This window comes from Vanessa tameamea, chromosome 16 (assembly GCF_037043105.1).
Source record: "Vanessa tameamea isolate UH-Manoa-2023 chromosome 16, ilVanTame1 primary haplotype, whole genome shotgun sequence".
NCBI classification, from domain to species: Eukaryota; Metazoa; Arthropoda; class Insecta; order Lepidoptera; family Nymphalidae; genus Vanessa; species Vanessa tameamea.
Window position 1 is genome coordinate 9,682,915 of NC_087324.1, and position 72,089 is coordinate 9,755,003.

Here is a 72,089-nt window from a genome sequence, read left to right on the forward strand (position 1 = left end):
AAATATGGAATGAGTTTTTAAATGACAATACAGATATAAAATTATTCAATTCGATTTTTAAATAAAATAAAATTTCTTATTTATTTCATAGATTACCACAATCGTAAAAGCGATAATAAATGGGAAACTCGAATGTTGAGAATAATAATACGCAATGATTCGAGCAAGTCCGTAACTTTAGCATAGCCATAAACGATACCTGCTAATTGTACTACGAAATATATTGGTATTTATAATGAAATAACACTATTATTCTATAATAAAAAAATTTGAACATAGGAATATTTTTATATTTCGAATTAAATTTGAAGTATTATTATTTAAGTTTTTTTTTTTTTAAATTAGGAACACATATTCTCGCTAGTAAATTTAATTATAGAATAAGCATTCAAATGAGTCAGAAAGGTACCAACTGACGTATCCGCACCCCGAGTATAATTACTTTAACAACGGGTGGATCTTTAATTATAATAATCTTCGTAAAAAAATATATCAAACATAAAAATTGTGTTATGTGACAGAGATGTTATCATTATTTATTTATTACTGGTGAAATGTTATTTTTATTTTGTAGTGTAATAATTTTGAAATTTAATATTATTATTGTATGAATTTAACTGATACATTTTATAATGAGGTTTTATACTTCTAGAAGATAAATTTTATGGGTCGAGATAGCTCAGTAGTTGCGAAACGTAAATCTTAACCAATGATTAAATTTTCATGTGCTCAATTTTTCTTTACAATTAATTTCGTGGTAAAGGAAAATATCGTGACTCGTGAGGTAACCTCCATGCGTCGGATGTAATTCAGCAAAATGCTACTAGTTTTTTGTTTTTTTTTGTTGTTGTAGTAGTCGTTATGTAATATGAAATGACCACGTGATATTCTTTTCAAGGCAATGTTAAGTTGTTGTATCAGAGATAAACGATTGTTACAAAATCAGTGAGCTATGTACTTTTCACTGATAACGTTATCTGATTATTTGCTTCATTCTAAGATCACTGCAAATAATATCGTAAAAATACGGCACGTGTATTTTTATTTAACAATATCTACGTATATAACGTGTCATGATTTCGTAATAAATTTACTTTTATTGTTTATTTATCTTCGCAATACATAAACCCTTACCAAAATACTATTAATATTATTATTCAAACAATTTATATTAAACTTATTATATTTTAAACTAGATGGCATTGAAGTCGCGTTTAATATATCAAAGTCAGATAGACAAATATCAAATTAGGAATACCGTTATGACATTATCATATCACATCATGCAGATATGTCTTGTCAGCAATGTTTAAGATGTTGAAGATATTATAAATATATATCTATACATAAAAATGGCCATAAAGGTGTGTACAGGCGAACGACCCGTCGTCGTGCCAAATCCCGCTCATTTTAGGGATTTGCAGTTGAAATTAGTTCGCAAATCTCGGGCTTACCCGCCCCAGTTACAGATGTAGATACGAATGTATAAATAACCCGAGGCGCTATGGTTTTACGTTGTTTATTGTTTTTGTGGGATATTTTTTTTCGTGTTCTATTCGAAATTCAAAATTCGAAAGCAAGTCAGAAATAATATAGAAAACATTGTTTTGTTTTTTCTTTTCTATTTAGGCTGTTCGGTAATGTTTGACATTTGATTATTTTAAAATTGGAATTATAATCATTTTTGAAATAAGAAGTTTTTTGAGCGGAACTTTAAAGTCGCATATTAAGAACTTCGGCTACAGCACCGACGCGTTACTTAGATTTTATTAGCTCACGGCTCTTTAGAAAATAAGCCGCCTAGCAGTCATAATAATATTTCATCATATTAATTACTTAATTAAAATAGTACTATTTAAATTCAGTTTCTTAACTAGCACATAATAAGCGAGGCGAATGTTAAACAGTCATTTGGTGTGAACATAAAAAAAAATAAACATTTCATATTTACGTTTAGTTAAGAAAGGAATGTTTGTGTGAAAGTTACGAAGCGATAAATCCAATTTCCCGAGCCTAATGCGAGCTAAATATGTATGTATGGCTCAATTGAATAGCCACGCGATGTTCAATAAGTGCGGGTACGCACGGCATTAACGCAATAATTCACGGAACAGAAAAATTTGTATGCTAGATGTGCTTTGATGGAAACGGGGCTAACGTAAGCACTAGAAAATGCATCGCAAGTTTCTTCGTTTGACTTTCCTTATCGGAGTCTAAACGCTCTATTCAAATAACCAATTGAATCATCAATTTAAATCAAGTACACTGAAGACGGTCTTCATTAAATTAATACTCGTGCAAGATTATTTAAAACTATCTCACTCGTCCAAAAAATTAAGGTGATAACAATTCTTGAAAAACGTTAATTACTCGCTATCTCGTTATGACGGCAGATCGGAATCCACGATAATGTGGACGGGCCCAACCGATCGCGTGCACGTCGGCAGTTTGGTTCGTATCTACGTCTGACGCAGCGCTGCGAATGTCCAATAAATACGCGTTTGACGCCTGCTGCGTACATCACCACTGAACTTGGAACTTTGATAGTACGCACCCATCACGCGAACCGGGCCCTGCACGGGAGGAGTGGCGGCTCACCTGTGATTAGCCGAGCATACAATGTTGGCAACTTAGACGTGCGAAATGAAACACGAACTCGTTGTCACAACTGAATTAATCGAACGTAACGTAATGGCTGTGTACAGACGGCAGAAAAAGTTAAATATGTAAACGCTATACAGTCTTTAACTAAAAACGTACGGCTCATAAATCATATATCATTTTCTTGCGGCACGGACCATTTGCTCGCTAAAACTTGTCTCGCCAAAAGGCGATGCATGCGTGCGTGCGTTTATGGCGGCGACATTTCCCGTTCGTTCCATATTCAAATTTTATGGGGACAATTAAAAAGGATAGGAGTGAACGATATACGGGCCGATGAGGGTTCCGTTCTAGCGATACTAGTTTTTATTAGCACTTAATCGCTCGAAACATAAATATTAGCTTACAGAAGACTCGAAGAGATAATAATTTGTTTTGTAACGTAAAACAGAAAGGAAATTTCATTTCACATTTGTGTTTAATAAGCATTCGAGTTTATCTGTATATAAATCATGATAGCGCTAATACGGCTCTAATTCAGATCGGCCTCTTCCTGTGTTGATTGTTGGTTGCCACAAGGTAGCCTAATATATCATAAAGGTACTAAATGCCTGTGTAATTATGTGTGAACTTGCCGTTCTCGAGTTGTTTCACTCCGCCATTTTATTTTGAATTACGACCGTTTGGCGAAATGCATTCGCTGCTTGTCAGGACGCGTAAATGCAAACACTCGTTTAGCTTATTTCAGGGAGGTGTTTAATAGGTGTGTGTTAATGACCGTTTTGTATGCTATATGTTATTTTTATAGCCAATAAAATCATAAAAGTACTCAGTCCGCATTTTGTTATGCAGCCGCTGTGATTCATACGTCATTTCTGAATGCTTGCTTTTACAGTTATTAAATTTTGCGCTGTGTTTTGTGAGTTTAACGCTTCGAAATGAGGTTTCATGTGTTATGTTTAAAAATCGAATGTGGTTAAAAATTATCGGATTTGAAAATCGAATACAGAATTCGAATTGAGCTTTAGTTTGAGGTTATTCATTACCAACGAATTTCTCGTTTCGAGTGCTACCAATGGGTACGTACGGAGGGATTCGCTCACATCGGAAATACACTATAATCATACCCTCCTACATACATAAACACATCGCTCGCGAGTTCCTCTCGAAACGTACAAGCGATAACGGTCTTAATAACAATAACATAAAAACTAGCATCGCTCGCATGTCCCGTGTAGGCCACATGAGCTCACATAGGGTAGCACCCCACGCATTACCCCCGGGGGTAATTTTTACCCCATCAGAACGCGTCGCCACCCACTCTACTCATCATTGGATATTTGAATTACTTATAAGCAATTTCGTTATACGAATTTCGTGGATTTCGGTTTTGAAGAAACGTTATTCGATAAATTTTGATACAGAGTGTTATAAAATAATGAACACTTGTTATTACTTTTTTTTTGTACTAAATTATACTAATTTGATAAATAATTATAATAATTGTATGTAGAATATTTAAAAATATCAATTATAGTGAATACTTGTCTATAACGAAATGTGAATCGAACAGTAACACAAAACAAACGCATTATTCAGTATCAAAAGAGCATACGATCAACGATTTGTGTTTAACTATTGTACAACTTAACTATGTCAGTTAAGCTATTTCATTGTTGCGACATATGGCTAACAAATCTTTCGAATGTTATAATCGCCATTTGAATATAGAACTCTGAAAATATAAGTATAGATATTACAAATGTACAGTACGCATAGACAACGTGTTCGGTTCGAGGGTGTGTATCGCTTGGGTCGAATAACACATCAAAATTAAAGGCAATTTATTTAAGTAATCTACAGGGAAATATTATGCGGTTGGTAAATCTTAACACGAATAAATTTTATATTTTACAAAAATAAAACTCAAAGTTGTTTTATTCGATAAAATATTATTGTGTACTGTGTTGTATATGAAGCATATTTTATTCTATTTTTAAAATCTTGTTCTGTTCTTTTTTTAAATTATAATAAAATTGCAAAACGAGGTTCCAAATTAATACAATTTGTATTTTAATTGTAGGTTTAAATATTATTTTTAAAATAAACCTCATTGTTAATTTTTATTTTTTATACTTACATCCACATACTTGTCTATAAATACGATTGAAATATATTTTCACTAAGTACCTATATTATAATTTTACACAAATATTGTATTATTAAAAAAATCAAGTAATTTAAGAAATAAAATAAATATAAAATCCAAGCCCCGGCACGTCGCCAGAAAATACTTGGCACACCATATGTTTCGATCAAGCAAATTGGATTATTCTTGAAATTATTACGTGAAAAATATAAAATATAATACTTCGAATAATTTTTTATCACTCCATTATAATATTATTAAAATATATATCTATCTTGTATTTTTAATTATATTTTACTAATACGAATGACAATGATTTGTTTCATTATTCCAAAGTCATTGTTAAGAATTAATTATATTCTTTCAGCTGTCTTGTAAGGAAAAGATACTTAGTATTTGTCACGTGGGTTTCCCTCGCTTGGAAATACCTCCGAGTTACTAATGACAGTATTACAATGAAATGTGTTAAATTCAAAAAAACATCCTATTTGCTTATGTAATTTGCGACCTTCTAATGACATAAAATCGTATCGTGATATTTATTTTAAATCTTTTATAACTTTTTAGAATTGAGAATCAAATGAATTCTTTAAAGTTATTTACCGATAAACGTATTATATAATAAGTAGTATTGAATGAGGACATACAGACAGGTGGGTTACAGTATAGGTTACAATTTTGAAACTAGTAATTGCCTGAAGATATGAATCTATATGTAAACAAGATTCTTATAATAATGAAATAAAAGTGCTATTTATGTTATCTTTAAAGTAATCCGTCACACAAATATCAAATGTCAACGTGTTAATGTTATTCTATAGTTAATAAATTTAAAAATATATAATGATGAGGATAAAAATACGTATATAAAATTTTAATTTTAACAATGTAATTATGAATTTATTCAAAAATAGCAAGCCGAAAATATTGCTATAAATAAACCTAACAATATAAAAAATATAGTAATTTTAAAGAACGTTTTACAATATAAAATAATTATTTAATTGACGTAAAATATTGTAAGGATATTTATTTTTATATTAATTGGTGTAAATTTAGTAAAAAAAAATATATTGCAAAAAATATTTAAAATGTGAACGTTAATAAAATCTGTATACCGCTAATTTGTTTTGACATTACAAAATGAACGACCACTTTTCCCGCCTACAAGTTTGCGCGATCGAAATTCGGAGGGTCTTCCGAATTCGAAAAGCGTACCACAGATAAAATATAATTCGTACCATGTACATACGGGCTAAATTACGTTGACCGAATAAGGGGTAGGACTCAATGGATTTTATAGTTAGGAGAGCAATTGAGTTTCGCATATCTATTATAATCGGGACCCTTTCTGTTCCTACTTTTTGCCATTTGTAGAGTAAAACGTAGCTAGTGTTGAGGGTGATCCCCTTTGAACACGTGCCATACGATATTGCGTTTCGTTTAACAAAAACTTACGGTCGATCAATAGTTGGTACAAAAAAGTTTATAGTTTTATGTGATACGAAAATAGACAAGTCACTTATCGTACTTTGACTTCTTTATTATGATACGTTTACACAAAAATATATAACGTCACTTAAAACTTTTTGAATGAAGGATATTTGTCATTTTATGTTTTCATGTTCATTACGTAACCACGAACGTAATGATGTTAATGAACAGAAATGATTAATTTGATCAACGGTATTTATTACGTGGAATTGGTTCGTCATTTTTCTCATCATTGTAATAGTTGCAGTTTATAAAAATCCCGGACAACGAGGAAAATTTAATAAAAAAATTATGACAAATAGCAACCACATACGTGGTTTTATGAGCGCATAAATTCTTGCTAATTAATACAATACATGAATCACATTTCTATCTATGTCTCTAACAAAGAAAACGCGGGTCTATTTTTCAAATTCACACTACTGGGCTAGTCATCGCGTATATTAAACAAATTAAACCACAGTGGCAATTCACCGCCGAGCATAACCTTAAAAAAATTGCGCTTGCCTGAAATTGAACCGGAAATCTATTAATGCACGTTCGAACCACTGGGCCATTCTATTTCAGATTTATTATAGCAAAGATAATTGTCTAGATCGAGACTAGACGGCGAACAGTACGATAGGAGTCATGTCATTCTACATGTAGACTAATTATCTATTTTCTAATACGTAACACCAGATCTGCACAATGCACAAAGGGCATTGTGTGTGGCTATACAATAGCGTGAGTCATTGTGACGTGCAAAGACAATGCAACGGGAACTACACTGGCTGTAAAGTTGACCACCTACTGGATATGTAGAGCGATGTTATTACGATATATTTTTTTTTTAAATAAAAGCAAAATATATTTGTTTGATTTTTATTTGATTCCAATTAAATAACAATTGAACTTATATATATGCTACCATAAGCTTCTAGAAGACATATTAGAGACTATAATACTATTAATAACAAGTAGGTTAATATGTCTTGTAGATTTTTTCTCAATGGTTTTTGTGATCTGATCTACATAAGTCGTCGAACATGTTTGTAGTACGATTATTCTATGTATTTAATTAAATATCGGCTAGTATCTTATAGTATACAATTTATTCGTGGTTTGTAATTTTTTCAATACCATAGCGTTGCTGTGTTGAAAGTATAGCATTATATGTAATACATGCTTTATGTTAAGCTGTCACTAGCAGCCGGACCGGTCACCGGACCTGATCAACTGCAGTTCAATTGTATCTTATCTATATTTAATTCCGATACCAATACCGGTTCTGTGGATTATGAATTTACAGTTGTCATATTTGATTACGATTTAATTGAACTTATTTTTGTTATAATTAATATTTCACTTTAGTATACACTTGGTAACGCAAACAGGGTAAGTGACATAATATCTTCGTTCCTAAGGTTGATGGTGCATTTGGTTGTCAATGTATGGGTGCCATGGTGACCATGTGCTATCAGGTAGTCCTTTTGCACGTCGCTCCACTTATGGATAACTACGAATTTGCTTTAAACGGTTATTTTTACTTGATATTTAGTTTTGTTTGTTTACGTCAACTAGTCTGAAAAACGTGATGCGAGAACAATGACATTATTGGATGGTATGAAGTCAACTAAATTTTCTTAATAACGTATTAATCACGTATTTACATTAAATTTAAAATAGTTATTGCTGTGAAAGTCACACTGATGGTCTAAGGCTTCCTCCTCTCTTGAAGGTTAAGCTCATTGTGATGAATAAACATGTGAGAAATTTCATGCGACCAAGTAGGGTTCCTCAAGACCTTTCACCGCTGAACACGAGGTGCAATATGAACACGAAAATACTAGCCCATGTTTGAATCGGTAATCTTACTCTAAAACTCACGTGTTCTAACTACTGGGCTGTCTCAGTTCAATTTATATTCACTAAAGTATGTTAATTAATTTACCGAATGATTTATAATAAACATACCTCACCGACATCTCGTGTCAACGACCGTTCCGCATTTATCCTGAAACAAAAGAATATGCAATTAGTTTTAACTCATATAACCTTCAAAAAGTATAAGATATTTCATTTTCGTGAAATTCATTAACCTACGAACGTTAAAGATTGAGTTCAGTGCGTTATTATTTGTTTTTTTTTTTTAATTTTAGCAAGAAGGTTCACCTCTAAATAGGCTCTATACAATAAATACCTGTATTTAATGATTATATTATTATCAGCAACCTTAAAATTAGAAACGCGATTGACATAAATAGATATAAATTGTTCATAATAAATATATACCCTAACAATTAATTACACGATAAAAAAAAAATATACATTCTAGCTGAAATCGTGTAAAAACCATTACTAACACAACTAAGCTATACTAGGATATTGATTGAAATTCCCTAATGTGCACTCTGCATTAAAAATATAAAAAAAAAAAAAACGATCGATAAGAATGAACGTAAAAAACGAACAAAAGATTCAAAACATAAGTATAAAAAGTATCTATACGTTTTTGTCGGTCCGTGTACCCGCGACCTTGCCTCGGTCAACATTGATCTTGTGGACTAGTCCGAAAGACTGACGCATTGTTTTCTTATAATTATAATATATCTATATGGCCCAGTGGTTAGAACGCGTGCATCTTAACCGATGATTTCGGGTTCAAACCCAGGCAGGCACCACTGAATTTTCATGTGCTTAATTTGTGTTTATAATTCATCTCGTGCTCGGCGGTGAAGGAAAACATCGTGAGGAAACCTACATGTGTCTAATTTCAACGAAATTCTGCCACATGTGTATTCCACCAACCCGCATTGGAGCAGCGTGGTGGAATACGCTCCATACCTTCTCCTCAACGGGAGAGGAGGCCTTAGCCCAGCAGTGGGAAATTTACAGGCTGATTATGTTTATTATGATTATATATGTTAATCATACATATAGTTGTACTATATTTCTTCGCATTTTTCACTAATTGTCATATGATTAACGCGTAACATTTAACCGTCATCATCAACAACATCGTGCATTTCATTTTGTACTATAATTATATCATTCATACATTTTTTTTAAGTTATTAATAATTAATATATTTAGTTAAGAATGCGAAAATATTATTTGTAATAAAAAGATTTGATACAATTTTTTTCATCAAATCTGACTGTGTATTAATTCTCAACATTCAAATTTCTACTGAGAATTTCTGGGCAGGAAAATGCATTTTTTTGTATTGACTTGTGCTATATGAACTCAGAACTCTAAATCAAAGCTATAGAGACAAAATACCGATATTTTGTTCATTTAACGTTATAATTCAATACCATTAGTTATGTATTATATATAACATTAATGAAACAAAAACATCATATAATTACCTTTATAATATAATGAGATTAATATTTGATCAGATCATTAAAAAACCATAAACGACAAATACAAAATTATAATAATTTATATATAGATACTTACAAATTTAAAAAAAAATCCAATCAGTGATGCGTTATTGAATAAAAAGCACTCACTCGTTTCAAGGTCTCGATATCGAACGTGTATCGATTCTAATTGAGCTTTTTGTAAAGCTAATTACGACGATGTCGTACGAGTCATTACAAATAGAGTCTGTCAATCACTGTGCTCGAATGAACGCTACCAGAGACTGTCGGCGATCGTCCACTGTTTATTTCCTTTATAAAATATTCGCATAAAGGAATACGTGAGTCAGTCTACTGTTTTTGTGTATTTAATGATTTAAATTTTTTACCGCACGTGCAACGCCCGCTGCGACCTACGCGACCTAACTCTTTGTTAGCCCTGCCCTCCAAGTTTATTATGAGCCGTGTTAATACGATATATATATTTTTTTAATTCATCTCGTGATCAGCGGTGAAGGAAAAGATCTTGATGTGTCTGATGATTTTTTTTGACAGATATGTATCACGACCATGCATTGGAACAGCGTGGTGTAACAAGCTCCAAGCTTCAATTAACAGGCATATGCTTTAACTAAATACATGTTCTAGTTAGAAAAACAACACTTACAGACACTGGATATATGGTGGATGGATATCATATCAGAGTAGGAAGTTGACTTATGCGACATAAAATATTTTATCAAGATGTAGTCGATTTAGGACAATACAAAACAGTGTCTAATAACGAGACTATCAAACAAGATAGACTTCACCTACCAGCTCCTAGATAGGCTATTACAAGAATCTCAGCTAAATAATCTCCGATTGCAAATAGTCTTAAAACCCGTTTCTAAATTAATAATAACATCAACATTAATATATTAACAAATATAGTTTGGTTCGTCTTTATATAGCTTCGAATCGATTAAAATACGCGACGAGGATATTAAAACGCAAAAGGCACCATAAAACAGGCTCCGTTTATATCAAATGTGAATATTAAAAGCTCGTATTTGAATAAATAGAAACGACACAACCGACCAATCAAACGCTTTTCCATGGAATGGAACGCAATTATTTTAATTATATAAAATTAACAATTTAATTAAAATAACTAAAAGGGCAAACGACGTTCGCATCAGGTATTTTCCTAATAGTTTTCTTATCGAAAATATGCGGTTAATAGCGTGGAATGGGGAATAGATAAACTAATAGGGGAGACAGTTTTTAAATAATTAGAACTATAATTACTGGCCTTTGTCAAAATACCGTGGCTATCTACGTGTTATCGTAGTCCGTTTGTTGGGAATGTTCTAGAAAACGGATAGCTTTTTCAAATTACTTATTATGTTCTTCGAAAGTAATTACGATGATTGAAATCTTAGTTGGATGGAATTTTTATACTTGCGATAACACTGTTAAGTAACTTATATTATATGTATATTAACTAAAGGATATATTTTATTTATACCTACATACATAAGCCGATAGGATATATGTAGCTTATATGTTGAAGAACTTTTTTTTATTTAATTGATACTATATGTAGACATGAGTTTTGTATGAACTATTAACCATTCTTATTACAATTCATTGCCAACCATGAGAACTAAGATTGCATATCCGTTGTAATTGCTGGCTCAGTACCTTGAAACCGGAACACAGCAATAAATATAGTATTAATATGTTGGTAGAACAAATGAGACGAGATTTCTGAGTGAAAACAAGATAATATTAATTATGTAAATGTAAAAAATGTATACTGTCACACAAAGTATTAGAAGATTCATTTAATAAGTTCATTTTTTTAAATAATTACAGATTAAAAATGTAATAAATGACAGTGACATTATTTATTCGTGAACGTGACAGATCTCTTAGCATGTGATTGCTCTTGCAAGTTTTTAAAAATACAGAGATATTAATAAAATAAACCTAGAAGCTTAGATTATTCATTTGTATTGTGTATAGTTACATGAGAACGCGTCTAAAAATGTAGTAGCCAACTCTTGGCCACTAAGTTTTCGCACATTGGTATAATAGATAAAGTTACGCGAGTGTAAAGCGAAGCTGTCACGCACACTTAAATAATAAAGTTAGCCAGTTTGTTTCAGTTCTTTTTTAAACCAAACACTCTATCTGGACATATAATTCTGCCTAAAAATAATATTCATTTGAAGTATTGAAATTTATATTTCGAATTATTTTGTTAACAAAAACGTCAAAATTGTCATTTAATGATTATATAATCCTGTTACGCTTGAATATAAAAAACAATCCGAAGGATTCTTTTTTTAGATTGTTGTTTTTTTAACTAAACAACGTTATGTTTTTTTCCTAGACCGGTCCTACGAGAGCAGGTGCTATTGGATGATACTATTCAAAACTAACCAAAACTTAAAATTAACATTTTGTATAATAAAATAAATTAAATTACATGTATGATATAAATTATAAAGTAATATAAACTACATTATAGCGTATTATTTCTACATTTATTTATTTAACAAATTCCAAAAAATATAATATGTGTGCGTGAAAATTTACATGACATAATATATATTAAAAACTTACACATAAATATTTAAATTAATACAATGAAACAAACTGCACAGTGCTCACGGCGTGTCACGCATGAGACTATCCACATATGAATTCAAAGCAGGTAGAGCCATTCACATGAGTTTCTTTGAAACATCGTTCAATCGCTCACTTCCAATGAAAAACGACCTCAAATAATTACGACGCAAGAAGGAATATTCTATGAAATGAAACATCAAGATATGGCAAATAGATGTAGTGTATAATTTAAAAAGATATCAGCGCAGTACATTCACAGGCTTGTGACAAAAACTAATGAAATTAACCATCGTTCTCGTGAATTGGAACGTAATGCTGTTTTTATTATCGCAATAAATCACGAATATTGTTGTGAGTCGAAATTAATTTAAAATATTTTCGTTACGGAAAATGTTTTTGTTTTAATTATCATTGAAATTGTGGAAAGTTGAGCTTGTTGCTAGTTTTTTTTTTCGATTGAATCTACATTCAGAAGCGGTGGTAGCTTTAAAATTACGATTCAAAAGTACTTGAAAAAAGTAAAGTTGATTTCGCTTTTAATAACAAGAAAAGCAATTCGTATTGCTCTCGGTAAATATATCGTATAAAAAGTAATGTTATTAATTTTAATAACAAATATATTATTATATCAGGATAAAGTTGGAAACATAATAAGGGTCTCTAATTATAAGAATGTGTAACCCGTAATCGCCATATGTCTCTTTAATTCACTTTTTTATTTTACTCCAAATTAATATCAAATAACACGTTCTTGGGTATAGCATGGTCTTTCTTAACCCTTCTGAACCGCATGCGATCAAATTATATTAAAATTCAACCTCTCCCCAATTTAAAAAATAAAATAAATAGGTTATAACCTATTTTTGAGAGCGGCAAAAAATGAAGATACCTGCACTTAACCTCAAGCGGAGTGGTCCCGTCAGACGAGATACACGGTAAGGGCCGGTGTACACCGAGCACTTCTTTATAACTAGGATTTATATCTATTTTCAGTATAATTTAGATTGTAGGTTTAAGTGATTTTATTTATTTGATCTTAATGATATAAAGTAAAAGTGCTTTAATCTTTAATTAAATTCTTTATACTAATGATTTTTATAAGAGTAACCATGAAAGAAGTTCTTGTCATTTTTATTACATAAGCTTTTATTAGATACAGAATGACATTTTTAATTAAATAAATTGAACGGAAATTATTTGAATAAAAATCGTGAGGAAACCTGCATGTGTCTAAATTCAACGAAATTCTGTCACATGTGAATCCGCCGCATTGGAGCAGCGTTGTTGAAAATGCTCCTACCGTTCTCATCAAAGGGAGAGGAGGCCTTAGGAGCAGTGGGAAATTTACAGGACGTACATGTTGAACGGAAATATTTTAAGGAGTACTGAAAGTATTCGTTTATTTGTACTCTCGAAAAGAAATAATTTATTTATTTATATTTTTAACGGTCAGATAAGAATTCAACGAGGGTAAATAAACAAAGGCCCTTTGGTTCAAGTGTACCTCAAACTTTACCCCACTCGTATCTTCCCCGATTTCAAAGGATCGTATTATTTACATTTTTTTACCTCAAAATGTGGAACAAAAAAGGGTAAAGAATAAATTTGAACGCTAACCAAATGTCCCCGCGGTTGCGACAGGTTGGGCCGTTTTCGAATTTATAACCACACTTTTGTTTCCGACAAACCGAGATACGATATGAAAACGATTTTAATCGATTTTTTTTTAATCGATGAATCCGTAAACAATTATTACTCACAGACGATGATCGCAGTTTTGACTTTGTAACGACCGACGTTTCCTGTTTACGTTTTTGTTCTGGAGAACATCGAGATCTCTATTAATAAATGCAATTGAAAATCTTATTTTACAAAGTACCTATAATTGCATCCAATTACTGTAGCAACGACCTCTAATGTGCATCCAAAAAACATATTTTGTCGTTTATTACCACAGACGATAAATAAATATACCTACTGTATCTGTTGTGTTGTTTTCACAAGTTGTGAAGCCATCGGTTTTTCCTTATAGCTCGAGTTTTATCGAAGTAAGTCATTAATGCTAGAGCATTGCGTTGAGTCTGTATTAATTTCCTATCCGCAGACACGTATTGATGACAGACACAAATAATGCCTTCCGTTGACGGTTTTAGAAGGCACTTGGAATCTTAATGAGATAATGTTACTTGCCTTCGTAAATAAATCCTAGCTTGAGATATTTATTTAATATGTAAAGGTGAATTCAGTTTATTAAATGCTCCTGTGATATATACCTTCTTATAACAAAAATATTAATTGGACAAAATTATATGAATCATGAAAAAAATTAGGTCGATCGTACATTGACAAACACAATAGAAACCGGGGGCAGACAACTGTATCCTACATCTTCTAGTATAAGCTTTATGTATATTGGTTTAGTAGTTATTTCATATGGAAACAAAAAACTTCTCATTTATTAACTGTATGTTAAAATGAATTAAACTTAAAAACTTAAAGAATTTTAATCAACAGCCTCGTATGGTTGCTATCGTTTGAAATGATACAGATTATTTAGATTAAGATCTTTCAAAGCGAATGGAATTCGACGTATTCATATTTCCTAGACGAAATTTTTAAACGACGCTATTAATGGGTAATTAGGTCGAGTTTAAAAATTATAAGGTATGCAACAACACGTTACAAAGTGATGCCGAAACTTGATACCCCAGCGAACTTGCACGCGTCCGATTTGTATACTGGTTTTATCGTGTATCGTGAAAAATAACTCTCTTTCGAAAAGCCGACAGACCACTTGCTTAATAATTTGATACCGAGATCGGGAACTTGACGGAATTTAAGGAACTCGTAGTAATAAATACTAGTCCTGATCGCTATTGGAAAAAAAATACCTAGAAAAATATATCGATGAAATTACGTAGTTTACACGTGTTCAGATTCAAGTGCGGCGATGAGAATTATAACGATATAAAATATTAATCAGCACGATCGATATAGATATATACAATTAAATAAACGAGCTACGCATTTAAAATGGGAATAACTCAGCTCTAAATAATATCTGCATGCAATCATTCAAACCAAACAAGGCAACTTAATTAGCGCAGGCAGCGGTTGCGTTTGCGCACGGATGGGAAAAAAAATAAAAGAGGAAATTCAAAATGGCGACGCATTTATCAGCGAGGGAGCGATTAGCGTGACGTCACTCTACCGACACGCCCGCGTCGTGATGGATCGGACGGGGTTGGTGGCGTGACTACTGCGCGTATTTATTTATTTCCACACAATTGCGAATAGAATTTACTACTTCATTCACATGAGCATTGCTATTGGACTATATCCGTATAATATAAAAAAAAAACAACTGGTTGCATGTCGGAAATCATTGAAAGTGGGCAGTCTTTGCAATAAATGAACTGATTATTGCCAATTTTCATTTCTCCCCTGTTAAAATTCTATAATTTAAATATGTATATATATGTATGTAGAAAATCAAAACGGTTTTCATTTTGTTTTTAAAAAGTTATATGTACCTACTAACATTAAATGAAACGCAAACTTGTCACGTGCATACATAGTCTATATTTGAAGCGATAAAAGCGTTGAACGGAACCTTATATAATAAATAATATTATATACTGAAACCTTCTCCGAAACGCGATGCATCTTCTGGTATAAGTTTTTCGTAAATAGGTTTAATAGTTTTATCAGTTTGTCATTACAAAAACCGTCTCATTTACTAAACAATGTATATTCATTATATAAATGTTTAAATATCGAATTCAATGAAACGACAATCTTTAAAATATAACTATATATATTATATAATAACGCCCACTGATGACAACCGGAGTTACGTGCCAATAATATTATGTTAATAATAAAATTCCTTTTAAACAACCTGTCGTATATGGACCGTGAGTCTATTAAATAAATACTTGAGTTACAATTATTTAATAATTACTCCAATTGGACACAGAACTCTGTTAATTATTACTAGTTACTTTAAAACTTTTTATAGATAAATAATAATTACATGTAATTTGTCTGACAACGACATTAGTATATTTTAGATTAATGAATAAATTATAATAATTATTAAATCATAAATGTATACATTACATAATTATTATTTTTTATATTCGTTTATTTTTCAATGTCGTTAAAATTTTAAAGGATAAAAGTATATACGATACTGAAATAATGATTGTTAATTACGTTATTAAACAAAAACATTATTCTTCTAATGCGATATTAATTGGAAGGTCTTGAGCATGGACGCGGATTGATATAGAGGAAGAAGACCAAAGAAACGATGGATGGATTGGGTGAAAGACGATATGGCTGGAAAGAATGTTACTTGTCCGATGACGTCAGACAGAGAAGTATGGAAGAAGACATGCTGCGTCGACCCCAAGTAAAATTGGGATAAGGGCTAATGTTGCCTTTAAGATTGCCGCTAATAAATGTTATTAAAGTTATTTTCTATCAAGGAATTCACAGTTTGGAGTTTGGAGATTGGCAGGTGACATATCTAAGCCTCGGAGAGCACGCAATCGCGGTTGGTCCTGGCATATTACAAACTACTCAATTATTCTTGCTCAATTGGTTAATATTTGAATTTGGAACATGATTAGCTTTGAGTTAATTTATAACAATTTACTTTAAAATAACATTAAAATCTTTCAAATCCAACTAGGTGTTACTTGATTCCATGGGTACACGGGGTTTATTGTCTTAGTTTATATTTTGTGGCTATTTCTATTCATTTAAAATATTATATATTTAATTAGTTGAAACAAAAAAAAAATAGACCCGCTGAGTTTCTTTCGCCGGTTCTTCTCAAGTCAGGGTGTTTCCTTTTCCGAACCGGTGGTAGTGTTTAATTTGATATTGAATAAAGGAATTTGAGTTTGATTGGAGTTTGTCTATGGTATTTCAAAAGAGCGTTAATACATAAATAATTGGTTATGAACATTGTATTTTTTTCCCACATGTAAATGTTCCTTGCCGCCTGTGGCCCGCACATTGACTTTAATTGTCACCTATAAAATTTTATTGAGGAAGTCCACAAATTAAGCGACATGAGAACAGTTTGTGACAAAACACATGTATGACCGGCTAATGCTTATCTTGTATTAAAACAGCGTTATGTGCGGAAACTCGTTTGTGTAAAAAAACAACACAAATGACATATTACTGGTTTGATATTGTCAGATTAAAGGAAGGCAATTTTGTTTTTATCGTTTTTAACGTTCTAATAAACGAATATAAAAATATTTTAGTTTTTAGTTAAGCCATAATCGATTTTTAATTGTTTGCTATTGAAAATTATATAAAAAAACATTTTGTTTTGAAGTAAAACCTTTTTGGATGATGATTCGATAATCGATTAGTAAACAAGAATTGAAAGTAAAATTTTAATGATGCATTACGTTAAAACTTATTCCGTTACACGAGAGAGAAGAAAATTATAAAATTGAAAGATAAAGATTTTCACTTCTAAGTGCAATTATTATTAATTTTTGATTAAAATAATTGAATTAAAAGTCTTCAATTTACAATTTAATATAAGAAAAAGGTATTTCAAATCGCAGCTACAAATGGCTAACTCGTAAATATTTTATGGGGGTATAAAACTGGCATTTTCATCCGAGTGGTGTCGAAGTAAACGGCTCAAGTCGAACGACGTAAGGTCATTCACGTAATTAAAAACTTGAGAAATCGCTATTTAATATTTGTTGTTAATTAACACCTTGTTTAAGTTACTTCAACAGTGGTGAAGGCGGTTAGTTATATGATTATTAGAAATACGCTATAAGTAATATCATATTTATTAATTTATTAAGGGCTTATATCACACTGTTCCTATGCGGTATGGTGGGTAGACATATTTTATTTGACATATATACGTTTCCTCACCACAATTTTAATAATAGGAAATTAAAAAAATGTATATACGATGCCTTTGCTTTACTTACTCATCTACCAGCAATCCTCGACTATGGCAACATTATGGTTAGTGGTAATAGTAGCATTGGTCAATGCACCGCTAACCACAGGATCTAAGTCTCGATTCTCCTGTAATACCACCAGCTAACCTCCTAAAGGGTAATACTGGTTTTGACCAAATAGTCGAAGCCATACAAAGCCCAACATTAGTTATTAAGAAAGCTTTAAATTTACTCGAATATCGAATGTAAACAAAAAATAATAAAATAAAAAAAATCATTTAATACTCGTTTAACACATCGTTATAGATGTACAAATAAATACAAACACGCAGGCATAAATAATTGACTGTTTGCTATAAGTTTGTAAAAAAAAAACAACACTGACACATAATTTAAAAATCGAACAACCCTATCGCTTCGATGTACTAATAGGTACGGTTATTACAACTACACGTACATAGCAACAATACAATGAAAGTCTGCTTTGCATAAGAATAGTCAAGAACAGCTGTGGTCGCCGGCCATCTGTGTGCGTCTTGTTATTACAAACGTGAAAGTGTACTAAAATTTAAATTATAGGCCTCTAATTGCTTCAGACGTTTCCAATTCAAACGGCATTAATTTAAAAATAGAAATCTTTAATTTGCCCAACGTTTTCTACATGTACAGGGAATTATTGTCGAATTTTATAGGGAATTATTGTTTAAGTAAATGATAGATTTGTTTTCGTGTAAAATTAAATATTTTTATGTTTATATGTGATAAATAATATAAATGTATCATAACATATATGTACGTACGATCGGGTCATGTTGTCAATGAATAGTCGCGTCTTATGCGCCGACATTCGTGTCCGTGTCATTGAATAGAAAACGGTATTTAATTATAGAACGACAATGGAATTAAGATTATAGAACGGAATTCAAATAATAATACAAAACTTAACTTCAATAATACGATTTTAAACTATTATAATAATTATTTTATCATAGAATATGTAATACGTAAATTTTTACGTAAAATGAAACATCATATTTCTACTACACAATTTATTAAAAGTAGTTTAAAATAATTCCAACGTGAACTACAAATATGCATGATTTGAAACGCGTGTGGTAACTATTATTTTTTGTATATTTTCATATTGTACGTCAAGTTTAAAAGTATGTTATAAACAAACATACGTAGTGACTTGTAAGCGACCACACGCCGCTGGCTTGGGAAATAAAAATACTTGTATTGAATGCATTTACTTCTCGTGTAAGAAATATTATTATGATCTGGAAAACAACTATAATTGATTTTACAATTTACATAGAAATTATATTATTGAATTGAATATTGCATTGAATATGACCTTGTTCCAGTAAATCTACTTCAAATTCCATGTCACGGAACTTGAATTAACTACTATTAATATATTTTTTTTATTTATTTTTGCACCTTTAACTTTCGAACAACTTAGTATTGGCTGACGACAATTTTTTTTTTTTTTGCATTAGTTACGTATATGATGAATTGCAATTTAAATTGAAATAGAACTATTTGCTAAATCTATAACTAGGCAAAAATGTAAAAAAATAGACAATAATATAATTTCTATATATTAGCAAAATATATTTAAATATTTGTATTGATAAAACAAAGTTTATTTTAAACCATCGAACTGTTAAAAATGAAAAATTACTGTTACCGCTGTAGCGAGTTTATTTTTTTATTTCTTCAACAATAATTACATAATTAGGCACAGGCAATTCGATGTAAAGAAAATAACACCAATTACCAAATCAAAAGCCTGAACGTTTCTGTTAGTGGTCTGTTGTTTAAAAAAAAAATAATGACAGATGTGCGTAATTAGCCTTTTTTTACTTTTTAAGTAACTTTATTATTAGGAAATAAATGACGAGTACTTTAATTATGAAATTATCGAATTGACAGCGCTTCAAGTGATATAAAAATTAAACAAATTTAATGTAATACATATTTATAATACATTTTAATTAAAAAAAAAAAATACGCGTAATAAGGCTTCATTAATATGTATGGTTCTTAAGTTTTTTTTTTAATTTTACGTTGACCAAAGGTCGTCTTTGCATAACTCTAAAACAACTCTTTATGGATAGTCGAAATCAATTGTCTCCGAGTTGACGTTTACAGTTTAAAAAATTAAGATATAAAACCAATTTTTGAGTTTCGAATTTAATCTTATTTTTAAAGCCGGTATTTTAAAATTTAAAGAATTAAGTTAGTAGTATTAAGCAAGATTATGTTTCCTAATCAATTTAAATAATAATATCATTCACACACGGGTGTTATTTAGGATAACTTACGACCTTTGAACAAAATGTTATTGTAATCCCTAGAACCGTGAACACAGCAAAGAAATAAGTATGTATATCACTAACATTGTTCTCACATAAATTATTAACCGTGCGTGCACATCTATGGGAATAAGAAATTAAACAATAGACCGAATCTTAATAAATGATCACATTCAAATAGGGGCGAAAGACATTTGAATCTCTAACCCTTTCACGGCGACACCTGGTCGTTTAGATCCGGAGTCAAAATTTTTCTTTTATCGCATTAGCATAATATTTATAATATTGACAATGGAATGCTTTATTCAAAGTATCTTTGATTCACCTCGTATGATGCACACGGTAGCTTTATTGTGTTCGGAGATAAGGGACTGCGTAACAATGGTGCACTTTGTGACAGTGGTTTGTAAGTTTCTTTGAAAGTGAATGTGGCTTGTATTAAGCAATCTCGCGGTTCCGTACTTATTCAAAATCCTCTTATCTATAACTTATGTTATGGATAACGTGTCTTCGGAGACGTTTCGTCATTGAATAACGCCATGCGCGTTTTTGTAATACTAACAACTCGTAAATGTATATATAACATGGCAATTAACTCTTCTGTCGAGTATTTGATTTGCTTAATTCACCTAGTTGCTCCAGAATTGGTTGGTGATATTTCATCTAAAACAAGGTTCCCCACGAAAGTAAAACTACTTTAAAACCGAACTCGAGATAAATGAATTATAAACAGACGTTAAACAGGTGAAAACTCTGCGATACTCTTTCGGATTTTTACAAGTGATTTTTATTTAAAATCAACGCGTATTATTCGCTTCACCATCTCGGCATAATTTCTTTATTTAATTTTTTTAAATATAAGTTATAAATACACTAAGGTATCTCGTTCGAATAAACGAATGAAAGTTTTGGACAGAAAGCTAAGCAACGTATCGGTTGCATCTTTTGATCCAATTTCGGTTAAAAAAAAATCCTTTTAACCCTACAATAGATACCGGCCTTTTGTCTAAAAACCGTCAAATGATACGCATTAGTTTTTTGTCGCGTTATGAATACATTTAATACAGGAAGGATGTGAAAGTCGGTATAGAAGACACCGTATGTTGAAGGGTTGGGTTAGACCGGCTGTGTTGGACAAAGAAATGACTATAATGGATAAAACATTACATTAAATTGAGATTGTCCTATAATCTTGTAGATGTTATAATATAGAGTATAGAAATATGAATTCAATATATTAATTTTATTGTTAGTTCTGTCTATAAGTTCTGAGTACTTCGATTGATTCTGTATAGTTAATATGGAAATATTATATAAAAATCTAATAAAATATACATCTTAAACTAGATAACGAGCGGCAAAAAGAAAAAACCGAATTATTTTAATTATATTTTTTTCAACAATTTTAATTTGCAAGGTGTATCATTAACGACGTATTGGCTAGTTTTACAACCTTTGCCAGACACACGTTCCTTTTTTAAATGTTTTTTAAACTGGAATCTTAATCTAAGCATGTACTATATTATAAGTAAATAAATTAAATAATTACTGAGCCAATTCAATCAGATAACAGATATTAGTAGTTGATGATTATTTCGAGCATTGATAGCATATGAGGTACCAAACCCGTTTTATTTAGAAAATCTGTAACGTTTTTACGAAAACACAACACTATTTAGTTTATATTGAAAGGCGACTTTGTTTTATTACTAAAACGTTTGGTTAGATAAATATGAAAGATTTTCAATTGATAGCAGGTCATTTGGGAGTTCTTGGAGACGTCAGTGTATAAAACATTATCATATCGACTTTCACTTCAAACTTTATCCCGATCATCAATCAATTTTTTATCATGACTTTCTCCTTGAAATTTTTTAGATTATACACGTCGGTGTATTGTACAATGGAATTATATGATTATGCAATAATTCGTATGTCGCGTGTATAACTATGAACTTATATTACTATATTTATATACTTGAAAATACCTATTATTGTATTGACTATTCACGAATCTATTTATTTTATATTATTAAATACACTTGCTGCATCAACGAATTTTACTTTTTTTTGGCATAATATATACTGTAGGTATATAAAATATGTAACTACTGTTTAAGATTGTCAGTTGATGTACAAAAATTATTATAAGTAAATTACAGAAACATTACTATTTATTATTTATAATATATATAAGTTTGATTATATTTAAGTTGAGCATATCATATGTAATATATAATACATTTCGTCTCTTACCTTTATCTATGCGGGAATATCCAATAGCACACACTATCTGTAACAATAAATAAACACAATTTAAATAGAAGTTCCGCAAATAAATAACGCTATTTTGGAGTTAGAAATTCTGTTTTTTTTTTTTACATAAATAACATATATTTTCAAACAAAAGTATTTTAAAAATATAACTTTTCACAAAACGACGGGCTAAGTGCAAATATATTCAGTCACTTACATAAATAATACGAAACAGATTGCTTATTAAAATTTTTATCAGACAGAGGTGTCAAGCAATCTCATTTCGCCATCCATCTTTGTCTAACTCCGCTTATCTCGCACAGATATCTAAATGTCGACGAGGCATACATTATTTATTAATGCAAGAAATTTGCATCGACTTTTCAAGGGTTAACCCGTGATGTTCTCGCTGTATAATCGTATTGCATTCGTAAGCGAGTATTTTTAAACATTATTTAATAATAAAACTTTAAAAAGAGGTTTAATATTATTTCTTGTTACAGGTATTTAAAGTTATTTGAAAATACTACTGAAAGAAGTTAAGTAAAATGTTATACAATTTATATAATCTATAGACAGTAAATTTGAGGAGCGAATGAAACAAAAGATTGGTATGCTTCAGAGAGAAAGAGATAGTATTATGCTTGAGTTGCAGCTTAAAAGTTTGTGTGTACGCTATTGTTTGGGACGTAGTCTGTTTTGATAGGCAGCGTGACTAACTAGACTTAGTCGTTCCACCAGAGCGATGTTTACGTCGCTTGTTCTGGCTTTTTTATATAATGATTTTGACCTCAGCACGCAACACGTAAAAAAATACAAGATAACTGTTTTCGTGTGGTTTATGGTCCGTGCAAAAATTGTTAGATATTTTTTTATGCCTATGGAAGTTAATCAAATGTAAATTAGGAAGCTATTATGTTATGGATTGCCGTTTGAAATTCCTTTAACTCCACTGAAATGAATCCGTATGCATGGGTGTTTATTAAAACCTTAACCATCATAACTTAAAGCAAAAAATATATATAAAAAAATTAAAAGATATACATAACATATAGGTACATATAGATTGTGGCAGAAAAAACAACAAGAAAAGGGCGTGTGTTAAGATATTTAACATTTAATTTTGTTACACGCCCCTTCTTTTGTTTAATTGTTCTTTTTATTTCGTGCGAAGCCACATAAAATAGCAAGTAATACGATATTAAGTCCGAGTTGAACTTCCAGTGCAACTTTGTATCTTAAAAATTAAAATATCAAGTTGCTAAACTCCGGTTCGAAGAAAGGAACGTAATATCGCCACGCTAGAGGAAGCGTGGGCAGGTTAATTAATTTGTAAACACTCGACTATTTATTTCTTAGACTTCACAACACATACGAATTTATAACAAAAAAAACTCGAAAGTGTTATTTATACAAGTCTGAGAAACATATATTTCGGTCTTTCCGACCGAATACAGCGATTAAGATTTCAGATTAATCAGATCAGAATTCAGATCAGAATCAGATTAAAATTAAATTTCTTAGCTGTTGTTATTTATTATAATAGTTACGTATCACTAGTTTTAATTGTTATTATGTAAGATTAATGTTATACTATTAATCATACAAACTTTTTATTGTTATCCACTCGTGCAAATAGAACAAAAGATGTAACTTAATATTTTGCGGACTGATATTACAACAATTAAAAAAGGGGCAAAAAAGACACAATAAAATTGAATTCAGATACCACTTAGGAAAGTTCTCCGTGATAGAAGTCAATAAAAGGAATTGTTATCTTTTGTAAGTACAGAATATTTCTTTTGTTAAAGAAAACAGTAATGAATTGGTTGTTACTTTATGAGAAATATATTTTGACAGCGAACATTGAATACACAAAAGATTTGATGCTATAAATATATGAAAAAATATATCTAATGTCGTGGGGTTATCATTTAAACTCAATTCACTTAATAACGAGTAATCGTGTTAATATTTATAAATAAATATATACTATGTAACTATGTAATCAACTGACATATTAAAAAAAAAGTATCGCATGTTAATACCTTCGCTAAGCAATTTATGTATTTTTATAAATATCAACACTCAGAAAACTATATGCAGAAATATAATAAAACCTTATTAGAGCAATAACGAAGAATTCCTAAGACGAAACAACGATTAATAGCACCACAAAAATATTTTCATTTAACAAAAGAAGGTTATAAATATAATAATAGAGAATTCATTTGTTACATGTCATAACGCCCTTGGATCGAAAACACGTTACTTGAAGTTTAAAAAAAAACAATGAACTTCAAATGTCTTTGTTTAATCACCTGTCAAAACGTCTACCTCTTAACCTTTACACATTACAAATAGACGATTAAAGCAATATACATGACATTACTAGTATCTAACGGGGTCAATTAAGTATCGTTTATAATTTGGAAGAACATAGCTATTAATTACATTGACTTCTTTGTTCATTGGTACCAATGTCAATTAATGTACAGTATTTTTTTAAATCATTTATTTAAATATAATTATAGACTTGAGTTAACACCTATTTAATTGAAGATTATTCGAATTTAGTTATTATATTGAATGAAATTTAGTGGAAATCAATTCGATAATCAATCGTAGGTAATAAAATATTTGTACATGAACTCAAATTCGAAATTCATTCGAATTTATTTAAAAATAAATAGATTCTTCTTTCAAATTTGTTATTTCGAACTCTATTTTTATAGCTATAATAAAATTATTTTTTCAAACGGCAACACCAATTAGATTGTTTTCAATTAGGTACTAAATTAAATACTGAATGTTATTATTACGTATTTAAGTTGGCCGTTATCCGTTCTATTCCGGGCCGTGACCGCGTGAGTCACATCGCATAGTAACAAATATGTTTTCCTAGTTAGCATGTGTGGACATATGTACGGTCGGTACTGAAACGAATTATATGGCACTCGCTCGAGAATTAGACGTGAAATTATGTATAATTAGCCCTTAGATTTCTTGGAATTATATTTAGAGAATGTTTTAGTGTTGTCTGTTTAACACGCTCGAACTAAAATGTTACCGGAGGTGGTTCTACATTTAATTTAACCGTATAAAAATGATTCACAATTTGTCTATCGGCTTTTGAATTAAATCGATATTCTAGCATTTGAATTTGGAATTTTGCAACAAAGAATATACAAACATTTTTGGAATTATGTGCTTAGTCATGTAACAATTAAGTCTAAATAACATTTGGTACTGTAGTTACAAGTTACAAGAGATATTATAAAAGTGTTGTTTTTGTTGTAGCTAAAAAATAACTTAAACTAACTAAATAAATTAAGACAGGATTAATTTAACCTCACACATGAGATATTTAATTTTCATATAGAATATAGTTGATTACATATTTAATCTATTTATGAATATTACTCGCACAATTGTAAATATTTTTTTTTTTTTATAAATATTATATTTTTATATATATTTGCGAATGTACAGTACCTACATCAATTTAATTCCCGTATCAAATAATGTATAATAAACTCGTATATTTAGTATTTACAATGTAAATAAACGACATTCACGGTTTTTTTTTTATCTACATAATTGCATACAGATTAAATAATATTATTTGACTGTAATTTGTTTTTAAACATTTTTATCTCGCAATGCACGGAGTGTAAAAATATAAATGATTCGAATTGTCTTATTGAACAATATATTAATAATATATCTAATAGCTATCTAGGACACATCTACTGAACGCCTAAGTCATAGATCTGGAGTAGGCTAGATACCACAAGCCCGCCGACTAAGCCGGTCTGAAGTTTGTGCTATGGACAAACTTAACGCACTACTATTTTGGTTTGTGTTCGTGTATTTGTGCCGTTATAAACTGTACTGTCTAGAGTAGTATCGGGTCATTAAAGGTATTACCTACCATAAGTACTTTTGCTGATCAAATAGGTGTACAAATTTTATATGTATTATGATGTTCAAATATGGCTGTGGTGACGTCATCGTAGGTATAAAAACGCACATGAAACATGCGGTATCTAGTCTATTCTAAATCTATGGCATCTAAGTACATCTAGACCAGTTATAGCGATACATCCGCACTTTCCATCACATTTGCGATTGCGATGGAACTAATAAACACAACATCATATTTTTCTCTGTTTTATATAACGCTATCTATTATATAATAGTAATCATTAGATATTATTCCGCCATGCATTATTTTTATATCAGTTTATCGATTAATAAATCATTTGTCAAGGTGTATCGAAGATCCAGTGATTAACGCGAATACACGCTGCGAGAGATTTTACGTGATAATCTATACTAATATTATAAATGCAAAAGTCTGTCTGTCTGTTGCTCTTTCATGGCTCAAATTTCGTATGAAACACGCTTGAACTCCAAGGAACGACATAGGATTTTTATGACTAACATCTGACGACCCCCTAAAACGCGAGCGTAGCCAAGGGAGACGGAGGCAACATACATGTTATTTATTAAACTCTTTGTTCAATAAGTTTTATATATCACAACATATACAAAACCCAACTACGTATACATAAAGGTCTGATCTATCGTTAATTTTTCGCCTCTATGAATTCCACACAGATTTTTAATCAATTAATTGATATGTAAATATGTTTAGTGTGAATCAAAATGGAACACGTGTATCGTAACCGGAGATCGTCGGTTCAAGTCAGAGCGAGCACCACTGAATTTTCACTTGGTTAATTTTTTTTATTCGTCTCGTGTTCGACGATGAAGAAAAAACATTGGCAAGCACTGATGTATCGTGGTGGTATTAGCTCTGAACTGAAAGTAGGGCTTCTTGATGACTTTTCGGACTGTTAGTTTCTCCGTTAAAGTTATCATATATTTGTTTATATATATTATTATGAAATGATCTATGTACCTATTTGATATTTTTCAATGTGAATTACATGTAATTTATATAAAGACAACGTATAAAAGACTCTTATCGAAATAAAAACATTGATAGCATATTCGAATATGATGCGACTTTCATATTTAACTTTGTATATAGAAATGTTTGTCAATGAATAAGTTAATAAAAAAAAAAAAACGACTTTTTCAATTAAAAACTAGATAACTTTATTTTAACAAAAAGTATGTAGTTACTGTTATTTTTATATATAGTAGCGTACATTAAAAACAAATATTATTTACATTAAAATTAACGGTGTATTCAAAGTTATTAACACATAAAAATTCACTCTAAACATACGTAAAATCACACACACTTGCATTATTATAATATAAAATATATTTGCATGTTTGCAATGTTTGTTCAATAGAAATAAAATTGCCAATAAGCAAAACTATAACATACTTAATAAAATTATAGATTGCTGTTATTTATTATCACAATATATAAATAGTTATTTGTAAGAGTGATGAAATAGTTATTTGAATTAAATACTAAATAATGGATACTTTTTACAGACAAACCGCTGAACGGATTTTGATTAAATTTTGTAGGGAGATAGGTTGTACTTTGGGAATTTAGATATATGATAAATCAACTTTCTTCTAAAATATTATGATTTCATTTTTTTATATAAACAGAGTTAATAGTTAAGATATAGTTTCATATATTTTGGCCTATTACACTATAAAGTAAAAATATATATCGAAATTCATATATTATGTTTTATATCTAACCTACATTTTTTTTAATTCACTAACTATATGATAATCTATTCAAATCTTTCAAATAACTAAAATAAAGTAATTGTAGATAATGTTAAAATTTAAAAAGAAGATTTTTGAGAAAGAAGGTTTCTTCAATATATAAGAATTTTCATAATATAATCGAGGACTTACACATATGGTATTAATTTAATGGTTTCAATTTTAACTCTTATTACGTTTTATTTCTAAACTTTCGTCTTTGCCTGGCAAAGCAAAATTAAAAAAAAAGTTATGTTATAGACTGTACGATCACTTCATGAACTGAATAGGAAAAAATCTCACATTTACCAGATCCAGTCGATCTAATTTAAATGATTCGCATACTTCCTCTAGCCGCAAGCAACGATAAAAGCTGGTCATAAATAATAATTAGCGGCCAGGAATTGAACCTCGCCCGCTCTTTGAAACTAACGATCCGTCTTGTCGCCTGAGGCACTTCGAAATTTTTAATAATAGTCAACGAATAGATGATTTATATTTTTTGAATTTCGAAAATTTTATTAATATTCATGTAACGTATAAGAACAGTTATTGATTATTTTTCTTTTAACTTGTGACAAAGATCGACGTTTAATATAATATTAAATTATACATTTTAATGCGAAACTATTTTTAAGCTTAAATCGGAATTCGTTTAATACATGCAAGTCTATTTATAACATCAAATAGCAACTTATTAAATGTATTTTATATAATCTTGTACAGTTCAAATATGTTAAATAGTTGTTTTATAAATGATTAGGCTCCTTAGTAATATTTTTGATTGAAGCTTTTATATTAAATTCCTTTTCGAAAACTCGCAATTTCTTACTTCACTTTATTAAATTTTTGTATGACCGATTTTCAATGTATAATATTTATGAGAAAATAAGTTTTAAGTTTCCTTAATAGAGATGCTATTAATAATTATTATTATTGATTAAATTACAAGATATCAGTTACAAAATCGAAAACGATAAAAGTAATAGCATCATAAATTTTAAACAAAATACAAAAAATTACTTTGCCGATTTTTACAGTCGTTTCATTTTTTACATGAAAACAGTAATTATCTACCCAACAGTATATTGCTGATGGCCCTTAATCATAGCGGGAGCGGCGATTTGTTTCGAACATGTCATTTTATAATATTTCAATGGGCTACATAATTGCATCAAAGTTAGTGTACTTGTGTCCAACGAGGGACCAATTTATCAAAAAGTATCATTGAGTTTTTTTTTTTACACAGTGTAGTAATAATTTTATGTTCTACACACTCGAGTAATTCATTGAAATAATTGTCAAATTAGTATAATTTTATACTCTATTATTTTTCACGAATTACCTATTTAAATACGGAACATTTTTATAAGTTTAATCGTATTTTAAAATTCGAAGTACTTAGTGTTTTTTTTTTATTTTTTTTACTTCACTTTACTTTAAAGGCAAGGGATTATTTCGAGTTTTTTATCCAAAATTTTTTAAAATTCAATTTACTCATAGTTTTGACTTGTGACTTAATCGTTTTGAATTTTTTTTTTTATACTCGTGTTTTAAAATAATTAGTCGAAGAAAAACGTCTTTATAAGTCATATTAGAAAATAGTTTATACCAAAGTTAACTTTAACAAAGATATTTGATTATTTATAGAGACTTTTTGTAAAATAATTTTGTTATAGAAAAACTAGGTATGAAGTATCAAAACTCAAAACACTTTTTGGACTACCATATAAAAGTAAATTGTAACAGTATAATATTTTCAGAGTTTGCGTCCGATAAGGGCTCGAGTCTAAATAATCGTGGCAACAAGATAAAAATATGTGGCTGTTTTTTTATCAGCAAAATTACTGTTGCTAAGTGGGCTGATAAGAATTGACTGAGTACAACATAATTTGTAACTAGCAATATTTTGTCTTCTAAATTATTATTTTTTAAGAATATAAGATTGTGTTTTTGATTGGCCTACAGTATTTCTCAGTTAATATTTAAAAACACAAGAGTGTCTTGGTGTTCGTACACTTCGTAAATCACTTAGAAGGTTAAATTTCAACTCACCACGTTTTTAGTCTTGCTGTTGCTATTTTCTATTTCATTCTTCAAATTTGTATTTTTCCTTAGCACTATTTTAGCGCCATTTTTATTTTAATAATTTTCCGTACACTGTAGCACTAATCGTCACTTCATGTTAATTTAATTTTTCACAGTTTTTATTTTGTAGTTTTTAAAATAAAATCCAAATTATTTGATATCAATATAAAATTTGATGTCAACGACGAATTTTATTGCCATAAAAAAATTTCGCCGGATTTTGTAATATTCACATTCGCAGCTACACTAATCTTCAGTCGTAACTCTTATAAGAATTATTTAAAAAAAAATTGAGTAAATTCCTATTGGTATTAAAGTCGGGTTGGACCGCTGGAGTCGTATAGTTTCCAGTTGAAAAAAAAAAGATGATACGTGTTCGCGCGCCGATTGTCGTCACGAGAAGGCGCCAGTCGCTACGCGGCGCGAGCATCACCCGCGCCAAGCCAACGGATTGTGTAAACGCGCGCCACTCGCTCCGTTGGCGTCGCGGGCGGGGGCGGCGCGGGGGAGGGTCGCTGCCTCGCACGCACACATACACCCCCCTATACAACTCTTATCCATTACTAACGCTCCTATTTTGAATACGTGACACGCCAATCTAGCTTCTATGCGTTAGGTATACGATCTCGAGGGACGTGACGAACGGACCGCGACCGACATCGCAACGTAGGTAGAGCGAGAGACCGAATTTTCCTCATATGAGTGCAAAGGATGCAACGACATCGGTAGTTGAGTCGCGTAACGCATGTGTGTTGAACGCTCCGCAATAGTGCGGTAGTGTCAGACTTTGTAAGTACGCGTAGATGAGAAGTGCCGTGTCTTGAAATTTTAATAAACAAGGCTCTGTCATCTACTTTTGAATTTTAAATTTGATACTCTAACCGACGTCGTGTTGCGTTGATGAGCGTACAACTCACTGAAATTACCATTGATACGTGTTCACGGGCCACTGGACGTTACAGAGGTTAATTTACTCGACGTGTAAGCTCATATTTCTTAACTGGGAAGTTGAAACGTTTTGTACACTCGTAACGAACTTGAACGGATTGAATTTCGAACCTAAAGATTACATTGTCTATCTTAAACAGCCGAAAGTAATTGTACGAGTAAAGTTGTGTGACCGACGAATGTCTTAACCGTTCATAACAACATGTTAACGCGCATTTTTAATATTAAAAAAGAATAATGAAATGCAAAAACGTCGCATTTAAAATTCACATATGTGAATATGGCGGGCGAATGGCCTCCATGCTATTGAGGAATCGAGTGTAAAGACCTTTGATGTTTTTTTTTTAATACATATTGTGATGAGTAAAATATGACAAGCTCACTCGCTCCACCCACATCCAACGATTAAAAATTTAAATACTATCGTCACCGGGGACATTTAACATTCTATTCCACGCAGTTCGGAGTTAATACGACGAGTTTTATAACGATTATCGTTCTAAATTCTGGTTTCTAGTCACGACTTTTTTATTATTTTTATAATGATTTATACACTGGCAGATAGTGCGTTGGATCCAGGTGTGAACCTCTTGACCATTGATTTATTTTCTTGGGTTCAAGGTTTCAAACGCTTCTCGATCGTAAATTTAATTATGCGTACATTGACGTGATACTTTTTTTTAGAAAGTTGACCGGCCTCCTTTGACTGTTTGCCTCGAATTTATAAGATAAATGTTAGGTTTAAAAAATATCTGATGTTAACATCGATAAAAAATGCCTAACTTTTATGAGATTACTTTTTAAAAATATTGTTTTTAAAATAATAAGGCACTGGGATTCTATTTATTGTATTATTTATATAATACATTAAGGTATAAAGCAAAGTTAATACCTACGATACTATTGTAAGTTTTTTTTTAACAAATTACATACCTATGACATTATATAGTACACACACAATACTTACATAGTATAGGTATGTATACAAAAATAAAACATTTCTTATTAAGAATTATTAAAATCTCAGGTATGATAAGTACTTATATCAAACGCTAAACACATTGGAGTGTAATTGATATTTGAACTTTTTAGAAAACTTAATAGATATATAAAATGTTATTATTTAAATGAAATTCCAACATAATAGCGTCTAGTCTCCTGAGTTAGACAGTCTAGTTTGAAAAATAAAATTTATAATTCACATTCTCTATGTATTAAAAAGGGCAATGAACTTACATCTATTTATTATTTAATAAATTTGTGCCTGTCGTTAATTTTTATATAAATAAATGTCTTATTTAATTTAATGTTCCTCTAAACATGAATAATATATGATAATTGTTTTTATCAACTCACCTGACTTGCTATCGAGTTTATCTTAAATGTAATATTATTATCAAATAAGTTTTGATACGTATAATATTGAGATAAATACGTTTTTTGCATCTATTTCTGTCATTTTAACGCAAGGTTTATGTAGTCTCATAAACGAGTATATAATTTTCGTTAAGGATATACAGAATTTAAGTATTCAGCGTTCGGAAATTGTAAACGAAAACAAATTACTTTAAAATTTAAGGTGTGATTTCTGTCAAGGATGTGTCAAAATTACTATTATTAGAGCACTTTGAAACATCAAAACATATTTTTTGCTTTTTAGAAAGAACTTCGCGGGTATTTTTCATTGTAATTTAAGCACTTACCTATATAAATTCAGTTGTATCAGAATAATTTACATTGCAAATTTAGCTTTGGATTTTTCTTTTTTTTAACAATTTATTTAGTTCTCCTAGTTTAGGTCTTATTAAAAAAAAACTCGAAGAACGATTGAAATATTTATGCTTACACGTAGTTTTAAAATATAATACTATGCTGTTTAGGCTATGATGATGTTTTTAGCGGGAAAAAAATATATTTATATCTGAACTTTAAATGGCGTTATTTTCCTTTTATAGAATATTTTTACATACTGAATTAAACAGTCACCGAAACTAAATATTAAAATGAACTATTCTAATTGGAATTTTCATTTGATCGTCTCAGATATTTACCTCGTAGTTTTAAAATCTTCTTTCTGCATAACTAACAGTTGATACACGATTTCCGAACACAACACACATTTGAATTTGGAACAATTTTCGAATCGGACATCACTTGTATCGCGGAGCTCGTTACGCTTGCACATAAAAGGTATTCTTATTAGTCGCAATAATTAGCGGTTATTGTTTTTGTTGGCTGCGTCAGTGGCGGCCGCTCGTGGCGTGCCGTTGCACTGCACCTCGTCACAAAATGCTCACTAACAGCGTCTCTTTCCCCCTTTACTTTCGCACCGGCTTTTTACAGAGGGCGCAGGCGCCCCTGGCATTTTTTAAACCGCGCCCATGTTTCTGTAATTTCTATCGCGCTGCGCACCTTTCGTGAAAATATTTTTTTCGTGCATTTTTTTCGCGACGTCTCTTTCTATCGCTCATGATTGCTAATTCGCTATCCCCCTCCACCTAACGGTCGCTCGTAAGTACTGCTCTAGCGTAGTACTAGATGCGTAATACTTTCTCTCTCTAGAGACGCCGCGACGCTTGTGACGCCAATTATTTCGCACTTATTCAGAAGCTAAACATAACTTATGCAAAACAAAGTTTAAATTTCAACCTTATACCATTATGTTAAAACTCAAGACTTCATATCAAAAATGTAGTTACGACTCTATGATGTACGACATAACGTGTAAAGTTCCGGCCATTTTTGCGATAAAAAAAATGGTTTGCATGCACGTAACCACGCCTTTGTATACACATATTGCCGTCTATTTTACTCCTTTTTTATTTTTCATTCGCTATCTCATTCTACCGCACACATACAAACAACCGCCGAGCAGATGCTTCGGGACGTCTCTGTGAAGCGCCATCTACCAGAGAATAGCAGAACTTTTACTTACAAGAAACAGGGGGTTTGTTTCAAATTTTTTCTCTCAAGGGTGGCAGCACTTGGTGAAAGGGGTTGCTTTCGAATTTAGTGACAACTTTCACCGTGCGATCTCAGCGCTACATTTTGTACGAACCATTGTAGAAATCGTGTAGGTTTATAGTATGAAAAAGTATGTAATTTTCGACAAAATTAAGGTTTACAAATTGCTGATGCAATTCGTCTAATTCAATTAGAGATAATTCTTTCGACAGTTTACGTGTCTTTAAGCTATTTAATCCGATAAGGTTTAACTGAATTAGCATTTTATTTGCTTCGTTCGCTGTCAGTGTCAGCAGGGGGCGCTACTAGGGTCCATACCAAAACTCTACGATAAATCACTTATATTTATGTAAGTCAGTATGTGTGAACGTTATTAACATCAAGCTACATTGTATTTTAGACATTTAACTATATACATAATTTTTGCTTTACTATATTTAGGCAAAGGTATTCAATTTCGAATCAAGTTATATTGAGTATATTATCGGATTGCAAATTTATCCGGTACTGAGTTAAGGGCTCTTCTCGAGACTCTTTTGAAAACAATTGGTTGTTAACGTTACTCGATTGCGGGTTGGTGGGTAATAATTATATTTTTTTTATTGAATATTTAGGCGGACGGGCAATCGGCCACCTCATAGGAAGAGGTCATCTCTACACATATACATTAGCATCGAAAAAAAAACATTCCTTACATCTCCAATAGGGCACCGACTTCGGGAACTAAGAAGTTATACCCTTTGTGTCTGTATTCACGCTGGCTCACTCACCCTTCAAACCGGATATTAAAAATACTAAATATTGCTTCTTGGCGGTAGACTATATGATGTGTGGGTAGTACCTGCCATCCCTATTTACCACCAAGTCAATATAAAATAATTGAAGCATTTTATATAATTTTAATAATTATTATTATTGTGTGATGTCGTTCTGACCGATTTTACGTTCATAATGAAATACTAACGAATTGCGTGCGAACTCCTACGCACACGTAAAGCGTGTTCGCAAACGCAGGTGCAGTCTATATTGCGTTACCTTTTTAATCCGATGGGACTGCGATCCGGCTCAACTAAACAAATATCGTTGTAGGACCAACGGCTCTACGTGCTTTCCGAGGCACGGGAGTGTTTACACCGGTCCGAACTTCTGGCATCTCTTAAGTAAGACAGATTTAACTATGTCGGCCCCTGTTCACTTTTCTAACTTCCTAAAATATATGACCACCACAACGGAGTTTCATTAATAATAACAATGTTTTTACTATATTACAAAGATATATGTTTATACATCACCCTATTCAAATAGCAGATATATTTGACTTCAATAATTTGCTTGACTATGAATTTGAAAACATAGTTTCCAATTTTTGGCCTTTATGTATAACCCGAGCCTGCCCTTAAAAGTTTTTAATGAAAGCTTAATAACTTAATTATTAACTCGACACGGAATTTAAGCTCATGACCACGTATACATCGCCCTCCTCATAATATTTCGATTTACTAATAAATAAAAAGGATTAAATTATACTAAAAAGAAAAAAATATTAAAATCATCATCAAAAGCATATTTCGAACTTAATTATTCACCTAACGCTGTTTTTTTTTCAACTGGCAGATATAAATTGCGATATTTTTTTTAATTAATAGTAATTAAAATTTGAAATAATTAAGGCAATATCTACCAATGAGCTTCAAGACAGCTCACGTCACGGTCTTTGGAGCTGAGCATTTTTGTAATTGGTTAATTGAGGAATATATATGATGGTATAATTGTTAGAATATATTTATGTAGCCGTGACCGTTGATCGAATTTAAAGTTTATTTCAAAGGTATCAAGGTCTATTCTTGTGTAAAAAAAATACGAACATATGCAAATTATTATTTGCATTCGTTTTCCATTTTCTCATAATAAGCTGTAATTTAATTGTGCGGTATATTTATTTAGTTTTATTCTTGCTTAAATCGATAAAGATATGAGTTTAATGTTTTTTGTATCAACAGGATACACAAGTAAGGTATTGGTTGATATAACTCCAAACGGGTTGAGTGGATGATTCTCCAAGAATTCGTTACGATTCAGCATACGTGACTGAGGTTCCCATTGAGAGATCACAGTTGTTATGTGTTGCTCTAATAGTTTAATAAGATACAAAATAAAAAGATTAAACTTCTGAACGAATCGTCTGTTCTCACGTCATGTTCTGTTTGAAGGCATTAAATTCCAAACCGGTAGCTTCACTTGTAACTTTTCGAATGGCGATTTAAAAATATCTACAAACAAGAGCATATTTAAACAAAGTATGTGATGGGTTCTTTTTGGTTAAAGATCTTCTCTTTTGGTGTCAATAAACTCTTGATCCGTCCATTTCGGACACTATCTTATGAATTTTATCATCCTACTACAAATCCACAAAGCCGAACAATAAATTTAATGTAAGCTTTTGAGTAGGTAATGTTTGCTTAGGAGAGTTATCCGGTATGTCAATTTTTTTTTCACTCTTTCACGATATATTCATACGCTCAAACATTTATGAAATAATTAAAATCTTCTATATATATATATATGATAATGGATTTGGTAAATTATTTATTGATAAATTATTATTCATATTACTATAGTAGGAGAAGAAGGTCCTCGAGATACTGAAAATCTCGGGATACCGATAATATTTATAAAATAATGATTATCTATCTATCTATCCGCTACCATTAGCGAAAATTTTATTTATTTATTTGTTTATTTATTTATTTATTTATTTATTGGAAAAGTTATTTATTTATTTATTGGAAAAGTTATTTATTTATTTATTGGAAAAGTTACACCATCAACTTATCACTAAGCACTTAAAATTAATATCTGACTCGGGTAACATACAAAGTGATACGTCTTTAAAGGTGTAAACAACTAAATTTGATTGAACATTGAAAATTGAAACATCATCAGGAAAACTACATGTTTCAAAAATATGCGTGACATATTTACGAGCACTGCATACTCAGCTTATAACATATAAGCTGAGTCTGTTGTGCTTTCTTTTTAGGGGTGATTATTGATTTTTATATTATAGCTTCTTAATAGATGTATCGTAATAAAACTCTCAACAAACTATTTTATTACTATATATTCTTGACAAAACAAACAATTTCAATCGAGACGACCAGTTTGCATCGCTCGCAGCCCGTCGATATGTGGTCACCACAAATTGATCTCCTTTTCGATAAAGCTACTAGGTAATGAAAGGAGCCGAAATGGCCCAGTCGTTAGAACGCGTGCATCTTAACCGATGATTACGGGTTCAAACCCAGGTAAGCACCACTGAATTTTCATGTGCTTAATTTGTTTTTATAATTCATCTCGTGCTCGGCGGTGAAGGAAGACATCGCGAGGAAACCTGCATGTGTAAAATTTCAACGAAATTCTGCCACATGTGTATTCCACCAAGCCGCATTGGAGCAGCTTAGCGGAATATGCTCCAAACCTTCCCTAAAAGGGAGAGGAGGCCTTAGCCCAGCAGTGGGAAATTTACAGGCTGCTAATGTAAAAAAATGTAAAAACTAGGTAATATTACTTGGTTGGGCTTTGTGTCTGATTTGAGGAGTGAGCCACTATATCTAACTACACTAGGGGCATAACATTTGGTTCCCATGGTTTATGACACATTAGCGATGTAAGGAATGTTCAAAATTACTAACGACGCCAATATATATGTCTATCAGCCATCGCCTGTCCGCTAATAATATATAAAAGAACATCGTGAGATAGCCTGTACGTGTCAATTTATAGTGATGAATTCTACTAAATGAATACTACTTGGTGGTAGAACTTTGTGCAAGCCCGTCTAGTTAGGTACCACCTACTCATCAGAAATTCTACCGCCAAATAACAGTACTCTGTATTGTTGTGTTCCGGTTAGAAGGGTGAGTGAACCAGTGTAATCACAGGCACAAGGGACATAACATCTTAGTTCCCGAGGTTGGTGGCGCATAGGTGATCTAAGGAATGGTTAATATTTCTTACAGTGCCTTTGTCTATGGGCGGTGGTGACCACTTACCATCAGGTGGCCCACACGCTCGCCCGCCAACCAAAGCTATAAAAAAAAAGGAAATCGAACATCTTGGTGTGGAATAAGGTTAGAATCTCATCCTTAACAGAAGAGCTTTGTTCCGCTGTTATTAATGTAATCGTTTTAGTTAAATTGATTAGTAGAAATATCTTATTGTTATATATATTTATTATGATGAAAATTGACGTATCAAAAGTAACAGTCACTCGTAACAACCTTTGGTAAAATAATATACTAATGTTTTATATCGAATCTAAAAATATTGTTTTTTTTGTAATATTTTTTTTAAATTAGATTAAATAAACTGCTTAAATTAAAAAAATACTAAGATTCGCTTTCAAGATTCAATTGTTTTAATTTTCAAATTACATATATCATAATCAATTTTTTTTATAGATTTAATTTAATTTGTTTCAAATTGAAGGCAAACAAGTTAATTTAAATTCAAATTCATTCGACGGCGCGTACAAGTGATTTAATACCATACTAATTCTGTTTTATTACTAAATACAAATTGTTCAAGAGATTAGAGAGCAAAGACAGAGTTACGTAAAACGATACAAAGTTACGATTATTGCGATCGGTTTAATACGTTTTATGTATTATGAGGTATTTGTAGACAATTTAGCATACCTCGGGGCTATACTTGAATTGGTATTGTTCGAATTCTATCGAAAACGATTTATTGGTACAAATTTTATATGTATTTCACTACCGCAAAAGTACTTTACCTACCTTGGGGTGTTTTGAAGGAAATAAATATAATAACAGTCATCTTTCTAGTACGCCATTTATTCATACTGGTGGTAGCGCTTTTTGCGAGCCTGTCTTGGTACTTACTCATCATATATTGTAACGACAAACAGCGAATATAAATTTGGTGTTCTGGTTTAGAAGAGGAGTAAGGCATTGTAACACGAGCACAAGAGGAATCGAAGGAATGGTTGATATTCTCTACAGCGTCAAATCCTATGGGCGACATTCATTGTAATAGTCGGTTAAAATTAACGTATTCTCGTCATTGGACTTGTCTTTGCTTTTACGTTTATAGTCTATAAGTTCATGCAAGTTGTGAGTCGTGCATATATTATAATCTATATTCAAAATGAGGAAAACAGCGGGTAAAACCTAGATAGCAAAAAAGAGTAAGCATTGAGATTATTTTCGATTAAATTCATCTCTCGAACGGTTGTTAAGCTTTAGTTTTAATCTATGAAATGATTATATAAACGTACTTGAAACAAAGGAATTTTTCCGAAAGGATTATATATCAATAGATTTTAAAATGTTCAATGAACCTAATGTTATTTAATTAATTAAAATATATATAATTAATATTTACATATGAAATATGTTTTTGAAGTGATATTATTGTTTTCATTTTTATTCCAAATATAAAAGTCATAACTGTCAAATCAAATCAAATCAAGTTTATTCGAGTAAACTTCACAACGAAGCGTTTTTGAATCGTCAATATTAAAATACTACCACCGTTTCGGAAAACAGCCTCCAGCGAGAAGAAACGGCAAGAAACTCGCATAGTTGCTCTTTTCAAATAAACAGATTTACAATGCTGTTTTTTTACAATAATTAGTATCCTGTGATTGTAACCCGAGCCTAAATCCAGGCGTTTTTTTCTATAGTACTGTTTTAATGAATAATAAGATTTATTTATTAATTTAATCTTAATAAACTTTTTAAATTTCGTAAATGGTAAATTGGTTACATTTCCCGGTATCTTATTATATATGCGTATACCATGTGATTTACATGTCAACAACAGAAGGTTCTGTGGTACTAAATTTTGGTGTGTATATCCCATATCATTCTTGCGACAATTAACTATATTTAAATATATATGGCGTTATTATAAAGTTGTTGTTGAAATCCAATATGATTATAATGATAAAACAAAACTTAATGTAGACAAAAATATTTTAAATTTCGAATCATAAAGATATTTTTTAAATTTGTTTAAGCCTCAAGATTGACGTTTTGGTGCCAAATAATTATAAATAGGAAGCATACCTATATTTTGCGTGACGCTGAAAGTTTAAATTTATGTACCAATTTTATCATTATCTCAGAATGCAACGTTGATTGTAAACAGTAAAACACAGAAGATTCCTACGAAAGTGGTTCGTTGAAGTGTCATTTTCTCCAGATTGAATAATTGGTCTATTTATGTTGAGTAACGGGTAGAGAGCCGCATACCTTTCTGGAGGCTTGGTTCGCGCAAATCTAAGAAACTTTGTTACTTGGAACGAACTTCAATGCGTTTCAACGACTCGAAGCGTCAAGCGTAAAAAGGGCTTGATTTGGTTCGATTCCGCATATTTCAACTTACAACATAAAATGTAAATGATTGCTTCCGCATCTAACGCCATATGATCTTCAACTAACGTGTTTTTACTCGAGCAAAAACGATTTTGTATAATAAGGTGTAAAAATTTGAACCTTATTTGTACTTAATAAGGTATACAATTTATTTGCACGTATTTACACATGTCAGGAGTACTTGAATTTACGTTAAATGATGGGCTTTTAATCTGTAGTTTTATATAGACGGTTACGTATTGAATGTATTCGCCATATTACTGGTTAGATTTAAATAAATTACAATTTAAATATGAGCAATTAATCCTTCTAGTTTATTAATTATAAGAAGACATAGCATTTGCATTAGCGAGATTGATAATCTTTGACCTTTGGCATAGTAGGAGTAAGTTATACGCAATTGACACTACCGATAGCAAAACAAAACTACAAATATCTGAAGGTTTATTACGTACCGAGACAAAACAGTTACAGTTAAAATTAATTTAATGATTAGTTTTACTAAACAAATATACATTGTGTATACTTACAAAATTTCTGATGAAATTTTGATACATGTCTCGTTCAAATCTCCTTTTCTCGAAGCCTTCTCTATAGACTCTTAATTATAATCAAATATTTATGTTTATTGTAACTAGCAATCAAATCAAATAAATTTTATTCAAGTAAACTTCACAATGAAGCGTTTTTGAATCGTCGATATTTAAATACTACCACCGTTTCGGAAAGCAGCCTTCAGCGAGAAGAAACGGCAAAAAACTCGCATAGTTGCTCTTTTCAAATAAACAGATATACAATGCAGTTTTTTACTATAATTAGTGTCCTGTGATGGAACCCCAGCCTAAATCCAGGTGTTTTTTTTGTAAAAATTATTCTTTTAATAAATACTGATATTTATTTATTAATTAGTCTTAATAAACTTTTTAAATTTAGTAAATGGTAAATTGATTATATTTTCCGGTATCTTCTTATACATGCGTATACCATTGCCCAAAAACGTTCTCTGTACCTGTATTGATGAGCAAATATGCCACCTGATGATAAGTGGTCACCATCGCCCATAGACATTGGCGCTGTAAGCAACATTAACCATTCCTTACACCGCCAATGTGCCACCAACTTTGGGAACTAAGATGTTATGTCACTTGTGCCTGTAGTTGCAGTGGCTCACTTACTCTTCAAACCGGGACACAACGATACTGAGTACTGTTGTTCGGCGTTAGAATATCTGATGAGTGGGTGGTACCTACCGAGACAGGTTTGTACAAAGCCCTACCACCTAGTATTTTTTTTAGATCAATTTCTGTGTCTTTCATATACATATTATTTTTCATGCATGGTTAATAAACATCTTTATTATTTTATACTTCGTTATATTCAAAAGTCAACGGATTCCTAATTGTGCTAAGACAAGGAACGTTAAGTTATGTTCGTAGTGGGCGGTTATCCAAAACGTTCGAGGTTTATTATCTTGCTCTCATGGACAGAGCGAATTAGTCGTTTCTTAAACTTGCCGTCTCGAGATATCGATCCTGAACTGTTTAACTAATTGACGTGTGTTGACTTGAATTTTTAATAGTACTATTGTTAATTGAATACTTGTAATGTTTTATGCTATTTAGGTTACCTTTCTTGTTTTTTTTTGTTTTAAGAATTTTGATTTGTTCCAACGTCTATGATATCTGTATAGCTGATTGTAGATTATTTTTATGTTAAATTATGTGGACCAGTAAATTTGCCACCTGATGGTAAATGGCGACCACTGCCTTTAGATATTGGCGCCGTTAGATATTTAACCATACCTTAAATCGTCATAAATACTAACCACGGGAGCGAAGATAGCTGTGTATCCAGTGTAACTACAGGCACAAGGGACATACCCTATGCCTGTAGTTACACTGGATCACCTTTTGAACTGCAAAACAACAATACTGTATTGCTGTTTGGTGGTAGAATGTCTGATGAGTGGGTAGTACCTCCGAAGACGGGCTTGCACATGGTCCTACCACCGATCATAGAGCTAGTTTAAATGGACGATGAATATAACATTTGGATTCCCATGTCTGGTGGCACTACCTTGATAGTGTCAGAAATTGATAATGTAATAAATATACATAAATTAAATATATTATATCTCATAATTTTTTCAATAAAAATTATTAACGTCATATACAGATTATATGACGTTATAGAAAATAATCGAATTTGCTTATAATTGATAAAAAATATTATAACATAAGAGTATACAAAAAAATACTAGTGAATTATTCGAGGAAATATATAGAAATGTGTAATGTTTCTGTATATTGACAATTTTTGATAGACATCTTATATGAATTATTATTTGAATTTTTGTAATATATTTATATAGAATACAAATTACAAACTTACAATGAAAAAAAATTAAGAGTTTATAGTTTAGCCCTTAATCTGGCATAGGGAACTATATTCCCTCCCTCCCAAGCTAGCTAAATTCCCAAATATTTTTGAAATGGCAACTTTGTAGGTTGTATTTTTTACACAAAAATAATCATAGAAAAATACATTTCATCAGTTTCAGTAATTTATATATTATTTTATATACACTGATATCCAACATGACCCAAGAATATATTCGTAAACCATGAAAAACTGGTTATTAGTTCTGCCCGATTAAGGGTTAAAATCTATGCATTCCTTCAATTCTAGAAAACCACAGAATGCCCTTTAATAACTATTGAATGAATTGAAGCTTGAGAAGGAATCGGCTATATATATATATAGCTGATTCCTTTATAGCTATTGATTTGGGTAAATATTCAATCGAAGATACGTTCTTATAAGTTTCTTCTAATATTTGCTACGGTATATATTAGAAGAATGATTATTATTAATACATCAAAGTTTAATTAAAACAATAATAATATATATTTATTATTTTACATTACATTACATTAACAGCCTGTAAATTTCCCACTGCTGGGCCAAGGCCCAACACCAACCAAGGCCTCCTCTCCCTTTGAGGAGAAGGCACATACACATGTGGCAGAATTTCGTTGAAATTAGACACATGCAGGTTTCCTCACGATGTTTTCCTTCACCGCCGAGCACGAGATGAATTATAAACACAAATTAAGCACATGAAAATTCAGTGGTGCTTGGCTTGGTTTTGAACCCGAAATCATCGGTTAGGATGCACGCGTTCTAACCACTGGGCCATCTCGGCTTATTTATATTTATAATAACTTAATGTTTCGTGGCCAAAGTATTTGAACCGTTAAAAAGCTATATTAACTTCTCTTTCCACGTATATTCATAATAAATAAAACTAGAAACTAATTAACTAGTTCGGCTTTAACATCAAAATAGTTTATATTTTTCCATCTATTCAGTCATCCGCCGGATGTCACAATCAATTTCGAAAGGCCTGCGCACACGCACGTATTTTGTATCGCTAAGAAAATCAGTAGACATTACAACGCAACTCATTACTGAGGGACCAAGTTTGAACAAATCATAATGAGTATCTTGTTACATTGCGACCCACGGGTAACACATGTGTGATTACACACAACGAATCATTTAATGAACAGTGGACAGCACGGTCGTACAAACATTAAACTAATATATATATGTATATATATACAATATATCCTATATATTAATAGTTTAAGCGTTTTGGACCCAGTGATGGGACGATAGCTGCACGTAGGCGATCGGCTATGGGCTTATTTTGAAGAGTTCCAGCCGTAGATGTGCAGAAAATTAAAGAGGATTCTTGACTGCAATTTATTAAATTGTTACGATTTAACAATTAATTAATTTTAGAGAGCGGAAAAAAGTTACTGGCCGCGTAGAGAGCGGCGCGATGGCTGTATAAATAAAAACAAATGTGACAAAGGAAACGTGCGAACAGCTCACAGTGAAATTAAATCAAAACAAACCTATCATAGGTTTCGAAATTTCTAAAAATCTGTTGAATAAACGCGAAGTTTCGCGGGTGACCCACCAGTAGTAATATAAATACCGCAATCTTACTTTGGTGGTAGGTGTTTGTGCAAGCCCGATTGTCGTGTGACCACTTACTCATCAGATATTCTACCATCAAGCAGCAATAGTGTTTTAATGTGCTCCGGTTAGAAGGCTGACTGCGCCATTGTAACTAAAGGCACAACATCTTAGTTCCCATGGTGTCATAAGCGACATAATAGTTAGAATTTCTTACGGCGCTATTTAATTTGCCCATTCGTATATCAATCTCACAATTAAAAACCGAACTTGTGTTGCTGACCCTATTTTAAATTAATCAAGGTAAATTAAACCGTATTGATGCGACGTAAAGATCAATGTTGTTTGAAATGAAGATTGAACAGAAACCGTCATCTCAATGACTGGCGTTTATGTAAATAACATATTAATTTACTTGGTCATTATGTAGGAGATATTACACATCAACTTTGTATCGCGTTTATTTAAATATTTATAAAAAATATATATAATACAAAATTTGCATGTTTATGATATGATATTAAATTTGAGTTATTTTATTTTATCAACATAAAGATGAAATAAAAACTGACAGTTACGACTGCAATACTAACTTATATTACTATAAAGCCGATAGAGATGTGCAGTGGTCACGACCACGTAAATCTTAGCAAAAGATTGTGGGTAAAAATTTACACAGAATTTTCGCTTGCTTAATTTTGTATGTATAATTCATCCTGTATTTGGTATGCGTGATTGAAAATCTGCCACATGGATAACTCGCCTTAGTGCACCGTGGTGACTTTTGCTAAAATGGAGGATACTCTTAGTCCAATAGTGAGATATTTTGTGGCAGATATTTCTATAAGTGTATATGTAACAGCTTCTATAGGATTTATTTATAGGAACTATTCTATATTTAAAACAAAATATGTTAATGAAATAAATAAATAAAAACAAAATATATTTTCAAGTTTTACTGTCATTAATTTAAACAAAATTATATTTTGACACGTTAATAATTGTTTAATATATTCTTTATTTACTTGGTTATTATACATGACGTTCAAGATAAACAGCAATATTACTCGCCAGACTATACACAGTACAAGAAGTCTGTGAGTGAGTGTGTGAGATTTGCTCTGGGCACAGGTAATCATAATTGCTAAACAGCATTGATTAGGTAGATACCTATTTTGAGTAATTATACTTATTATTCTAACTTAACTTCATTTGTTTTGTCAGAATATCCTGATAACTAATTAACAATTATTTTTATGTACCTGTGCCTTGTTGTATCAATACAACTTGTTGTCAATCTGTATTTGGTAGTAGGCCTTTAAGCCAGCCAGTCTGGGTAGGTACCACCCACTCATCAGAAATTTTATCGCCAAACAGCAATATTTTGTATTGATATGTTCCGGTTTGAAGGATGAATGAGCCAGTCTAACTATAAACACAAGGGAGATAACATCTTAGTTCCCAAGTTTGGTGGCGCATTGGCCATCTACGGAATGGTTGATTTTCTGCAGCCCCAATGTCGTTGGGCGGTGGTGGCCACTTACCATCAGGTGGCCAATTTGTCTAGCCTCCTATCTAAAATATAAATATATATATAGCAAAGAATTACACTTACTTATTGATTGTCAAACTAAAAAGCGGCAACGGTTTAGGAAAGAAAATATTCTGATCAGGGAACAATCGGTGAAAGAGACGCGGAGTTTGTTTTAGTTATGGTGAGTTTAGTAACAGCTTATAATTTTCAATATGATAAAGATAATAATAACCAGGAGCCGATAGTTTAATTCCCAAGGGGTACTCATCCATGAACTCGCTAATTGCATAAACTTTTGCACAGAACTGTTTCTTTGCATTGTTTTTCTTTTTTAATTTACAATGGAGGTAGTTTGTACACTTTCAGGCATTTTTTGTAAAATTTTATACATGTCAAATTTTGTACATATATATACATAGTAGGAGTAATAAGTTTCAAATATCATACAGTCCTGGAGACGCAATCGATTTATTTTCTACTTTAAGTTTCCTTAGTCTATAGCTATGAAATTAACATCAAATTGCACATTTGCTTGTCTATGAAGGAACCAAAAACATATCTTATAACCTCTTTCATGAGGTCAAATAACAGTATAAAAGTCTGATAAACACGAGTATGCATTTATATCTTAGTTTAATGAACTGTTAATTGTTAATTTGCTAGTAATGGGACGCAGCGCCGCACCATTTATAATTAACACCATAACAGTTGATTGAGGTCGAATTAATTCAGTACACAGCTCAAAATAACTGCCCCACAATGAGATTAAATGAACATATTTGTTATGAATTTATAAACACTTAATAAATTTAAAAAAATGTAAGAAACTCCGATTTTAATTTTGTGAATACTTTAATCATAAATATGAATATATTTTAATATTATTTTAATAAACTAATTTTAATTAGATACAAAATTGATAGAATTATTCAAATCTGAGGAATGTTGTGGGGAATATATAGAGACGCTTGTCGAGACGATTGAAATGCGAATTTATTAAATATTACTTATTAAGTAGTTTTATTTAATATTTATCTAGATATATTTATTATTTAAGAACCATAACAGCTGATATATAGATATATTCAATTTACATACGAAAGTTAATAAGTTCAAGACAGTGAATTCATGTCTAAAATCCATTAGTTTACTTAGAACAGAATTCATGACACAAATAAAACTATTACTCCTACTTCTTTAAGTCAAGGGGTAAGCCGAACAATATAACTTTATAAAAACTCTTATAATGTTATGAAATCAACTGTTATATAAAGTTCGCAAACATACTTATCAATAAAAATACTCTCAAACCGAACATAACAACGCAAATACACTTATATTAGTCGAATTCTAATTATGAGCTAAATAATAACTTCTTTAATGGAACCTTGAGAAGTGACTGAGATCTGATCTCGTCAACACAATACAAGAATTTCATTAACGCAGACCGTATAGTACCTACTACATGCACTACACAAATTAATTCCGAACGTGTGCCTCTACATCCCGAACTCTACAACTCTACGGACGTAGAGCGTAGAGTTTAAGTTTTCTTGGCATAGTGTTGTTGTTGTAGCAATTTTATGTTTGTTGTGTTATAATGGCGCAAATCAAGCGTCGTGACCGCGGTATTACACAGTCGTGTAAGAGCTGCGTGTGCATCAAAATTATCAGCGGTTACGTTTTGACATGTGGCTTATTAATATTGAAAATGTCAATTACGTTGAGTTAATCGTTGCATCTGGTACGATGTTTGTATTAAACTCTCGATTATGTATAAAGAAAATTAGTCGTATATTATTGAAGTTATATGTATCAATGTCGTATTTACGTGTATGTGACTTGTAATCTTTTGTTTTTAAAGCTTTGACATAAAAATGTTTGCTTTATAAATTAAAGAGAAAAACGTTTTTCTTTTGTTTGTCATTATAATCGAAGTCTGACTAGCGAAATAGTAGTTATCTTACAAAGCCAGTGGGCGCGTTTTCAATTTTTCGACCCACAAATGTTTTGATATTAATGTTGTCCAGGTTCTTAGCCTGAGGAGGTTTTATAAACTATGCCTTGGGTGTAATTACGCTGCCAAAAATGTAATTACTAATGAAGGGTCTGTCAAACAGTAAAACATAACGATAGTGCAAATAACTTGGATGTTTAGGTAGAAATCAGCCTATCAAAACAATCTTAGACCGTTTTATTATCATTTGACGGAATGCATTTTTCTGAATCGGATGATAAATAGAATTTACATTTTTTCCGTAAATAGCTATATGAGTCAAAGGTTGCCTCGATTCTGACCTCGGGCTTACCTCGAAATAGAGATACTGTTTTTTTGTAATGCATTTGAGTAAAGCAGATGTATAAATGGGTCACCATAATCTATGAAATTAAAACCCCTTCTAACACCGTCAAGGCCCCGCGTGTCAGAGGACGTAAGATGATATATAGCTTGAGCTTATTATATTAGTACATTATCTAATTACTTCTTTAACATGATAGAAGAAACGCAGTAATGTACAGAAATACTCCATAAATTTGTCATAATTATATCCTTCACTTTCGATAAATTAGAAGATCATTTATCAGTATTACTTGGTTGATTTCGTTCAAAGAGACTCCACAATTCCTATAGTAATATTTAAATAAACTCAAACAATCCTCTGTGCATTACAAGACGTATGTATCCATTTAAATTGAAATATTTACAATTTGTATCTATATTATAAAGCAAATTTGCATCTTTGATAAACAGTTTGGCAGGCATTTAAATATTAAAGTGATTAAAAACGATCAGGCTTGTATTTATGATAACAATAGCCTTATTATAGAACAAAACTAAGGTTTACCTATTATACTAATTAATCGACAGCAGATTTAGATTCCAGAAAACAATACCACCAAGGAATTATAACCTTTATTCCACTTGCAATAGCATGCTTTTATGCCTGTACACATTTGACTTAACAACTCATACACTTTATCGGAGATTTAACGTATTTGCCATTCTTATTTTTAACTTTATTCCATTGTGTTACGGTTCCATTTTGTGTGTCGTAAGTTACATTTAACCAATACTACAGCCCACACAAGCGGTGTATCAAGTAAATGCAAGTAATCCGTTTTCCAATTAGTTATGGTCATAAGACTCGGCCACCTACATAATTTAGAATACCTAGTCCTTTGTCAAGGTCTAAGTACCAAGAATAATGGTACTATGCCTAGAGCTAGTGTTTAAAGAGCCTCAAGGCTTGATACGAATTGTTGTTCGTTAATAACTTTTGTCTGAGAATATTAGTTAAATAAACTTAATCAGCTGTATAATCATAGATTTTGTATTCGTTTTTATTGAATGCTATCTTTATCGAGGCAGTTAGATTTTGCTCTTTAGTACCTATATAGAGCATATTGAAATTTTCCATTAAAATAAAAAAAAAAAAACAATTAAAAGTTAATGGAATAGGAGCAATACGATACTTAATTTACTAAAATACTCATACATTTTTAACTTTATAGCGTGTAGGAAGGCATTTCTCTCGTATTTTATGGCGAATTAAAAACCTTAATCTGAAATTCAAATGCTCAGATTCTACTTTATTGATATTTTTTTCTATAAAACACAAAAAGTGTTCCAGTGAGTTCTCTACGTGTATGCTAAGACGCTTCCTGCACGAATGTATCGACCATAGATATTTAGATAAATACTTTACCGTTATCCAACACTGTTTTACTATGTTGCTACCCATTCGAAACGACGAGAGAGCCAGGGCTCCAACATGGCCGCTATGGATCATCATTCAGTCCAATCTTTGGCGACTAATAATAACTTGTGAGTCTTAATTTTAAAATTAAATTCAATGCAAAGATATCACCGGTAACCTACCCTGAAATCGTTTGAGAAAGACTGACAAAAAGTTTTTCGTAGATTAATCATAATCAACTAAATACAATTCAAGTTATACACCCATTATGGAAATCGACTTAATGTTTTATTTTAATCTAAGTCCTTTAATATGTCAATATATTATAAATACGAGTACGACACGAGGATACAGCTAGTGTTAAACAAATGAAAACGTGTCGCAGCACAATACTTAGGCTGTGTTTATTCAAATTGCATACGGAAGGAGCGGGCTCACGCAAACAAATATGTACTACATGTGGGGACATGTTGCATACTTGATTTGAGTTATATCACGCATAATCACTGCCCTGTTCGTGCCTCGGATAATATAAATACAATATGGTCCAATATAACGGGTATATTAACATTAAAAAGGTATACCATACACTCATAGCTTCTGAGAAATTAAAATAACTAGAGTCAGCTAAGTTAAATAAGATTTAAGTAAATAAATAAATAAACTAATCTTCAGTTAACGAATAAAAATAAGGAGCGTATTCGACCAGTATGCTCCTGTAGTGACAGAATTTCTTTGGACATATGCAGGTTTCTTTAAGAAATTTTCGAGATCAATTTTAAAAACAAATTAAGCACACAAAAAGTTGTTCACATGACTATAAATCTTTAATAAAAGAGAACTTTGATTGAAATATAAACTCGTTTTCGGTCGTAGCTTCGCCCGCGTGTTACAGTAAGCGGTCGTAGAATTTAGGTATAAAAAGTAGCCCATGTCCTTCCTTGGTGTTCAACCTTGCTTCATATCAAAATTCATCAAATTCGATTCAGTGGTTTGCCCGTCAAAGGTTAACAGACAGAGAGACTGTCTTGACTCTTGCATTTCTAATATTATTGTTGTAGATTATGCATAATTAATGTCGTTAAATTTAATTAATAAATATGTTTGGAAAAAGTTACTATAAACACTGGACAGTAAAGATGAAAATTATTTATCTTTAGTGTCCAGAAACAATTGCACGGAACAAAAGGCGAAGTAAGCATGGCGCTTAGTAAGCTAGGCATTCTTTGCTAGTTAACCTTTATAATGCAACAAATATCCAAGTTGGCGACAAATGCTTTTTTATGATACTATGGCGGTCGACCAAATTGGCCACCTGATGGTAGGTAGCCACCGTCGTCCATATCTATTATCTATTAGCGACGTAAGAAATATTTATCATTCCTTACATGCGCCACAAACCTCGAGATCAAGATATTACGTCCCTTGCGCCTGTAGTTACACTGGCTCACTCACTCAAACCTTCCTTCACAAATCCCTACCACAAAATAAATGCTAAAGCTACGTTTCCAAACATTACAGACATAATATAAGAAATAAAATATTATCTTTGAGTTGCTACCCATCTAATGTCTGACAGTGTGCTAAAGAATAATCAAATCTTGACAGCCCATCGTCCATGTCAAGTGGATTAAATGTATGAACAATAACAATTCTAATTGTCATTCAGTTCACGGAGCTCGTTGTTAATAAAGATATTGCATGAATGCGATGTGCAGCACTTGAATCACAATTGCACGAACAGTTAACGCGAAATTTTCTTTATAGTTATACATAAATTACAGTAGACATTGTTCAAGTTCGGACGATAACTGTAGACATTTAAACTCTATGAGAAGTGCTTTGTGTTTCGGACATTGAGTCATTGTCTTCCTATTTCTAGTAAATAAGTTATTAATTATAGTTCACGTTGTTTTGTGATCCCGCTTCGTGATTAGGCATTGACTTTTTTTGGCATAGGTTGGCGGACGAGCAAATGGGCCATCTGATGGTTAGTGGTCACCACCGTCCATAGACAACGGCACAGTAAGAAATATTTACTATTTCTTACATCGCCAATGCGCCACCAACCTTGGGAACTAAGATGTTATGTCCCTTTTGCCTGTAGCTACACTGGCTCATTCACCCATTCAAATCGGAACACAACAATACTTTAGTACTGCTTTAGCGGAAGAATATCTGATGAGTGGTACTTACCCAGACGGACTTGTACAAAGCCTTACCACCAAGAGACTCTGACTCTAAAAATTTATATTTCATTGCAGTAGACTTAGTTTAACTTCGAACGTTTTGACTGCAGACATTTAAAATTTATATGAAGCACATTCAGTCAAGAAGTCTTCCTATTTCTAATAGATCGCGGTTTTTTTGATAAGATAGCTATTATTACTCATATAAATAAATCACCTCATAATACCTCAGTTGAACAAAACAAACCAGTTTGAATTGAATAATTTCCATATTAAAATTGTTGTTACATATACCTTTTATAATTAAGCTTAATATGTTTTAACAACAATTTTAGTGGATCTTATAACGTAATCTTGTTAGGCACAGATGGGATAAAGATATTGTTTCTTTTGTAATGTGTCAAACGTGTCATCATATCATCATCCTCCTGCCCTTATCCCAATTTTACTTGGGGTCGGCGCAGCATGTCTTCTTTTTCCGTACTTCTCTGTCGGACGTCATCTCAAAGGTAACATTCTTTCTAACCATATCGTCTTTCACACAAACGCGTAATTACTTTATTATATTTATTATATATTTACATCAATATCTAAATCACAAACATTGATGTGAGTATCTCTGTTACTTTGTTTCCATTAATACATAACTTGAATATGTATTAAACTTATATATGTATTAATCACAGAACAAAACGTTGATGTTAATTTTCTTCTCCCTCGAAGCTCGATGTCACTTCCATTATATCATGAGATTTAAGGTGTTTAATTGTTATCGTCTTAAGCAACCTCTCGCCACGATTGCATCATCAAGTAAGAAATTAATTTTTGAAATTATTTAGAGGTTTTTTTTACTAAAAATTTCTGTATTAATCTGGAGCTCGCATTTCCTTACTTATCTTGTAATTTAAACATCAATTTGCTTACTAATTGGTTACCGATATATTATTTAATCTTAACGAGATGATTAGTTACGACAAATAAAAGTAATTAGTGACTTACAAATTAAATTAGATTTTACCATATCAGATGTTTATGGTAATTACGTTTTGACTAAGAGACTACTCGGTGGCAGGGCTTTGTGCCAGTCCTCTACAGTCTGGGTAGGTACCTCCACCCACTCATCAGATATTTTACCGCCAAACAGCATACTTAGATTTTTTGTGTTCCGGTTTGAACGGTGAGTGATCCTGTGTAACTACAGGCACAAGGGACATAACATCTTAGCCCCCAAGTTGGTGTTGGTGGCGTGATGTAATGGTTATTATTTCTTACAGAGCCAATGTCTATGGGCGGTGACCATTTACCATCAGGTGGTTCATTTGCCCGTCCCCGTATGATGAAAAGAGGCTGTCTTTATAAAAATAACGTTACATGCTTTTCGAAACAACACTAACTTCCTTACCCTTGGTTGCTTTTTTAAATTCCTTGAAGCCAGAACCTTGGAAACCATAGGATTAAATGCTAATAAGGCAGTTCTTGACAATAATAGACACAGTATCAATGCTAATACATTAATTACAATACGGAATGATTTTCACGTAACACGTGTTTAAATAAAATACGTTGATAATTGTTCTAAATAATATACAATTGTGCAATAAGCTGAATTAAATTAGAGTTAAGTTGTAAAATTAAATAATTTATGAGGTAAAGTATTAGAAATAATTTTACATGGCACAGAAACCGCATTCTTAGACTGCTTGTTAAAACAACAATTGAATTAATAAATTTTTGTCACTTCGATAGTATTGATTTCATTCGTTGCGCTAAAATCATTTTCGATAATAACATTGCAATATTTTAAGTTATTGTTGATATTTTGTTTTCGACAACGATCATTATCAATACCTCGATAGCCAGGAAAGCGGTTCTGTTGCGGTAAACTAGGGTACCCATATAATAGCTGATAACGAAATCTTAATATTAAATAGACCTTTGATATTTATGAAATTATATAGTCTTGATATATTTTATTAAATATATTAGGTGTTAATAATATCTCGGAATTTATTATTTTACCTTATGAATTCGGGACGAGCACTTTATACATAAAAATTCTGTAATAATTCCAAGCCGAGTCTGCAATATTCTGTTCAATACAAGACAGGTAACTACTACCCAGCTTACGTTGCAATGTCACCTCGAATTAGTTCGTACACGACTTATCTAATACGACTCGTTTAGACACCTAATGATAATACTGTATCAAGAACCTTTAGGTAAATGTCTTCAGCAACTTTAGGTTCAAGAGATTTACACAAATCTTCAGTACAATTAGACAAATGTTTTAGGAACATGTAAGACAACAACAATGAAATACATTGATATAATTTATCTAGATAATAAGGTGTTACATGATTTTCAAGAATAAATGAACGTGTCATGTATTTAGATCAGTTAAAAAAAATCCTAATCAGATTTTTTCTCGGTAGTTTAAATTTTGAAACGGCAGATTTAAGTTTGAATTCAACAGATAAGCTAATATTTTCAATATTGTAATTTAAGAAATCTTTTGCAGTCTGAAATTATTGTATAAATGTGATCAAAATATTCAGAAATTGACACCGTATATTAAATTCCATTTATAATGGCTAATTCACTCAGAATATACCGTAAAGAGTAAAATAAATCACAGTTTGGACCAGTTAGTATTACATTCGTCACTTTGTCTCAGAAACAGTTAACAAGCTAACAGTTTTGCGATTTCTAAGCTATTCAACAATCACTTTCTGCTATTCCTGAATTAGCTGCACAATTGCTATGAAATTCAATCCGATACTAATCGAAGTATAGCTTGAAGCATATTTTTTCTTTGAATCAATTACATTCAGATCATTATGATTCCTATTCATAACAGGATAAGTATCAATATCGTATGTTATGATTTATTCGTGATACTTGATAGGTAAACCGAACATTGTCAAGTCGAAGTTAATAACCACATCAAGTTGATCTATTGTCCCTCATTTTTCTTATGCTTAAATCGAGTAAAGCTATCAACATAACGGTTCTTGGTCTACTGGATACGTTAACAGATTTACTGTCAATTTTAATCAAGTTATTTGTGCCGCTTAGTTTAACTCAAAGGCCTTAACAGATTCTATTCCCGATTTAGTGAAAATGGAATGTTTACGATGCTATCGTTATAACTACAGAGGTATGTGAAACCTTTAAGGGCACAGATAAAATGACAATTAGTTTATCTGTGGTTACAATCTGTGACAGATATTTAACTTTATTTCATATTGTGACTAAAATTCTAAGCAATTTTGTATTAATCATTACGATTGATTAGTTCATTATTATCTTAGCGCTTAATTTGAAAATAATTTCCGAAGGCTTTGACGAAAATTATTTTATTCTTGCGTAATCGATATCAGTTGCATTCAATACGAGTTTAACAAAGACTTTTCTAAATTATAATAACTAGACTTAGAATATGCCAGTTATGGTATTACTAAATAGCAAATCATTTCGTATAATAATTTAATTCCTTCTAATTTATCTTTTAGATAGTACCTTCACCAACAAATTGCAAAGATACGTTCAGTCAGCAAAAACTATATTCAAACAATTCCTTGCAAGGCCTCTAAATGATGAATCACTGCGTACCTTTAAGGTTGGGAGCATACGATAACCAAGAAGTTACCAAATCTATGAGATTATTAGCATACGAGTAAATTAATAGTCACTTGTTTTACAAAGACTATTTAAACAGAAACTAGACTAGAACAGATATAAAGTACTTTTTTATTAGTGTTAAATCATTGAATATATACAAACATTAGGTTTATTACTTAGAAAATATCAAACAAAATTTGACAAGTTGTCAATGTTTTTCATGACAGACAGACAGTGCCAACAGTGACCAATCATTCGTTAAGAGCGTAAATGTGCACCCAGCCCATTTTAAATACATACGATTTGCATGCAATTCAGGCGGGTTCAGATTGACAGTTTGATGGATGAGATAAACTGAGCTTAGCCTGTGATAGAGACGGCTTATAGGGCAGATATTAAATTTAAATGGTAAGCAGTAAAAGCCTGTCTAATCTTAAAACAGATTAGATGCGCACCGACACGAACCGTGGAATATGTTTAAGGGAAATTACAGATGTTAATAGCAATGATCCCAGATTGATGCTTTTGAAATTATCCTCGATAGAATGAACATTAATTAAATACTTATACTCGATGGCCATTCTGATGAGGCCATAATATCAATTGATGTTTATTAAAGAGGAAAATCTATGATAAAATATAAGTTGCATAGCGATTAATATTGTGCCATGTTAATTAAAACCTATTTATAACAAACCATAAAAAGTTAAATATAAGTGCATTACACGTTGAAGAAATATCAAATACGCTATTTCAAATTTGCTATGGCCGTTCGGGGCAATCAAAATGACATTGCTATATGATTGCTGAGTCAGCATAAAAAATCTCATACCGTTTACGATTTTAATGAGATCGGTGCAGAATGCAAAGATCATGCGATTCATGCAGAGATAAAGGTTTCAATTCATTCCTTTCCGTTCCAATAATAATCAGAGATGGCCGCTGAGCAATTCTCCGAGTCAGTATTCCATTTACGAGAATGTGTTTTTCACTTGCATATATTTTAAAAGTTTTTCGTCACATTGAGTTGAGTTGCTAACGAAATTTTAATCACAACAGATTCATCAGAATGTAATTTATTATTGGGGTATGAATTGCGAAAATACTACCTATACACAATGAGACTTAAATCATCATTTAATTGTTAATTTATTATTTAATCTGATGAAAATATTTTTTTTGCTTAAAAATGTATATTTCGTTAACGTGTAACTTATATCTTGCGGTTGTTTATTGGAGTAATTATTTGTAAGTTTTATCATACTTTATAATCTAAGAAGATCGATATGAAACTAACTAAAATTAATTAATTCGTTGTAATACCTCTTGTATAATATTCTATATTATTAACTGAAATATTATAAGTTGCATTTTGTGTTCGTAGGTATAACAAAACGGTCCTACAATATATCCTTGTGGAACTCTCGCGGACAAATATTTATTGTATACTAATCACGTCCTGATAACTACATTATTCTGTTACACGTGCCGAGTAAATTGTGACTCTAGAATCCGCAACAGGGCGGCGCGTACAACAATGTAACACAAAGGTATGTACACGAGGTAGGAACAAAATCGTGTCAAAGGCTTCCGTTAGTTCTATCATTCGCGTGAGACAATAGATTGCAATAATTGCTTTCATTACTTGCCGTGACTGAACTCGATTCTCTGGAATTCCGCGGTTGATTCTAAAAACTAGACTAGCCAGACACTTCGATGTACTATTTAAACAAACAGATTGTACTTGAAGCAAGGATTCTTATTTTGCACGTTAACGCGGTTACGTCATTGCTTACTTTTTTAGTAACGTTTGTTGTTTATTGCATTTAAGGAAAATGGCATTATTTATTTGCAATAAATATAACCTCATTTAAATCAAAATGCTTGGTTAATGACAGATTTATAGTTAAATTTGAATTTGCTGATGGTTAAATGAGCAAACTGTTTGCGGTGTCTTTAAATGGTTAAGTGGGTCTTGTTAGTGTAAATATCTTTAAAATCTTAATTAAGGATAGAGGCAATTGAAATAAAGTAATATAAATAAATCTCCAACGATTTCTGTTCGGTCTATAATTGGTTTAATAGGCTTAACGACACTTTGTCATACGCACGTTTCAATAAACAGTTCAACGTGTAGATTGCTGATAGATAAGATAGACAGATTAAAGCGTGCCAGCTTTAAGTATTCTCGTTTAATGAACTTGTAGCTTTTAATTCTGTTTTTAATATAATTGATAAGCATTCATGCGCTTTAACAGTTTAATTACAAAACATATTTTTTTTGTAATATTTAACCGGCGTCAATCAATTACAGCTTTAGTCACATGAACAATTATTATAAATGAAAAAAAAAGAAATTATAGATGTCTTAAGAGATATCGCTGTTTTGAAAGTACGATAAAAGATGGCGTTGCTTGTTCATTCCTTGAGAGAATTTTCTTGTAAGAAACTTGTGTACTTACCCTTGAAGCGATAGATGGCGCTACTCGTCGTGAGCTTACCTGTAAACGATTTATAACAAAATAATTAATAATTCTTATTAGAATTTTTGTACAAAATAGGTTTTTAAGTGTATAATATTTTAATTCTTATTAGTTAAAAACTATATTTTTTTAATAAACAAGATTATTAAAAGAATATAAAAATTTGAATGGCATAAGATTCGAGTCGAATAATTATTATTTTTTTTACTAGATCATTATAAATACATTTCAGAAAAGGTATCATAGCGATTAATGGTCTTTATAGAAAATACGAATATATTTTATTAGGTAATTTGTATATCGAACGTTATGGCTTATAACTACAGTTGTGAATGTTGAGTCTTCTGTCTTAGCAAATATTAACTAAAAAAATATGTACTACCACAGATAATAATATTTTTGAAGAAATAATGTTTTATGGCTTTTTTATTTTTATTTGTTCAAATGTTTTAATAACGAGATAAAAACATATATAAATGTAGTTAAATAAAAAGGATTATTACATTGGGTAATTATAAATCAATTTTTATAAAGTTTAATTAAAACCGTAGGATAAAAAATGGAAAAATCACCGAAGTTGCAACAATATTTTTTTAAATTCACAAAAGATTTCATACAAAATATTTAAATAATTTTAATCTTATTAACTTACAAAAATATATCCAAAATCGATTTTACGATTGTATTAGAATCGATACAAAAACTTATAAGACAAGCAACCGCTATAAAACTACCGGGGGTTCATACGTCCCCTAAAAAAATCGATGGGCGTCACCTTATTAGGGTGGGGGATACCATGGGGTCATACGATTTCGTCATCTGGCGATTTTTTCGTTGGAACTAGTCAAATTATGGGGTGACGGAGGAAATTATGTGAGTATTTTTACGTTATTTGAAAAACCTTTGCTTAATAATATGTTACGGCTTTTACTGGTGATGTAATTAGGAATAAACTGCTATTAAAAAGTATTTCATAATAGATATATTGAAACAATTCATACTAACCATACTTGAAGTAATTATTATAATACTATATCTGTACTTACTATATACTATATTATATATTGAAATTGACAGGTACTGTTGATTGGAAGTATTAGAAATGTCTTTTAAAGACCAAAGTACATATTTATTTTCTATATTTACATATATGTAATTGCTTTCATTGGTGCTAATACACAAAACAATTGGTTTTTTTTAATTACCTAAAATACGACTTAGGAACTTACATAAAAATAAATCGTCGTATTCGGTACGAAATTTTATTTTAAATAAAACTCGCTTATGCATTTTCCTTTTGTTTATTTTATTTTGTATAGTGATCTATTTATTAATGTCACGGAGTATGAATTAAGCATTAAAAATGTATTCAACTCTATTGTTTAAGATTGTATTAATAAATACATTAATCAGTTGACATATCTGTTATCTACGTCTCGGTTTAACAAGTCTATTATACGCAAATATGCCACGAGCTACATTTTAAATAAATCGATATATAAAATTTATAATATTTGTGTATCTGTTAATTGATGATAAATATAATGTTTTAAATTGTTATATGTTAATCAGTCTATTATTTACCGAATATAATTAATAAATTAGCTAGCTTCCCTGCGCGGTTACACTCGGGTTAAGCATGACTTCTTCAATGAATGGGCTTTATATCGCAAAAAGTTTTGTTTTTTAAATAAGACTTTCTTAGGCCGAGATTAGCGCGAACTCGCTGCATAATATTAACTACGGATAAACTGTAAGAAACGTATATATCTATTTTTGAAGTAAAACTTGGCTTTCTGTTATTATATTTCTGAATACAAATAATTTCAATTTAAAAACTCATTATTACAATGTTTCAAAATTACACTAATAATGTTTGTAATTTTGTTTTTGACATTAGATATCATTCGTCATACAACTCCAACTCGTAGTTTTTTTTATAATCTTCAAGACATCGTTGAATTGACTTCAAGAAAAGGTCATATATTCGTTGTTTTATTAAATAATTCGCAATGCTACGTGAAGTGAAGTGAAGCTTCGTGATGATTTTAGTTTTTTTTTTTCTGTTTGAAAACGGATATAATGTTTAACGGATACCGACATTTTAGTCTTAAAATCGACATAAACCCCTCGAAACATAGTACCAATTTACATAACACGAATATCTATAATATTGATATAACATTTTCAATGACTAATTATAGATACAGATTTTAAAATATATAGTCGATCGATTGAAAATAATTCACATTGAACGTTAGCAATTGCTTTCATCGTAATTTCAATAGAATCATGAACAGAATGGTCGACAAGTATTAGTTTTACCCGACTTCCTTATAAGACTGACGGGCTATTCAATAAGACCGAGTAATTATAGCCCGCCCATTCACTGTTTTGCCCACATTATAATATACATAAAACTACCTTGAGTGCTCATTGAAGTTTACATACAACCAAATGCAATTGTTTCATAGTTCATATACCTATAAGTTCGAGATATATGAATGCGGCGGGTTAAATTCCAATAAACAATATTAGTTATTCATAAAAATAAAATATATTTTATATTTTTAACAAGTCGATTAACAAACACCATAATTATATTATTTATTTATATTTCTAATTTACCGTTGACAATGACGTGACGTATAGTGCCACTTTTAAATATTATAAATTCATTACAAAGTTACGGATCGTCTTTACTTCGAATCGGTTGTTTAACAAGTATTGGCATATAAAGTTTAATGATAATGTTCAAATTAAAAATAAAATATCGCAAGACCAATAGACAGTCACGATTCGTTTTCTAAAATCAACAATTCTGCTCTTTAATAAATAAAGTTCTAATTAAAAGAAAACGTTAAATGTCATGTCATAATGTTCATTAAAAGTATTGACATTTAACGACCGATAGATTATGACTGTGCTCGTTTAAAACACGTGAAATATATAAATATGGGATATATTAACAGATTATATTATAAAAATTATACTTTCATATTATTTTGAATTAAGAATACTTCGTCTGTTTTAATTTTATTTTACACATGTTTGTAACGTTTCCTTTGTTAATTTTGACGTGTAATATATATTTTTTAATTGTTACAGTTATTAGAAAGGCAAAGGCATCACACTCATATGCCTTTCCGTTTATTTATTAGATATTGTATGAATAAAATTTAATCGCTAAAAATAATTGACATAATGATTAACAAACTAGTAGGAACGAAAATAACACATGGAATTTATTCTGACGAAACGACTATTTAAAAGAGTTATTACCTAATAGATATAATCGTTAAGATTATTTAAAGTCGAGTTGACGTGTTAATTTCGAAAACGAAGACATGCAGAAATTAATATAGCAGATACGATCTACGACAATATTTTAGTTTTAAGAACGTTTAAATACAAAGACATAATTTGTTAAAGTGGAAATTAGATTTCATAAATATTTCCGTTACAAATAAAATCAAAAATCAGAAATATGGAAAAAAAACAACAACGGTAATTGTTATTCAATAGTGATGAATAGTTTTGGGAAAATACATGTGTTATCCAATTGGCCCTGGTCGTTATAGAAGGGGACACAACAAAGGATGTGGGCTGGAACCCGGTTTTGGGGTAAAATGGGTAAACGCTGAAATAAGAATGGGGTACGGTCAACCGAGAAATTACTTTTTTATATTATATTTTACATAAATTATGTGCAGTGGTAATCGGAATTGATATGATCGATGTATTGTATGTATCGAGGTATAAGTTTTTAAATAATGTCTAAGAAATTGTACCAATAGAAGGCAAAAATATAATAAAAAAAGGGCATTCGAAAGGTAAGGACACAAATACTCGGGGAAAAAATATTTTAAATGAAGTAATAACTAAGACATAGTTTTACTGCATTTTATAAATAACTGCTTATAAACGCAATATTTTTTTAATTTAATTTCACATCAAATTAAAATGTGATCTAGAATAAATCGACTATTTTTATTCTAGGACTAATCAAATGAATTAGTTATATGTATGTATATATATTCTCATAATTTGTATTAAAAATTAATATCATGCCAGCATTCCTGCCAACATTCTACGCGGTGATTTATACAGTAGGAATTTTATATTTCGATTTGTACACCCTTATCTTCTTAATAATATACTGACTTATTTATGTTGATTATTTTATATAAAAATCAAGAATATGTCACTGATTACGATCAGTAATATAAATAACAACGACATCCAAAATGTTTACCTAAATGATGACGTCATATTACACCTTCTGTTAAATTAATTTATTTTTACGCAAACAATTAGTCAAAAGAATTGTAAACAAACTTTAGCACCTAAATATTTATTTTTATTATTAATTTTGATTAGTTTAGACAAAGAAAGTCACGGCGAATTAATGTACGAGATGTGTTTGATATTTGATCATTATTTGGTATAAAATTGTGCGTATTAATTTTTATCGTTTATATACATAGAATTTCTAACATTTCTTTTAAATTAAAAAAAAAAAAATTGGTAGTGGAAATGCGAATCTACCAGCACGGAATCAAATTCTACCGAAAATAACCGGCAAGGAACTTCGTAGTTACTCCGTTTCAACAATAAAAATATACGTGTAATAACTCTATACAATTATATTAATGTATGTGAATCGACTACCGACTCCAAGTTCTGCTAACATTTATATAATCATGTACCTACGTAAGTTTTAAGTTTATTAATCGGCAAACGTAAAATAAAAATAGTTTTTTATTGTTTTTCTTTAAATTAACATTAAACAGTGCACCTTTTTTAAAGTTAATTTAACACGTAATATTTTCAGCTGTATTATTCTTAACGGAACATACAAGTTGATCAATAGTATAAGCCAATAAATCACTCGAAAAATCAATAACCGTATTGATCCGATCCAGAAATCTTCCCCCAGCGACAACCATCGAGGTTTTTATTAACCATTGTATCGATAGAAATACGAATTTGCATTCCAATGGGTTGCATTTGCATATTGGGTTACAGATTTAGTTTTTTGCATAATAAAACTATTCAATGGTATGCCTTAAAATATACCTGGTTATACAGAGTGTTTGAATTTAAGCCCGAATTATTAAAAACTATGTCAAAAATCTGGATCATAATAATTGTCATATTATTTTTTATTGATATTTTTATGAAGATATTTTTTGTTGAATGTTAGTTAATGTATGTCCACAAAAGTTTTTTAAAAGAATTTAAGAAAATAATATAAACTGAAGCAGCCTGTATAATTGTCGTCGCTTACAATGCGATGTATTAAAATATTTTTTACACGCTTCGATATAAACTTGACATTTTATGCAAATTAGGTACGGTCCTGTAGGTTACGGTATTATTTTTGGAACCGTTAAAACATATTTTTTTTCAAAACATATTTATAAAAATAATACTTCAACACCTACTAAAATATTTATTTTATGTACAAACAACTGAGTATAATTTAACAAATATGCATGCTTATCCAAATCAATAAATGTATGAAAAAAAACTTTAAAAAGATGTCATTGTTATAAACTCAATTATAAAATAATAAAAAAAAAACAAGTAAGGTCTTTACGTTACCATTAAAATCATTCCAATCATTAGATTCTTACAATCGTCTCTAGTTTAACAGCTATGCAAAATATAACATTAACCCGTAATTGTGAACGGCTGGTACAAGAGACCCAAGCGAAAAAAATTAACAAACACTTTCTCGAATTCTGTTACATTATTCAATCGGACCCTTTGAGGAGCTAACGAACTTATACAAAACGGTATGCAAATATAAATCATGTAGTCACGAAATCACAATGCCGCATAGAAATAATCTCAGGTGCTCCGATGAACTTATGTCACAATGGCGGCCGTAAAAAATACATTCCCATTATTGTTGCTAACTCGGGGGTTTGCCGGTAGTCTATTTAATATGCGTGTGAATATTTCTTATTACATCGCAATGATTGTGAGATGTTATTGTTATCAATAATTTTCAGGCTCTGACATTTCTCTTACCTTGATTGATGAATGCATTTGCGAACAAAAAAATGATAGCTATTTTTAATTGATATATAAGTATTATAAAGAAAACTAGATATTAAAAACAATAATAATGTTTCGCTGTAAATTATTCTGCAGATCATTATATTCAGGTCCTTCGAGATTATAGTTATATATTTGATTGAAAAATTCTTAATTATCTATAATATTGTTGGGTATGAATCGGGTTGCCTTTAGAAACTTAGTAAACGATCTCTATTAATCTTCTTCGCTTCAATACAAGTAAAGTTGTTCCCAAAACATTCCCATACTTTCACAATAGCTAAAAAAAAAAACTACGAATCGACACAGATTACACAAATAACCCTAAACGGATTCACTTTCTACGCAGGTGCTTAAACGACCCCGAAGACTTCCTGCTCGTATTGAAAGGGTTAACAGACAATTGTCGATTACAAAAAAAAAATCTATAGCATCCCTTTGTTAAAATCTCAGGTGGCGTTGAGCTGTTGTAAGATTTTTTATAAAGTTAACAGGTTTGGGGTGAAAGTGAAGTAAAATCATGTTCTAATTGTTTGTTTTTGTTAGATATTATAATACGGTATATTTAAATAGCATTGGGACTTAATGAACGTGATGGATTAACGCACAGATATTTAAATATGTTGTTTATCTCGCCGATATCGGTGATGACGGGCATTCGCAAGAGATATTAATCTACCAGGCACGGCATATTATAGTGCAGAAGCGTTTGCGGCAGGACAAGTGCGGTTTCTATTAATCCGCACTTGCCTTGCTAATTAATCTGGTGAGACGCAGTCACAAACGGATAGAGTTCAAGTTCAAGCGCAGGTGCAAACTGTTTCACGCGCTTTCCGACGCACGGCAAATCTACTGCCGTTGTTGTAGAACTACCGAGAAGAACCAAAATGAAACCTAGTAGTTACTCTCGTGACAGCCCGGAGATGGTGACACGATGTCGGTGTCTCTGCTCCATGATGAGTAAAGTTAATCGTAATGAAACCACATAATTCTCAATAATAATAATTAATTACTTTATCTTAATTGTCGCTGTCCTGTTTAAAGGTATATAGTTCCTACAAAGTTGCATTTTAATTAAGAAGCTATTTTAATTAATTTATAGTTCAAATGATTAAAAACACTTAATACGTAAAATTTAATGTGTTTTAATTGAATGTTGTTATTGATGACCTTCTGGTGTAATGGCAGCTATACGTACCTTCAATGCCAAAGGTCTTGTGTTCGATTTCTATTCGAAACAGATGTTTGTTTTGAACTCGTATTGCTATTGAAGGTTGTTTTCATTTCTGTATGCTCGTTACAATCACGATCGAATCACAAGAACGATACTATTGTTTGGTATACAAGTCGGTTATGTGAATATCATCATCATAGGAAACCTAGTTTTATTTTCATATATCAATTACTACCGACCTGCCCCGGCTTCGCACGGATGCAATTCGACATAAAAAGATTAATGCACTTGCAAGAAAACTAAAAGTATATATTTATCTATAAGTCTTTATCTTTCGCTAAAGACTGCAAAGTGGAAGACTCCCAGTCAGAAGGCACACCCTGGCAATAGCCGGAATTAATAAATGCAATGCAGAGGAATAATTCTCTATAAGTCTGTCATAAATGAAAAATCTGAAGAATTTAAACGAACTTATGTTTCGCGTCGAACGATTATATTCGTCGCATATAATTTTGACACACATTCTACACTATACAATCGAAGGTGTCAGATTATACTACTGCCCGCTGGTTTTATTCAAATTTCCTTCTAAATATAATCCTTTTTTAATTTACACATACACTGTTATAACATTTAAATAAAGAACAGCAAAACGAAAAAATAGTGTTGTTCTTCTATTTATAGATTTTATAATTTGAACCGGTATTTAACACTCCAAGTAAAAAATATGAACTTTTCCCAACACGCTTTCCTCGTATTACAAAAACGTCGTTATAAATGGTCATTTAATATACCATAAGAACGTCTCTATCGATGGATTTGAACCAAATAATTAGGGCGTTTAATCGAAATTTATAAATATTAATAAGTTTCTATAAACTTGATATTTACTGAACCGGTGTTCCTTGACATGATATATAAGTAAAAATGTCACAGTTTTGAAATGTTAATGCGGTTTAATTTTAACGTTTCAACTTCAGCCAAGATGTCGTCAATACATTTTATTTTGATAGACATAATTGTAAATGTAAATTGCCTTTCGCGATGGACGTCGTAAATTTGAAAGCTATTCGTGATAAATAATGTATCTACTTGGTGTTAATTATCGCGCATACTTTTAACTTTTCTTGAATATTTTTTATCACATGACACAATTATATTTAATATAGTATTGGATGAAATTTACAAAATTACATTAATTATGAGTTAATAACATCAGACAGAAAAAAATCGCTTGCCCTTAATTGACTGGTGTAGTTTGGTAATCCACATACTGTTATGCAGCTTAAGAGGGCTTGAATTAAATGCAAATCTGCCACCGGCTCGGAAAAAAGATTCTACCAAAAAAAACAGGCGTGAAACTCTTTAGAGTTACTCTTTTCCACGCTTTTAATTACAGAGTATGTCAAAGAAGTACAGTTAAATGTATTCATATCATGTCTAGAAGCCAATAAATCACTAAGTCCACTTATTCAGAAATATAATCTATTATTGAGTGATATCACTTTTTTATCAATGATTTTTCGACGTGAGATTTAAATATTATAGATTTATATTTACTCAATAGCCCAAGTTATTCTACTCTATGGTAGCATAATTAAAGTATAATAATTATTATATAACATAAACATTTAAATATTTATTATGTTATGTAACATAAACATAACATAATCAGCCTGTAAATTTCCCACTGCTGGGCTAAGGCCTCCTCTCCCGTTGAGGAGAAGGTATGGAGCATATTCCACCACGCTGCTCCAATGCGGGTTGTGGAATACACATGTGCCAGAATTTCGTTGAAATTAGACACATGCAGGTTTCCTCACGATGTTTTCCTTCACCGCCGAGCACGAGATGAATTATAAACAAATTAAGCACATGTAAATTCAGTGGTGCCTGCCTGGGTTTGAACCCGAAATCATCGGTTAAGATGCACGCGTTCTAACCACTGGGCCATCTCGGCTTTTAATTATTATATATTGTTATTATTATTATGTATTATGTATTATTATATATTGTTATTATTATTATGTATTATGTATTATTATATATTGTTTTATAATTCTCTAAGTTATACTGTTCTTAAAAAAATATTCGATTGATGTGACACAATCAATCTTTCTAATGATTATTCTATATCCTTGCTGACCTCAGTTTCTCAAGACCTAATTCGTCGATTCTCTCACGTCAAGGTATTTTTTTTCCAAACCGACGGTAGTATAATTTGACAATTTTCGACCACACACTTAGTTCTCGCCATCGTGTTGAAATCCTCTTATGATTCGTTTTCACACTGTTGCCTCGTTGAATTAAATGATATCTTGTTCCCCAAGGAGAGCTCCGTCGAGCCGCGAGCAAAGCACAGCACAGGAGTAAAGAAACGATTCCGTAATGTACCCATTACGATTTTAGTGGGTGGATTATATTAAGACCCTTGTCTCGGACACTTAAGGCACATCTGAACAATATATCTCTTGTCTTAATAGCCTGATTGATATCGGACTATGGCACTAAGAGAATAAAAAGTAGTTCAGTGTTTACGCACATACTCGTGCAAGATTCTTGTGTAATTTGCAAGGGCCGCAATCACATGTTTCCTCGTGTGCATAGTTGGTAATATTACTCATCATGGATCTACCCCATAATTACAGCGAAACCTAATATTAATACTATTAAAACTTTCGACTCAAATACCATGTAATTCAATTCAATTCATAGCTTAATGGCTTTTAGTTATGCTAATAGGGCATTATTTTGCTTACGTCACGTAGGATGGAGAAGACAGGAAGGGGATTGATCGGCGCGGTCAAGATTAATTACACAATCTAAAATATTTTAGTAGTTTCATGCTTGACAATATATTTCAACGAAAAATTTTGATAGTGAAGATTTTTATATCATATTTGCAATAATATATTTACATAAACAAACTTAAAGAACATAAAGAACTAAAGTGATATAATAAAAAAGAAATCAAAAAGTATAATAAATACTGTCCGTCCGATCTAACCGTTACAACACATGTCGAGTCGGAATGAACAAATTTATCGGCAATTGTTAATTTCGTTCAATAAAAATAGTTACTAGACAATGCGTTTAAATGTCAGCTAGGACTGCATTTGTTTAGTGTGACTTTTAAGATGGACAGGAGGCCCTTATATCGGACAGAAGGACAGACATATTATGCATTTTGAATGTAAATTGCGAAACGTAGAATTACGAAGGCTGCCTAGGGTGACATAAGCAGGTGCTCCACTCGTTATTAGAAAAAGCTAAGTTTTTTTTTTACTTGTGCGTAAAAAGTCGTTATAATGTTAGTGAGTTCGCGCGGCTTCGCTTGCGTGGAACTTGTTCGATTGAGACGGAGAGTCTTGACTTCTCACACAATTTATGTGTCAATTATGCGTCAATCGTTGGAAGCGTGAGGGCGTGAAGGGACATATACGCGTGCATACTCAGTAAGAATAATACTATATTTATGAAGGTTTAACCTACAAGTGTATTAGAGACTATAATGAGATTGCTTTTTTTTATAAAATAGAATAGTAGCAATGCCTCAAATTAATTAAGGAATTACTAATATTCCTATTTATTTCTCCGTTTAAGCTTATCACTTGTGTTAGGAGTGGGGACGACATAACTCAAGGGGTCAGGATCGATCCTGCTACATTTTACATCGCTAGGCGGCCCGTAAACCATTGCGCTATTGACGCTTCATTATTTATGACCCTTCTATTTCTTTATTAAAAGTTTAACATAATTATATTTGATTTATATGTTGACAATAGACAATAGAAAAAAATATATATTAGTTCTGATTATGGTATTAATGCTATTAAATTAAATATTGGACAACATGTATGTGACATGACCCTGATCCCAATGTAAGTAGCTAAAGCACTTGTGTTATGGAAAATCAGAAGAAACGACGGTACCATAAACATCCAGACCCAAGAGAACATAGAAAACTAATGATTTTTTTCTATATCGACTCGGCCGGGAATCGAACCCGGTACCTCTGAGTGGCGTACCCATGAAAACCGGTATACACACTACTCGACCACGGAGGTCGTCGTCTGATTTTACGTGAATTATAAAAATTTACTTAAACACGATGATGTTGTCCTGACGAATTTCTTCGACGGTGCCTAACCGCAAGGGAGATCAGTCTAATACATAGTGTTGTATATATAATATACACGTGTGTAGGCAAAGACAGGTAAACTATATTCGGTCATTCACCTAACCCGACACGTCCGGAAAGAACTTAGACGCCCTTTAAGTGCTTTCCAAATCACTTGAGTGTACACAATCTGAGAATTTTTCGACAGCAAAATCCAATAAATTTATATTGGCACTCCTGGGGTTTGAACCCAGGTAATCGGGATTTGCAGCCAAAGATACAGCCAACGTATTATATATCTCTTAATATTCATTTAAAATTTAATTTTCAAGGTTGCAGGATTAAATATTTATACCAAAAAAAATTAATTAATAAAAACAAAATTGCATGTTTATAACAACAGTAAGGTGTAAATAATATATTAGAAACAATTAGACACATTGAATACTAATTACAAAATAATTGTTTGCAATAAATTGCGCTAAACATATCGGTAAAGAGCCGAGATGGCCCAGTGGTTAGAACGCGCGCATCTTAACCGATGATTTCGGGTTCAAACCCAGGCAGTTACCATTGAATTTTCATGTGTTTTATTTGTGTTTATAATTCATCTCGTGCTCGGCGGAGAAGAAAACATCGTGAGGAAACCTGTATGTATAATTTCAACGAAATTCTGCCACATGTGTATTCCACCGACCCGCATTGGAGCAGCGTGATGGAATATGCTCCAAACCTTCTCCTCAAAGGGCGATCGTCGTAGGTTCGAGCAAGCGCCACTGATAATAACCACTACAAAGCAAACTTGAACCCAAAGGAAGGATATAGGATACTTTTTTATTACTTTTGTAAGTACCACCTGACGACCAACCAAAAAAGTACAGTTAAACGTAAATATAAAAAGGTGTAAACGTAAACTCATCAGAATTTTAGAACTTGCGCCTTCGTCAATTCTTAAAAGTAATAAAAAAAAAACCACAGAATTCAATTATAAAATTAATAAAATATACAAATTGAATGACATTTAAATGATACAAAATAGTAACGACATGATCGAATCGAAAAAATCAAACAGATAAAACTCAAACACTAATTGAACCTACGCACAAACAAATTACTCGGAGCTCCCCAAAGCCGAGAAATTACACAGCCATTATCAGATTGGAGTAAAAGTTATTTGTCAAGAGCCTCTTAAAGTATTGTTTAAGAATATATAGCTTGCAGTCTTGGCAGTTACGGGTAAGCAAGTCATTCTTAAAGGAGCGTTTACAAGGGACAGTGAGATAGATTTTATAAATAAAATCACTTGACTGGAATAGGATCTTACTATTAAATTATATATATTGTACCTAATTCCTCAGTTACTCTACTGCCCAACATTAAGCTGAGTGAGCTAGTGTAATTACAGGTACAAGTTTATTTACATGATTGATGTATGGGATGATAAATTTTGATACACAGGTAACGCATTTATAAACTTATCAAAAGAAAAAAAATAAGTACCTACTATTTTGACTTAAAGTACTAATTTAACAGGATATTAAACTACTGAAATAATAGTTGACCCTTATCTTATTTTAAGCATTGAATTGTATCACATGAATTTATTAATTACATATACAATCTTATTTCTACCTTATTTGTCCCGATAGACACTATAAATAGCTTCAAAGTTAGAAAAATATATATAAAAAAAAAATGTCCACTTTGTTATAAGCATGCATATGCTTTTTCGAATTTCGAACAAATTTCCATATATACGTAATTATACACAATTTGAATTAAATATTTGCTAAGTAATTATAATATGAAATATATCCAAGAACAAATAATACTGGTCTCACGTAAACACGAATTAAAGGGGGAAAAATAACGAACACCATCGACTGCGAGTTACGATCTTGGCTCACGAGTGCAATATCGTTGAAACGATGGTATTTCATATTGATTGCCGTAACGTATTTACGTTCAAATGTTTATGTCCTGCAGTGGATATAACCCCTGTGTATTTGCTTTAGTTTTACAACGGGGCCATAAAATGTGAAATGTCCTTTGCATTTGATATTATCAATGTTATGTTTCTTATGTTTATGTGAACGTACACGCAGTTTTATTTATGTTTTCGTATTAAGTAGATTTAAGTTAGAAATTATATTCTTGAGTTTAAAGTATATTGTATTCGTCAAATATCAAATGTCTTTGTTATCGGTTATTTTTGGTGGGAACCTAATTCGAAAATCGAAGCTTTTCATTTAATTAAAAAAAAGTTAAATAACAGTTCAGATTCTTTTTTGTAATGTCTAACAGAAAAAAAACTACTAAATTAATATACGTAGTACTTATACTTCAAGTTGCAATGCTTCTCGAAG

The 72,089-nt window shown here is 31.3% G+C and overlaps 1 long non-coding RNA gene across 1 annotated transcript; it reads right to left on the bottom strand.

Annotated features, from left to right (window-relative positions):
* Positions 1 to 8,110: 8,110 nt before the first annotated feature.
* Positions 8,111 to 30,975, bottom strand: LOC113395640 (uncharacterized). The gene is made up of 3 exons (XR_003368675.2): positions 30,506 to 30,975; positions 22,745 to 22,781; positions 8,111 to 8,240 (listed from the first exon to the last, which is right to left on the bottom strand). It is a non-coding gene; the product is annotated as an uncharacterized LOC113395640 (long non-coding RNA).
* Between the last annotated feature and the right edge of the window lie 41,114 nt (positions 30,976 to 72,089).